Genomic DNA, 72,089 nt, shown 5'->3' with positions numbered 1-72,089 from the left:
ATTGCAGAAAATTAAAATCAACTTAGATCAAGGAACCAGAGGTTGATAACAGAAATTTAAATTGCAGAAAATTAAAATCAACTTAGATCAAGGAACCAGAGGTTGATAAATGTATATTTAAAGTGCGGTAAATTAAAATCAACTTAGATCAAGGAACCAGAGGTTGATAACAGAAATTTAAATTGCAGGAAATTAAAATCAACTTAGATCAAGGAACCAGAGGTTGATGGTGGAATTACAAGAAATTAAAATCAACTTAGATCAAGGAACCAGAGGTTGATAACAAAAATTTAAATTGCAGAAAATTAAAATCAACTTAGATCAAGGAACCAGAGGTTGATAACAGAAATTTAAATTGCAGGAAATTAAAATCAACTCAGATCAAGGAACCAGAGGTTGATAACAGAAATTTAAATTGCAGAAAATTAAAATCAACTTAGATCAAGGAACCAGAGGTTGATAACAGAAATTTAAATTGCAGGAAATTAAAATCAACTTACAAGGCGAGTCTAACCCTGACACATGAAGTTCGTTCCCTGACGAAGTGTACTTAACAAGATAACGAAGGCGGACGATTAATGGAGGAGGAGTTGCAAGACCTGACCCATGATCTCATTCTTTTGGATGCCCCTTTTTCATTCCCGACTTTCTTGTTATTCTACGGAAAGCGCCCTCACGGGTTTTCACTTCCTCTTCGTCCATTCGACCAGAAGCGCCCTTTCGGGTTTTCACCTCTAGCCCTTTTTTTTTTTTTTTTTTTTTTTTTTTTTAAGGCCATTCCCTGCAAATCTCATAGCAAAGTACGTGAGGTTATCAATTTTCAAATTCGAATCTTATGGTAAAAATTTTAACTAATCAATAGCGCGTTGAACAAAGAGAAAGGATGGTATGGGAAAACAACAACAGAAGGAATGAAGTATAACTTTATTAAAAAAAAATAGACTTTCAAAGGAGAAGAAAAGGTACAAAGATAGATCTCACATATTCCTTATGGTTAGTTTTGAAGTCTTTTAACTGCCATTATTTCGAGTTCTCCGAAGTCTCATGCCGTAACGGTCCCTTCTCTATCCGTGGTTTCATACCCTCTTCCTTATTTCTCCATTTTGGTTCTTGGGACGCCCTTTTGGGTTTTCACCCCAAGAAGTTTTTTTTTTTTTTTTTTTTTTTTTTTTTTTTTTTGGACGCCCTTTCGGGTTTTCATCTTTCACTTATTTATGCATAATATCTTTTGACAGTGTCGGCATTCACAGGTCTTTGAAACTCTTCGCCGTCCATTTGGGTCAAGATCAAGGCTCCTCCGGAAAATGCCTTTTTAACCATATAGGGTCCTTCGTATGTTGGTGACCACTTGCCCCGGGGATCGTTTTGGTTCAGCAGCACTTTCTTCAGTACTAGGTCCCCGGGTTGGAATTCGCGTGGGCGGACACCTTTATCAAATGCCCTAGCCATTCTCTTCTGGTATAATTGCCCATGACACGCTGCTGCTAATCTTTTCTCGTCAGTAGGCTTAACTGATCCAACCTTGACTAGATCCATTCTGACTCATCAATTCCTGACTCCTTCAGGATTCTTAGGGAAGGGATTTCAACTTCAATGGGCAATACTGCCTCCATACCGTAGACCAGCGAGTATGGAGTCGCCCCGGTCGAGGTTCTTACTAAGTCCTATGCGTGAAGAGCGTAGGAAGCATATCATGCCAATCCCTATACGTGGATCGCTATTTTCCGGATTATCCTCTTTAGATTTTTGTTCGCGCTTCCACCGCTCCATTCATCCGGGACGGTATGGGGAGGAATTGAGATGTCGGATTCTGTATTGATCACACGCCTTCCAATCTTCTGACCGCTCGTTCTTAGCGTTATCAGTGACAATTTCATTCGGGAGACCATGCCGGCATATGATATTGTTTCTGAAGAATTTGAGAAACGTGTTCTGCGTGATGTGAGCATAGGATGTCGCCTCGACCCACTTGGAGAAATAGTCGATGGCTACAAGGATGAATCTGTGCCCATTGGATGCCTTGGGATTGATGGGACCAATCACATCTATGCCCCACATTGCAAAAGGCCACGGTGAGACGAGATTGAACAGCTTGTGAGGTGGCACATTTATCGGATCTGCGTAAATCTGACACTTGTGGCACTTCCGGAAATACTCGATGCAATCCTTTTCCATTGTGGTCCAAAAATACCCACGTCGCATGATTTGCTTCGCCATCATGTGTCCATTGGCGTGAGTGGCACAATTTCCCTCATGAGTTTCAAAAAGGATTCTCTTTGCTTCTTTTGCATCTACGCATCTCAGTAATTCGCCGTTGGAGCTTCTTTTGTATAGGGTTTCTCCACTGGGAAAGTACCCTAATGCTAACCTCCGAATCATCTTCTTTTCATTTTTGCTTGCCCCTGAAGGGAATTCTCCGGTTCTACAGTAGACCAGGATGTCATGATACCAAGGCTTTCCATCGGGCTCTTCTTCAATCATGAAGCAATAGGCTGGCTCATCCCTTACCTTAATCTTCAACGTCTGAAACGTCTGCCCTTCTTCGATTTGAGCCATAACAGCTAGAGTAGCTAAGGCATCTGCAAATTGATTCCTGTCTCTACTCAGATGAGTGAAAGAGATTTCTTCGAATTTCTTGATCAGCTCCAGTAAGTACTTCTGATATGGGATCAACTTGGGATCCTTAGTTTGCCATTCTCCCTTGACTTGATAGATTATCAGAGCCGAGTCTCCGTACACCTCCAACTTTCTGATTTTCATCTCTATAGCGGCATGTAGACCCATTACACAAGCTTCATACTCTGCGACATTGTTGGTACAGTCAAACCCCAATTTAGCAGCTATCGGGAAATGTTTTCCGTCCGGGGATACTAGTACAGCTCCGATTCCATTTCCCGATAAATTGACTGCTCCATCAAAATACATTTCCCATACATCGGTTGGCTCGTCTTCTTTGCAGTCTACCTCATTAATATGTTCATCAGGGAACTCGAAATTCAGAGCTTCATAATCCTGGATAGGGTTTTCCGCTAGGAGGTCAGCGATCACGCTACCTTTCACCGCTTTTCGGGTCATGTAGACTATGTCATATTGGGAGAGTATAACCTGCCACTTGGCTATCCTCCCTGGCACGAAGGGGCTCTCGAATACATATCTGATAGGATCCATTCTGGAGATGAGCCATGTCTTGTGATTCAACATATAGTGCTTGAGGCGATTTGTCAGTCTGTGCTAACGCGCAGCAAGTCTTTTCTAAGAAAGAGTACCTTGACTCACAATCATTGAACTTCTTGCTCAGGTAGTAAATGGCCCTCTCTTTTCGGCCGGTATCATCATGCTGTCCCAAAACACATCCCATAGAATTCTGTTGGACTGCCAGGTACAGGATCAAAGGCCTACCTGCCACAGGCGGGACCAATACTGGTGGATTTGACAAATACTGCTTGATTGTCTCGAAAGCCTTTTGACAATCCGAATCCCATTGGGTAGGGTTGTTCTTCCGGAGTAATCTGAAAATAGGCTCAGCTTTGGCAGTGAGATTAGAAATAAACCTCGAAATGTAGTTCAGCTTTCCTAAAATCGCGCACCTCCCTTTCTGTTTTCGGGGATGGCATTTCTTGAATAGCTCGAACTTTGTCTGGATCCACTTCTATCCCTTTCTCGCTTACTATGAATCCCAACAGTTTTCCCGATCTAGCTCCGAATATGCACTTAGCAGGGTTCAACTTCAACTGGTATTTCCTGAGTCTTTCGAACACCCTCCTTATCACCTGAACGTGGCTCTCTTCTCCCCGGGATTTGATGATCATATCATCCACATATACCTCCACTTCTTTATGCATCATATCGTGGAATAATGTGACCATTGCGCTACCGGTAAGTAGCCCGCATTTTTCAACCCGAAAGGCATGACCCGAGCAGCGTAATCCCCATTGGGTGATGAAAGCAGTTTTATCCTTGTCTTCCTCGTCCATTGGGATCTGATTGTACCCTGATGCCCCATCAATACACGAACATCTGCCCAAGCCCGCAGCATTGTCAACTAGCACATCAATGTGGGGGAGAGGGAAGTCGTCTTTCAAGCTAGCTTTATTAAGATCCCGGTAGTCAACGCACACCCTGACTCTCCGCCTTTCTTCACACGGACGACGTTAGCCACCCATTGGGGATATTTGACCACTTCTAAGAATCCGCGCCATATCGCTTTCTTGACTTCATCCCGAACCTTAAGCAGTGTGTCGGGATTCATTCTCCTCAGTTTCTGCTTTACCGGAATCGTTCCTGGGATTAAGGGAATCTTGTGCGTTACTATCTGGGGGTCCAAACCGACCATGTCATCATAGCTCCAAGAGAACACGTCGAGAAATTCCTTGCTGCACCGATCATATCTCCCAATTCCTCACTCTCCACTACCTTAAGTTCCCTTTTTACTTCTTCCGTGCCTAAGTTTATTGTGCGCGTTTCATCTTCACAAGGCACGAGGGAGGGTTCATCTTTTTCATTGCTTTCTTCTGTAAGGTCTTCCTCAGAATCACTTGAAGAAATGGCAGTTATGGGGATTTCAAAATTAACCAGAGGAATTTCTGAGTCTATTGGATTATTAGGTGTTAATTGATGAATTGTCCTGAATGAATAAAGAATAGAACATGTTATAAGGATGGAATTAAAAAGGAAAGAAAGAGAGTATTGGATTAAAAATGCGCTATTAATTCATTAATATTAATGTCATAAGAAAAGGTCCTTTTACAGTATTACACTTGTCACTATGGACAAAGTGATCAAGTGTAGATAACCAGAGGTACTTTACTCGAGATTGAGTACAGGGATATCCTCCATTGTCCAGTTGTCAAGCTCCTGCTCCCCATCCATTGGCGAAACTAGGGCCTCGTACAAGGAATCAAGTTGGATGACATCGATGGATGGATCATCAAGTGATTCTTCTGTACTTGCTGGATGTTGAATGACTGGTTTAGTGAAGATCTCCTTAACTTCCGGGACTGTTTTCATCTTTCCCCTTTCCGGGTCAAACCTCTGATCCCGAAGCATTTTCCTCATCCGGAACCGCCCATCCATAAGGGCATCCTCCTCATACCCCAAACCACAACGGCCTATCCTCTGAATGGCCGGTATAGGCTCGACAATCCCTTGTAATGTGGCGCCTAGGCCTTTACCCTCTTCATACCCGCTTCTTGACATTACTTTGGCCACCATAGCCATGGCCCCCTCCTTCCCAGTATCTTGCAATTCAAGGGCTTGGAAAGAGCTTTCCAACGATTCCTCGGCCGCTTCCACATAGGGAAGTGATTGCGGCTTGGTGACCAGTATGGCTTCTTCGCCCCTCACCGTGATTATTTTGCCGTCCTTAATATATTTGATCTTCTGGTGCAAAGTCGAAGGAACAGCATTCGCAGAATGGATCCACGGCCTCCCAACAAAGATAGTGTAAGTTTGTTCTATGTTCATCACTTGAAACGTGACCTTGAAAGTACATGCACCGACTTGATTGGCAAGTCAATGTCCCCAAAGACTCTCTCCCGGTGCCGCCAAAGGCTCTTACTACCATGGCACTGGCCGTGTATGCGATTGGTCGATCAAGAGTCTGCTAAGGTCGCGCTTAGGCAAGACATTGAGGGCCGATCCGTTATCGATGAGAACCTTGGCCACTATACAACCCTTACACTTCACGCTACATGTAGAGCTTTATTGTGCCCTAAGCCCGCAGGTCTACCTCCTCTTCGTAAAAGGCTACGAGCCGATGCCTGGATTTGTCCTACTATTTTCTCAAACTGCCCCGGAGTAATGTCGGGGTTCACAAAGGCTTGATCCAGGATTTTCTGCAAGGCTTGTCGGTGCACTTCCGAGCTCAGGATCAATGATAACAGTGATATTCGGGCGGGGGTTTTCCTCAACTGCTCCACCACGTCATACTCGCTCTGTTTCATTATTTGGAGCAGCAGCTCCTCCTCTTCTTTATGCTCAACAGGCTCTGCTTCGCCTGCTTTCTCAACCTCCTCTTCCGTGTTTCTTGATGACTCTCCCATTTTTACTTTCCCTTTTCTCTTCTCTCTTTCTTCGTTCCCGTAACACCTTCCACTTCGAGTTATAAACTCGACTTCTGGCTCAGGTGGAGAGGATTTTGTTGCAATAACGGGCCGAGAACTGGTTTGGGGAGTGATGTTGCTGGTAGGTCCAGCATAAGTCATCCTGAAATGCTCGTGAGGAGCAAAACATGGTTTTGGTGGTGCTGGAGGTGAGGCAAGGCTAGGAGCGGATGTGCTGCTTGATGCTCCCTGAGTAAAAACTTGGAAATTATAGTTCCAAGGGACAGCGTGAGTGTTGGTGATGGGGAGCTGAGGTGGAGTTCGGATAACCGTTACCGGCGGTGAGGCTGCTGGGGGCGAGAAGGTGATTTTGGGTTTGGAGGTAGAAGTATTTTGGCTGTATCCAGTGGTGTTCACTCCCTTTTCCATCTTCAGCCTTGTCTGGCATCTCAGAACCTTGAGAGACAACAAGTTCTGGACTTCTTGTCTGAACCCCTCACAATTTTGCAGCTCATGATCAGCTGCCCCTCCATGGTAAGGACACCCCGTACTCTCTTCTAATCCCGTTATCTGGGGGCCAAGGTGACCTTCTCTTACTGATATGGCAAAAATTTCTTTGAAGTAAGGGACCAACTTGTCCACTTCCGGTGTCGATCCTTCCCCCTCAGACTCAATCATATTTACACCACTACCCGCATTATGGTTGGGCAGTGGATTCGAGGTGACATTGGGGAGGGAACCATTTCCCTCAATCTTCAACCACCCGTTCCGGATCAAAGCGTGTACTCTCCCTCTGAGTGCCCCGCAGTTGTCGGTTGAATGCCCTTGTGCCCCTCCATGGTACTCACAACGGGCAGTGGCATCATACCACCTGGTATATGGCGGCTGGATTGGGTCTAAAGGGACTGGTACGATTTGGTTTATACCGACAAGGTATCGGTATATTTCACTGAGAGGGAGGAGAAGGGGTGGATCAGGATTCCTTGGAGGTCTTGGATTATTTTGCGGTGGTCTTGGTTGAGCTGGAAGAGGGGGTGGTCTTGGTTGGAAATTTGTAGGCGGGGGATATTGCGGGCGTGGTTGCGGATAATTAGGAAAAGGGGGTGGAATGTTGGCGATGGTTTGACCATGAGAGGGAGAATATGGTCGGTAGTTATTTTGGGGGTAATTATTCTGTCGAGTGATGGAATGTACATCACTCTCCTTCTTCTTGCCAAAATTGGCGGTCTTCTTCACAGGGTTTTCAGCCAACTCCTGTAGTCTTCCTATTCTCAGATTAGCTTCAATTCTCTCACCAGCTTGGATGATATCTGAGAAGCTGTTGGAGGTATTTCCAATCATCAGGTTGAAGTAGGGAGCCTTCAATGTTTCGATGAATAGGGAGCAGAGTTCATTGTCGGTCACCGGAGGATATACTTCTGCAGCCTTCTCCCTCCATCGTTGGGCGTACTGCTTGAAACCTTCCCGGTCTTTCTGTACCAGGTTCTGGAGATCCCTCCTTGTGGGTGCTGCATCACAATTGAATTTATACTGTTTTAGAAAGGTATCGGCTAAATCCTTCCAGGAGTGCAGCTTGCTCCTGTCCAATTGTATGCACCATCTCAGAGCTGCTCCGGAGAGGCTCTCGTGAAAGAAGTGAATGAGAAGTCTATCGTCTTCTGTTAAGGCAGACATTTTGGCAATGTAGGTTGCCAGGTGGATGCGGGATCCGAGTTTCCGTGTACTTGTCAAATCCGAACCTTGAATTTGGGTGGTACCACCACATCCGCACCAATCTTAGTGATGACACATCGATCGAACCATACATGTTCAAATTTCTTCATCGCTTCTCAATCTTTCTTCTAGGGCAGATAGTTTCTCGTTTTCTTTCGCCCTATGTTCTCCTTCCACTGTATAATACGCTCCCCCCATTGGGAGCTGAGGGGTGGAGTAAACTGGAGGGATCGGGATTGAAGGGCGAGGCTCGGCATTTGAGACAGCTGGGTAATAGGAAAAAGGCAGGTCATTATTTGTGGTAGCCGGATTGACAGTGATTGTCTGGTCCGGAATGGGAGACTGAAAGGTAAAAGAGGTTGAAGCTTGATGAGGATCATTTGTTGTAGGAGGCGGAGGAGGTAAAGGTGGGCTAGGCTCTGAAGTAGGTTTATTCTGAGACATTTCCTTCATTAGTCTCATAATTTCAGAAAGTCGATCTTTCAACTCTGAGACCGCCTCGTAGGTTCTGTACTTGCTCCTGATTTTCCATTATCTTTCTTGTTCGAGATCTTGTTAAGTACACTCGCTTGGGTTGAACCGTGTGCTTGGTCAGACTTGCCTTGTTTGAATCAATATTGATTTCCTGTGAGGGTAAAAAAGAAAATTTTAAATAAACTGCGAATTTTGCAAAGAAACTAAAAGTCCTGGTCTGGACGAAGGATACAGTGGCATTTGAGAGCCAAGTTGAAATCTGTAAAAAGGATAATTGCCTCAGCTTTATCATGGCATCGTTCGATAGTCTGACCGTGAATGACGAGATTGAATGCGCATTTATGATACCTGTCCATATAGCGCATTTCAATTTTTCACATAACCCTAGCGAGGGAGTTCCTACGGGAGTCATATTATTCATTCACAAATTTTGCTAAACAATGGTCCAAAAATCACTTCATTAGCTGAGTAATTTGTACATCGTATCTTTTACATTGGCCTAGGCTCTGGAAGGTTCTTTATAATAAGATGACACTTTCTGAGATACTCATATAACCTTTCTTCTTGCCTGGCAGGATCGAATGCTTTCAGGGCATACTCGGATTCCGGTAATAGTTCTTGTTTTCCCTGTGCTATTGTTCTCTCCAGCTGATCAACATTCTTTTTCAACTCTTGGTAGAGAGCAACTTGCTTTTCTTTTTCTTTCCTTTCCTTAGCACACTCCTTCAAGATATCGTTGATGAGTAGTGCTTGTTCTTTTAATTCAAGCTTCTTCTTTTTGCTTTCTTGCTTATATTCTTCGACGAGTACCTCTTGGTATTTCATCTTTTCTTGAAACTTACTATTCTGTACTTTCGCTTCTTTTACCTCAGCTCGGAGAGAGTCTCTTTCCCCTTCCCACTGTACCTCTTGCTCCTCGAACCCCATCCTTTCGGCCCTTACCTCTTCCTTAAGTCTTCTTACTCTTCTTTTAAGTTTCTGCTGTTGGTCCTTCAGCTGTTTTATTTGTTCCTGCAATTGTGAGTTCTCAGTATTAGCCTCTCGTAGTGAGTCATCCAGATGGCCATTCGTTTCTTCTAATAGGACATCTCGGGGTGGGTTGCCGTCTTCGAATTTCACCGTTGAATGTTCTCGATCCCTGTCAGCCCTCCATTTAAGATAATCGCCCGAGGTGCTAGGGCCTTTAGGCGATTTCTCCATCAGAGTGACGTTTTCCCAAGATTTGCGAGCATTTTTCAACCCCTCTTCTCCTTTGAGCTAGTGGTAGAAGCGACCTTGGTGGTATTCTTCAATGTTGATCACAGATTGTTTTGAGCCGAACTGCCTCATTACCAATGCCGGAGTGTAACTTGTGTATCCTACATTCCGATCGTGACACCGATGAATACCGCTGATCGATCAAAACGGGTTGGCTTGACGTCCACAGCTTCCTCCAACAGTAATCATGGCTATTGAAACTCAAAATCCGTTCCCACCATTGTTTTTCATTCTTCGGGCTGATCACTAACCGGATCATCTTCTCAATGGGAGGCTGGTCAAGGTACCAAGTCAATCCTTTCGTCTCCACGGGACACATGTGACTGATAGTCCAGAGGTATAACAACTGAGAGCAGCACTTAATGGACCCTTTCCCCTGTTGTCTGCAGTAAGTTAGGGTTAACAAGGTTTCTGCAAGAATTGCTGGTATCGGATTGATCCCCTGCCTTTCTACTGTCCAAAATACTTCCACTGCACTGCAAGTGATGATCCCCAACGGCCCGGGAATGTGGATCGGACCATAGATTCCCAAGGCGAGTGCCACTAAGCTTGATCCCACGCTTTCTCTTGGAGGTAATGATCTAACCGCTTCTCAAGGTATGTCCAATACCATCCACGCGTGTTCCTTTGATCGCTTTCTCGGACTTTACTTCTTCCGGGAGAACCCAACATATGTGCCAACCGCTTCTGTGTCCGCCTATGCTCGAGGTGTAAGTAGATCCGGTTCTGCAATGAGTATGGGATCCCCAGCAATGCCTGATATTCTTCCATAGTGGGGACAGTATCAATGTCATTGAAAGAGAATACCCCGTACTTAGGATTCCAAACCGACAACATGGCTTTTAATACCGGGATTTGGACCTTGACTTGCATTAAGGTTGCAATCCTCCCGTACTTCTCTTCAAAACGTGTCTTGGCCTGATCGGGAAGCGACCTCCATTCGTTAGACAGACCCTCTAGGCTGTTCATTCTGACCTCTATTTTATTCAGATCTAGCGAAGGTAGCGAGCTAGCAGGCGCCTCGAAAGCATCATTTTGCGAGGGTACCGGACTATGAGCCGATTCAGACCAAAGTTTAGCATTCTGAACCTTTTCTGCCGACTGACTCGAGGATGCCATGATAAGAATGATGTCTATCCTTCTACAGACTCTTGGTTTGGTAACGCCTGCGGGAAAATTCGTTAGTAAGACAAATTAGGGTAATTTTGAATCATACTGTTGACAGGGTGACACGTACACATTTATCAAAGTAGGAAAATGTGTAGGTGTTTCAGTAGAATTCAAGATTACCCTCACAAAATGAACGAAAGGAAATCAAAGCAGAGCAAGGTAAGAGTAAACATGTCCCTTTTTGTCCTATAATAGGGAGACTCCTGATACCGGATAAGCGCTACCTATTTGGGATAGTTCTATCTTATAAGGTAGCTTACTACGGCTTTCAGCTATTGTGATGGTTTAGCTCAGGATCTAATTTTCTAATAGCCACAGGTTCCCAAATTGCCCCTACTGTAAACAGTAGAGCCCCATTCTACCCCCATGATATTGTCGGGAAAATTCCACGGATATCACGGCAAATAGAACGAGTTTCAATTTGAGCAGAAGCCTTCACGGATACTAACGGGGTAAAACCCACGGGCACCGCTACATGACCCCCTCCTATTTTCCTAAAAGGGTAAGAAAGCCCGGGTTAGGACCATGGTGTGTGAGGACATTGCGTGAGTGTTCAGTGTGTGAAGGGACACCTTTACCTCTTCCCAATTTAGGGGGATTTTATTTTTCCATTTTTTCCCTTTTTCCTTTTGAAATGAAGAGCACTGTGAGGGATAGAACAAGCAAAACAAAATAGTTAGCAATAATAATAATTAACATATAAGACGTCACCGAGCGAGCCCATCTAGCTATAATTTGATCGGACAAAAATTAAATCTAATTTTGGACCTCTAGACCGGGTTAAGTCGATATGTCCCCAGCGGAGTCGCCAAGCTGTAGCAATGGGATTTTGCGGTCGCCCGGACGATCACTCACCGAAGTGGGAAAAAGTGAGGAGTCGCCACCTTAGTTTTGAGGGAAACTAAAGAAAACCATTTGGGGAGTTAAATTAAAAATGAAACCACTTCAAAACAGAGATTCTAGGTTCGGGGTCCATAAACGGGTGGGGAAGGTGTTAGGCACCCCACCTCGTCCCTTAATAAGGGTAAATAGATTTAATTTTGCGTCCTTTGTAAATCAGTTAGGAGGGCTCGAATGGGAATGTTAATCCTTTTGGTAAAAGGAATGTTTGATTTTTCACTGATTAGGATTACCCAGATACATAAATAAATGAGACAGCCTTAGTGAGTCGGCGTCACGAGTCGTTTTGGTTTTGGGATTATCTTGCATACGGGTTGAAATTTGGTGTGAGAATCGGATAAGAACTCTCCTCCTATCTCTTTTAAATGTTTATTAAAATTCGAGTAGAGACCGGATAAGAACTCTCCTCCGATCTCTTCTAGGTTATTTATTAAAATTCTAATTGGAGATCGGGTAAGGATCCTCCTCCGATCTCTTTGAGGTATTTATTAAAATTTTGAAGACGGGAACCGGATAAGAATTCTCCTCCGATCCCTATTTAATAGTTAATAGAATTTTGAGTTGAGACCGGATAAGAACTCTCCTCCGATCTCTTTTAAATTAGAATTTTGAGTTGAGATCGGATAAGAACTCTCCTCCGATCTCTTTTAAATTAGAAAGGAGCCTGAAAGGATTTTTTTTGATCTCCCGAATTTTGGTATCCTAAGAACCTAAAGATAAGGATCCTGTAATTTAAAGATGTTGGGGATAAGACTTATCAATAACTTTTGGCTAGATGGGGATAATGAGACTTGATTTACCGACCTCTCATGTATTCATTTTTACCAATATCTATTAATGACCGATCTATTCTGTTTCGTTTACTTTGGTTTTATTCCACTTTATGGCATCTTTGCCGAACTGCCGTTTCCTGACGTGTTATTCATGTCCTCTCTTTAAAAAGAGACCTCTAAGTTGCAATTACCTACGTTTACCCAACCATTTACATACTACTGGGAGTTAGAAAACTTGCTTTCAGAAATGATGAAGATTAATAAAAATGAACTGATCACTAAAGAGATGATTTGGGAGTGTCATTCTTTGGGGATCGTTTGTGCAAAAGTAAACTTGAAGAAAATCGCAGATGTAGGAACAACAAGGAAAATGCGGAAAATAAACGTGGACACTTAATAAAACAGTAGCATGAACTCCTACAATAACATCTTTTGAGGTTCTCTTGTGCAAAATACTCTTGAAGAAAGTTGCAGATGTATGAAGAATAAAGGAAGTGCGGGAAATAAAAGTAAACAGCAGTATGAGCTCTTACCTGTGAGGAGCCGGATCTACTAAAATAGTTACGGGGTGGCAAACAGGGATAAGACAGGGAATTGGTTAGCCTGAGGGTGGTGTTCTTCGTGAACTGGAGGATACTCAGCTAAAGTGCGAGTGATATGAAGTTGAGCTTAGAGATGATGGAAGACAGAAAATGAGAGTGCGATCAGATTATGAATAAACTGGAAATGTAGAGTTCCAGTATTCAAAATCTCTTCAAGAAAACACTTCAGAAAACTAGTTTCCAAAGTCTTTTAATCAACACTTCTAAATAGCAGAGTAACAAACTAAATGAAATTTCAGAGTTCCTCTTGCTATAATAACAGCCTCTCGTCTATTTTTTTGTCCGTCCCTTGAACAGTTTTTCATGCAGGTATTTATAGGAATCGGGTGCTCCCCATGAAGGGTCAGGATTTATTTTGAGGGAAATGGAGGGTCAAGATTTCGAAGGACATGATCGGATGTTCAGGAATTAAAGAGAATCAAAATGAATGGCTGAGATCTCTCTTCAGAACATTTGTCCTTTTCTTCTTTCCATCTGACGGTCCCAAATCTCCTTGTCCGGAACGATCTGAGGGCTAGGAGCGAAAGACGCTGGTATTGTCGTCTTTCTCTTGATCCAATGGTTCTGGTTTAGTCCTTACAAGTGAGATCAACGGTAGGGATTGGAATGTACAGGACTGTCATGACATACTCTGGCATTTGTCAGCATTGCGGGCGATTCTCAGGCGTGCGGTGGGGATCTCGCCTGCCATGCTTTAACTACCTCGGCTCTGATTCTGATGACGGTTATTGGGGTTTGTCTTATTCCTTTTGTCTTCCGATCCCTCCTCTTTCTGATCTCTTTCACATGTTCTTTCCGACCTTTCATGCTGGTCTCCCACTTTCCGATCTACTATTCCGATCTTTTCCCTTCTTCAGGTCTGGTCTGGTCAAAGTATTAATTGTCCCTCGATTCCCGGCGTTGCCGCTTGCTTTCGCCAAAGAATAAATGCTCATTTTCCCCTATATATACTCCTGTCGACAAAGACATTTTTCATCTGATTTCCTCTCTTCCTTCCTAGTTCTAATTGCTCCGGCGGTGGTTCCGGCCATGTTTGTGGTTTTTGATTCCTCTCCGATGGATTTCCTTATTCCTCGACTGAAAATTTATGACCCCGGTGATTGCTTCTTCAAGTTCATTCGGCTTTTCATCGCATTGAGTGTTCCGACAGCGGTTTCCTCCCACATTGGGTGTTCCGACAGCGGATTAAGCTTCCGGTCGGCAATATCCTTGGGATCAGTTATAAACTGATCCTTAGATCGGCTGGTAGTATCCTTGGGATCAGTTATAAACTGATCCTTAGATCGGCCGGCAGTATCCTTGGGATCAGTTATAAACTGATCCTTAGATCGGCCTCTTCAGCTAGGATTTTTCACCGGTCTCTAGAGATCGTCCAAATGATGTAATTCTTCAATGTAATCAGATCTTTAGAGATCGCCCACATGATGTAGCTAGACCTTTATTGTAATCCAGTCCCTAGAGATCGCCCAAATGATGTAATCCGATCTTTTGAAAATAAAGACTTTACTTTGCCGGTTATCATTTTATTATTTTTGCCTTGATTATTTTCCGATCTCTAATGTGATTATCCAATCTGGTTCTTTACCCGAATGACACTTAACTGATCCTTTATTCAAAATATTTAACTCATTATGCCGATCTCTAGTTAACCGGTCTCAGAACATTCGGATATTTGAGAGAAGTGTCAGAACAGCTGTCTAGTCCCACCAATCGATGCGCTGCCTAGAACCTCGCGAGCATTAAATGCTCGGACTAGTATAAATAGGGGCGAGGGGCTAGCCAGTTGTTCTCTCATTCCTTTCTCAGCTTCTTGTTCGCAACTTCGAAGTTCTCTCATTTTCTTCAGTGTCTCCGACGCCGATCAGATTCTGGTAAGGACTTTGATCTTCTTTTTTGTTTGAGTTCTTTGTTTCTTTTGAAAATGAGCGGTGCCGAAGGTCAGAGAGCGGCGAGCCCTCCTTCCATTCAGTTCTCATGGTCATCGTCTGATGAAGAAGAGGCAGTCGGGCCAAGCACGCAACCTGAACCCCCTAGGGTCCCTGCTCCAGCTCGGGGGCGGATCATACCATCGAGAAGTGTTCGTTCCTCAGGGAGGGAGACTCTCCCCATAGACGAGCTACCGTCGGTTCTTCGAGAATCCGATCTTCAATCATTTAGCCAAGAGTATAATATTAGTCCTGATTCGTACGAGCTAATCAAGTGCCATGGTGATCTTCGTGTCGATCACTCCTTTGAAGGGAACGACATGGTTATGGTGTATGAGGAACAGTTAAAGGCCGGTCTTCGATTCCCCCTGGATGACTTCTACAAGGAGGTCCTAAAACTTCACCGGGCGTGCATCGTTCAAATTCACCCCAACTCATGGCGGATTTTAGTAGCTTTCCGAGGCCTATGCCGAGCTAAGGGAATCAGACCTACGGCTAAGGTGTTCGCCGAGTTGCACCGGCTAACTCGCCGAAAGGACGATGACCACTGGTTCTTTCAGTAAGCCTCGCTATGGCTCTTTTCCGATCTGCCCTCGTCTCTTAAGAATTGGAAGAATCGTTTCTTCATTGTGAGGAGCAAAGATCCGAGCTGCTTTGAGGACTTCCCCCGCAGCTGGTGGTACCAGGGACCCTTGCTTCCGAACCACATTACCCTGAGCCAAGATGAAAGCCTAATAGTGATGGATTTGAAGAGTGAGGCTGCCACTAAAAAGTATTCTTGTTTGGATGCGGTGACTGCCGAGCTGCACCATTGGATCGTTTCACCGCCATCGCCAAGACCGCGAACTTCCGCTCTCTAACCTCGGCATCGGTATTTTCTATATCTCAGTTCTCACGACCTTAGCGATCTCACTAACCTTTTCTTTGTGCAGGTATGGCGGGTGGTGATGGTTCTAGGAAGCGGAAGAAGGAGAGAGAGATTTCTCGGAAGATAAAGGAGATAAAGCGTTCGGAACGACTACAAACACCCGGTCACGAACCTGGGGAGATACAAAGAGACCCTCCTCAACCTTCGGGTCCACCGACCGCTGAGGCTGTCAGATCTCCTCCTAGATCGGAAGAGCAGCCTCCGCCTCTCTCAATTATTCCAAGCACTGAAGGGGGGCCTACTCAAGCTTCTGGGAGGACCTCTTCTCGTGGCGCTCAAATACTAAGCGACTGCTTGAAGAATAACCGGACTGTCAGGGAGAACCCCGATTTTGCCAAAGTCCTGGGGTCTACCATCTTCTTTCAGGAGGATCGGGACAGGCTATCCCGGAATGGTCTCGATGATATCTTGACTCGAACCATGAGCCTAAACGTGGAGTGTCTGGTGAACCAGACCATGGTTCGGGAAAAGATTCAGCGTCTGGGTAAGGAGGTCGGCAAGAAGAATCGAGTGGCTTCCTCCGATCCCAACTCTCATCCGCCCGGATTATATATCTCAAGTCGAGGGAAGGGCGTAGTACCATGAAGACGAGCTGGCCGAGCACTCGTGTCCTGGAGGAAAGGGATCGGGCCCTCGGAGAGGTCCAAGCGCTTCATGCCAACGAAGCTGCTCAGGTCGCCCAACTCATAGAGGAGCTCAAGGCGAAGGATGAGGAGCTTAAGGAGAAAGATAGGGAACTTAAGGAGAGGGATGAAGAGATGGTGACAGGAATAGCCGAGGCCTACGTGAATGCTCATAGGGATCTCTTGGCCGCGCTCCAAAAGCGTTACCCAGAAGAAGACTTCTCTTGGATGGCCGATGTGGCTCCTGAAGGCAACGAGGAGGACAGCGAGGAGGAAGCCGAGGGTGAGAGAGAGAGTGAGCAAAATGTAAATCAAGCTGGGGGTGATCCTCCAGCTGAATAGCTTGTACAAAAAGTGAAATGAAATGGAATATCTCTTTTGTTCAATGAATGGATGTGATTGGAAAATCTTTGAATTGCCTAAGTATTTGATTGTATGAGCATAGCGAAACATGAACTAAATGCAATTATTAATCTAAGTATAAAAGCCCGAAAAGCACAATAAGCATGAGATCGGTGGGAGAGAAATGCTAAACGGGACTTGATTGAAAATTTAACTCGAACACTTAAGATCGGAATCCTCATTAAATCAAACCAAAGCTTTAGCTCTTAAACTTTCGGAAAGGAGGTTGGCAATAAAACTGGTAGGAAAAGATCTAGTGCCAGTTCATTTTATTTATCAACAGAGATCAGGAATATTCTTGACAGGTCCGGAAATTCGACAACGGATTTGAGAGGTCGGTAAATGATTTTGAGAGATCGGCGAGGCTTTAATGAATGTGAGGACTTAGCATTGATTCAAGTCTTTGCGAGGAGAGGTCAGAATTGTGACTGCCTATCAAAGAGGGATCGGGAATGTAACTAGCTGTCCAGAGGGGACTTAGTACCAGGGATCGGGTTCAAAGTTTTATTAATTTTGGGGATCGGCCAAAATATGGTGTCGACAACATTTAGAGTTTTTAATGTGTTTTTATATTTAATTTTACTCCCATTACTCCCATCATAATGGGCTGGACCATCTGACTGAACTAGTCTCGGTTTTTCAGCTATAAATTGGGCTGTAGACCTCATATTTGGGTCCATGAGTACCCGTTGGAAAGCTAAGAAATAGGGCTACAACTTTCCTGAAGAGGGCGAGGCAGATTCGGAAAGAAAGTTGCTGAAAATCTACCTTGATTCCAAAAACGTGAATGCAGGCTGAAAATCTACATCTTGAATTTCAAAACCTTTCCTAGTTTGGTTTGGTTCCTATCTTTGGGGTTAGGTTTTTGACTATAAATACGTCTTTGGGCAGCAGCTAAGGGCATCCCAATTCAGACGTCTCCAACACCTTCATTCTCCATTCTCATCCATAGTTTTAGATTTCTGTTTTTCCTTTATTTTTCTGTAAGCCATGAACATGAGTGGCTAAGTTTTTAATTCAGTTCAAGGGATTCAAGTTCTTTTGCTTGATTTGTGAGACTAGGTTCTTAATTTAATTTATTTCTTTTTGAATATCTATTGTTTTCTAATTTAAATGTTTTTAATCTGTTGAATGATTTTCTAAAAAAGCCTATTAGTTAATTGTTTGATTTGATCAATTGCTAGTTCATCTTCATAATCCGTAATTATTATGTAAGATTGAACATGAGTAGCAATTAGGTTTTATTGATTATGATCCAAGTTTTCAATAATAACCTAAGGAAACAATAAGGTGGATTAAATGATTTATGCTTCATAAATTGTTGTTCAGCTTAACTACTTCCTTTTCTTAAAGCAGTTATTAATTTAAGGAGGATTGCTTAATACCAACTCAGTTAATAATTAGAGTCAATAAGAGTGCTGGGCTCGAATTGATGAGTATAGGGAAGTCAGGGGTTTACCTCGCTGTTTGGTAAATTTACGTTAAGTATTCAATAAGATATAATTGTATTTCTTTTGTCTATGATCAAATCAATGCATTGGAATGCGATTTATCTGGGACTGAAGTTTGTTTAAATTGATATTTTCATATTTAGTTCTTAAATTTCTGATTTCTTCTAATTTTGTGTTACAAACCCCCCCCCCCCCCCAATCTTTGTTTCTTTCGTTTTTCATTACACACAAGTGCAAGAAATTTAATAATTCAGTCTCTAGGATTCGACCTGGATTTACCACTTATTGTAGAAAATATTTCATAACTGGTGATTTCAGTTAATTAAATTTCTGGCGGATTCGACAACCACCAAAGTGATATTTATAATAAGGTGGAATCATCGTATCTCGATATATTATATGATAAATTAGTTATTTTATATAAAATAAATTTGATAATGAATGAATATATAAATATGAATGAATTTTAACAAGTAAATGTATATGTATTGAGTGAATTTTCATAATTTTATAATTATTTTATATTTTTTAAATTAATTTTATTTATATATTTATTTAAATATTATTCATTTATTTATATTTCAAGACTATGATATGTTATCGGCGGAGACTACTTTGAGTCCTGCCGGTCGCTATGAGTGCCATACATTGTAATTGTAGAGGGCTTGGAAAGCCACCTACAACTTGTTTTTTTAAAAAGATAATAAAGCGTGAAGATCCCTAAATGCTATTCTTAATGGAGATAAAATTGGAACCAACAAAAATGATGAAGGTTCATGAAAAATTAGATTTCAAGAACAATATTGAAGTTGGTTGTGATAGAATAGAGGTAGGAAAGGTGGCTTGTGTTTACTGTGGAAGTTAGAGGTGCAAGTCCAATTATTGTCTTTTTCTCTATATCATATTGATGTTATTGTAAACTCATCCTAGCGTTTCATTAGTATATATGGAGGGGCAAAGGAAGCTTTAAAAGTCTAAACTTGGGAGCTAATGATTTGTTAAAAAATCGTTGTTCATTGCCTTAGTTATGCGGAGGGGATTTTAATGAAATTTTATTTTTAGATGAGAAGAGTGGAGGAGTGTTGCATGATCAACAGAGGATGGATGATTGTCACAAAGCTTTGGATTTGTTTAAGTTTGATGATTTGGGTTTCAAGGATTGAAATATACATGGAGTAGTAGCGACGGGGAATGAAAATATTCAAGAGCGAATTAACCGTTTTGTTGCTAATGTAGATTGGGTGAGCTTATTTCCAGATTTTGAGGTTGTTCATTTGTTAAGACAAGGTTTGGATCATTGTGTAATTCAAATCAAATGGTACCATAAAAGAAGTGATAATAGGCTAAAGCCTTAGCCATTCTGATTTGGACATATGTGGATTCGGGATGGGTTATGTTATAAGGTCATTAAAGAATTCTAGAAAACTTAGGGTATTAGTTCGAGTGGGTGTGATGTGGAAGGTAGAATTAGAATGTGTAGTATTGCATTGAAGGAATGGGAGAAAGCCTAGTGTTGAAGTGTATCTAGGCATATGGTTGATTGCAAATAAGGGTTAAAATGGTTACAAGAGGGGTTCGAATCTGTTTAAAAGATAAAGGAGCAGAAGGAAATATATATATAAAAAAAAGGGCTAAGGGAATTAATGTGTAGGGAAGAAGAGATGTGGGCACAACGTTCTAGAATTTAGTGATTGAAAAAAGGTGACAAAAATACTTTTTTTTTTTGCCTTTTTTACTCTAAAGCCAACCAGAGAAGAAGGAGAAATAAAATTGAATTAATTAAAAATGATTCGGGTTGGTTGTAGAGAAAGAAAAGGATATTGAGTATGTTCTGACTCAATACTTTAGACAACCTTTTCTTAACCAGTCTCCCATCAGACTATTTAGATGTCTTGGACTCAATAGAGAATAAAGTATCTGTGGAGATGAACACTGAACTCACTAGACCCTTCACCAGAAAAGAAATCCATTGTGCAATTAAACAAATGCATCCTTCCAAGGCTCTAGGGCCTGATGGCATGGCTCCCGTTTTCTTTCTTTCCTTTTGGCATATTGTACGTACCGATGAGGAAAATAAAGTTCTGTCTATTTTGAATAGTAAAGCATCTCCTCAATCATTAAATCATACTTCCATTACCTTAATTCCGAACCTCGAAAATTGATAAACCCATTTTATATAGATATTTTAGGATAGTTTTGCATCCATTTTGCCTTTTTAGTTTAGTAATTTTATTCTTTTAATGCCTATTTTAGTTAATTTGTTAATTTTAGTTTCATTATATTTAATTTTTGGAATTTTAATGTTTTTGATAGGTTTTAATAAGGTTCAAAGGCAAAAAAAGTCCATATAGAAGAAATTTAAAGTGATTTGGAAACCTAAAGTGGTGTGAAAAATGAAGAAAATTTGCTTAAAGAAGAAGACCAGTCGAGACTTTCAAGGGCCTCAACATGCCCCGTGTTGAGGGCCGTGTGAAGATATAAGAGTTAGCCAGCAGGAATCCACATGAGGCATGTAAATTCACACTGGGTCGTGTAAACAGAGATTTTGGAACAAAACAGGCCAAAAGTTTCATGGGCTTTAACATGCCCCGTGTGGCGGGTCGTGTAAACAGAGATTTTGGAACAAAGCAGGCCGAAAGTTTCATGGGCTTTAACATGCCCCGTGTGGCGGGTCGTGTAAATAGAGATTTTGGAACAAAATGCATCAAAAGTTTCAAGGAATCCCACATGCCCTGTGTAGCTTGTCATGCAGAATCTAAAGGCTCCTCCTCTGAATCAACATGAGACATGTTGAAAATAACTTGAATCAACATGAGGCATATGGGATGGCGCTGGCAGATTTGCTGACATGAAAAAAATTCTCTTTTCACACTTTTTACACCTTTTTGTTTTTATCCCTTTAAAGACTATTTTTAGGGCAAACCTTGAGGGGATATATAAGCATCATATTCTTATTTTTACCAAAAAAGGAAAAAGGAGAAAGAGAGTGAAAAATCAAAAGAGAAAGGAAATAGGGAATCACGCCATTTCTAAGAGGAAGAACACCTGCAGAGTGACGTTTTCCAGCTTCCATTTTCAAAGATTTGGATCTTCTTCTTCTGGGTTCTCTTATTTTTAGTTTTATTTTCATGTTTTCTTGCTCTATTTCATATTTTCTACTTCTAAATACAAGCATGAGTAAGTAGATACTTAACATTTCAGAGTTGGGTGTAATGATTTAAGTTTTATTTGTGGATTTGGACTGGTTTTAACCAGATTTTAATGTATATAAGCTTTGATTCTTATCTTGTGTGCTTATTTACATACCCATTGTTGGTACCCTTTGGGTTTGATTCTTAATCTTAGATTGAAGGACCGAGAGGTGAAAATTTATGATAGATAATCAAGATAATGAACTTAATCACCTAGTGTTAGAAATAAACTAGTGGGTTAAAAGGAATTTCAAGTTGATTAAAATGCTTAAAGAGTTTTGGGTAATTAAACATCGCATGAGAATAGGGTTTAGTTTCCTTTAAAACACTATTTAGTTTGCTTGAAAGAGAAATTAAAGGAAATCAGAATCAACTTTCTTCAAACTTATATTTCCCTTAATCTTGGCTTTGCCTATCCAAATCCCAATGAAATTTACTTCATGAACCTCAACTCTGGAATCAATTTTTACCATTAATTAATTAAATCTTTTGTTACTTGCTGAAATTTTAGTAAATTAGTATAGTGCTTAGAATTTTAATTTCTTTATTCATTATAATTTCCTTATTTTTCTCAATTTAATTTGCTGCATCTCTTACTCTATTTTTGACACAAATTATTGATAGCCCAAATAATCATAACTTTTATAGTTTGGTACTAAAACAATAAATCTCTGTGGGATGATATCTTTTCTTTACTACTTGAATGACCCGTATACTTGCGGAGTACGCAATCAAGTTTTTGGCGCCATTACCGGGGATTTCTTTTGTTTGATATTAGACTATTGATTGTTTGGTTAATTTGGGTATTTTATTTTTTATTTTAATTTCTTTTCTTTATCATTATACTTTGAGATTTTCCTTTTTTTTGATTTTTCAGGTACGTATCTTTTATATGAGAAGAATCAAAAGTGCAGAAATTGATTTAATTTTTGATCCTGAGATTGAAAAGACAGCTAAAGCTTTAAGAGCAGAGTTTAGAAGAAGAAAAGCTGAACTCAGAATTCAAATATAGCAAGAGCAACAAGTGATAGAAGCTATGGCAAACAACAACAACAGATCAATTAAGGATCATGCTTTTACTAGTTTTAGAGATTTTAGACCGAGTATTACAAGGCCTAGAGTGGAAGTAAATAACTTTGAGTTGAAGCCCTCACTTTGTCAAATGGTTCAACAATCAAAGTTTGGGGGAGATCCTACTGAGAGTCCACATGTGCACCTTGCACATTTTCTTAAGATTAGTGACATGCTAAAGATAAATGGAGTGTCAGATGATCCCATCCGATTGAGATTATTTCCTTTTTCTTTGAAGGATCGTGCTAGGGAGTGGTTGCATTCGTTACCTCCGGGTTCAATAACTACTTGGGATGAGTTGTCATAAGCTTTCTTGGCTCAATACTTTCCTCTTAGCAAGACTACAAAATTGAGAAATGAATTAACTTCTTTCAGACCAAGGGATGATGAGAGTCTCTATGAAGCTTGGGAGAGATATAAGGATCTTCAAAGGAGATGTCCACATCATGGAATCCCTAAATGGATGCTAGTTCAACATTTTCTACAATGGTGTTTCTCCAACAATTAAAAGTATAATTGATGCATCTTCAGGAGGTGATCTTATGGAGAAGTCAGAAGATGAAGCTTATTCAGCATTGGATAAAATTGCTTACAACAATTATCAATGGAGCTGTGAAAGAAATGAAATGAAGAAGCCACCAGCAAGTGTATATGAATTAGATGCCATGAGTATGTTCAATGCCAAATTTGATGCTTTGACGAGAAAAATGGATAAGTTAAGCATGAAGGTTGACTCATCAATTGGAGGACTAGTCATACAGAACATGTTGGTGTGGGAAATATTCATTGTATCAATGATTTTCCTTCCTTTGGGTGAGAGTTTGGAAATGAGCAAGTTGATTTTGTTACAATCAAAAACCAGTTGGTAATCCTTTTTCTGCTACATATAATCCAGCATGGAGGAACCACCCTAACTTTTCTTGGGGAGGTCAACAAGGGTAGCAACAAAATTATCAACAACCTCCTAATTTCCAGCAACAGCAGCAGAATTTTCAGCAAAATAGAGTATCACCTGGATTTCCACCACAAAGGAATCAAAATGCACCTATTCCACAACCACCAGTTCAGTCTTCAGACCAAGATTCAATTTTAAAGTCTATGATGGAGAATTTCTTAACTGCTCAACAAAAATAAGGAGAAATGATTCAACAATTAAATTCAAGGATAGACCAGCTTGCCACTCGTAACAGGATGTTGGAAAACCAAATAGCTCAACAAGCAAGCTCTTTTAGCAAAGCACAAGGGAAACTTCCAAGTCAACCAGAGAATCCTAGAGAACATTGCAAGGCAGTGATCCTAAGGAGTGGGAAAAATGTGGGAGAAGAAGAGAAAGATGAGGTAGAAGAGGAAAAGAAGAAAGAAGATGAAGATAAAAATGAATATATTCCGAATCATGATGAAGTTAATGAGGAAGCAAACAAGAAGAAGGAAATTGAAAAAGAAGAAGAGGAAAAGTATGTGCCTCCACCATATAAGCCACCATTGCCATATCCTCAGAGGTTTCAGAAAGCAAAGCTAGATAAGCAATTTGGAAAATTTTTGGAAGTTTTGAAGAAATTATACATCAACATTCCATTTACAGACGTAATTTCTCAAATGCCCTCATATGCTAAATTCCTGAAAGATATTTTGTCAAACAAGAGGAGATTAGAAGATTATGAAACTGTGGCATAAACAGAAGAGTGTATTGCTCTCTTACAGAATAAACTTCCACCAAAACTGAAGGATCCAGGAAGTTTCTCTATTCCTTGTCACATTGGGGATACTAGTATTGGAAAGGCATTGTGTGATCTTGGAGCTAGTGTAAGTTTGATGCCACTCTCCATTTGTGAAAAGCTGAAGGCAGGAGATTTGAAGCCTACCACCATTTCTTTGCAACTAGCTAATAGATCCATCAAATATCCAGTGGGAATTTTAGAGAATGTGCCCTTAAAAGTTAGAAAATTTTTCATTCCTGTGGATTTTGTGGTTCTTGAAATGGAAGAGGATATTCACATACCTATCATCTTGGGAAGGCCATTTTTAGCCACAGCAGGGGCTATAATTGATGTAAAGAATGGTAGATTGACATTAAAAGTTAGAGAAGAGGAGGTGGAATTTAATTTGAATCAGACTTTGAAGAAACATCATGGAGTTGATCCTTGTTTAAGGGTGGATGTTATTTATGAGATTATGGAAGCAGAATTTAAGAAAAGATATCGTGAGGACCCTTTGGAGAATTATTTGGTACATAGTAGAACAACAAAGGATGAAAATACTGAAGTTGCAGCTTTTGCTCAAATTTTGGAAGCTACTCAAGAAGTTGTAGGAGATCAAGTTTTGCAAGTTGAAGAATTGAAATATGAAGTTGCACACCTATCTTTGCTAGATAAGAAGGACGCACCACAGGTAGACCTCAAACCACTTCCATCTACATTAAGGTATGCTTTTCTTGGACCTAATTCAACTTATTCTGTCATTATTAATGCAAATTTGAGTGATGTACAAGTTGAAAAATTGCTGAGAGAGTTAAGAGCACATAGAAAAGTCATTGGGTACACCATTGATGACATAAAGGGTATAAACCCTACCTTGTGCATGCATAGGATTCTTTTAGAGGATAATTTTAAAGCTACCATAGAACATCAAAGAAGGTTAAATCCTAATATGAAAGAGGTGGTGAAGAAAGAAGTCTTGAAACTGCTTGAAGCTGGGATCATTTATCCTATTTCTGATAGTAGTTGGGTTAGCCCAGTTCATGCAGTTCCTAAGAAAGGAGGTGTGACCATTGTGAAAAATGAAAATAATGAGTTGATACCTGCTAGAATTGTCATAGGGTGGAGGATGTGTATAGATTACAGGAAGCTTAATAGTGCCACTAGGAAAGACCATTTTCCCTTGCCTTTTATTGATCAAATGTTAGAGGGGTTAGCAAAACATTCATATTTTTGTTATTTGGATGGGTATTCTGGTTTTTTCCAAATCCCAATACATCCTAGTGATCAAGAGAAAACCACATTCACATGTCCATATGGCACATTTGCATATGAAGGATGCCTTTTGGCTTATGTAATGCATCAGCTACTTTTTAGCGGTGTATGATGGTCATTTTCTCTGATTTTATTGAGGAAATTGTGGAAGTTTTCATGGATGATTTTTCTATATATGGTTTTTCATTTGATAATTGTCTATCTAACCTCTCTAAAGTGCTTAAAAGATGTAAAGAAACAGATTTGGTGCTAAATTGGGAGAAATGTCATTTTATGGTGCAAGAAGGCATTGTTCTTGGACATTTGGTATCACATTGAGGAATTGAAGTGGACAAGGCCAAAGCATAAGTGATTGAGAAGATGCCTCCAACAACTTCAGTGAAAGGAATTAGAAGTTTTCTTGGGCATGCTGGGTTTTACCGGTGATTTATAAAGGATTTTTCAAAAATTGCTAAACCTCTTAGAAATTTGTTAAATCATGATGTTCCTTTTAATTTTGACCATGCTTGTTTTGATTCTTTTAATAGGTTGAAGGAAGCTCTAACAATAGCCCCTATTATGCAACCTCCGGATTGGTCATTTCCATTTGAGATTATGTGTGATGCTAGTGATTTTTCTGTGGGAGCTGTACTTGGTCAAAAAATAGAGAAGAGGTCTTATGCAATCTATTATGCTAGCAAAACTCTAGATGATGCTCAAGTAAATTATGCCACCACTGAGAAAGAATTTTTACCTGTGGTATTTGCTGTGGAAAAGTTCAGATCATACCTGGTTGGATCGAAAGTGATTGTCTATACAGACCATGCCGCCATAAGATATTTGATGAATAAAAAAGAAGCAAAGCCAAGACTGATAAGATGGATTCTATTGCTATAGCAGTTTGACTTACAAATTAAAGATAAAAAGGGAGCTGAAAATGTTGTGGCGGACTATCTATCAAGGATTAAGTATGAGAGTAAGGATGGAAATGAAGAGGAATTGCCAATTGTTGAGTTTTTCTTGAATGAGCAATTGCTAGTTGTTGTTGCTGCATTGCCATGGTTTGCAGATTTTGTCAATTACCTGTCATGTGGAGTTCTCCCACCAGATTTGAGCTATCAACAGAAAACGAAATTTTCGCATGATGTGAAATTTTATACATGGGAGGATCCATTGTTATTCAAGAGATGTAATGATGGCCTAGTTAGAAGATGCGTGCCTAAAGAGGAAATAGGAAACATTTTAGAGCACTGTCATTCTTTTGATTATGTAGGTCATTTTAGTGTGGATAAAACAGTGGGTAAAATACTTCAACCTGGATTCTATTGGCCAAACATGTTTAAAATTGTGAGAGAATTTATTTTGAGATGTGATAGATGTCAAAGAGTGGGGAATATTTCAAGGAAAAATGAAATGCCACAACAAGGAATTTTAGAGATTGAGTTATTTGATGTTTGGGGCACAGATTTCATGGGACCATTCCCATTATCTTTTGGGAATAAGTACATTTTGGTAGGTGTGGATTATGTGTCTAAATGGGTTGAGGCCATTGCTTCCCCTACAAATGATGCAAGAATAGTAGTGAAATTTTTGAAAAAGTTTATTTTCACTAGATTTGGAGCTCCAATAGCTATAATCAGTGATGGTGGATCTCATTTCTGCAATAAACAGTTTGAAAATCTTTTGAAGAAATATGGGATTACTCATAAAGTAGCTACACCTTATCATTCTCAGACTAGTGGGCAAGTTGAAGTATCTAATAGGGAATTGAAGAGAATTCTGGAAAAAATTGTTAATCACTCAAGGAAGGATTGGTCATTGAGGCTAGATGATGCATTATGGGCGTATAGGACAGCTTACAAGACACCCATTAGAACTGCACCTTTTAAGCTAGTCTATGGGAAATCATGTCATTTGCTAGTTGAGTTGGAGCACAAAGCATATTGAGCAATCCGAACTTTGAATTTTGACTTAAACAATGCTAGAGAGAAAAGGTTACTTCAATTAAATGAACTTGAAGAGATAAGGTTGGATGCATATGAGAATGCTAGGATTTTTAAGGAAAGGACTAGATTTTGGCATGATAAGTATATTAAAAGAAAGGAGTTTAAAGAGGCTGATATGGTTTTATTGTATAATTCTAGACTTAGACTCTTTTCTGGAAAGTTGAAATCAAGATGGTCTGATCCTTTCAAGGTCATCAAAGTTTATCCACATGGAGCTGTGGATATTTGGAGTGAAAATTCTAGTCTTTTTAAAGTTAATGGTCAAAGGCTCAAGATTTATATCACAAGCTAGCCCATTGAGAAGGGAACAAGTTGTTTCCTTGATGATCCACCAATTTACTGAATTAAAGAGGGTCAAGCTAATGACCAAAAATTAACACTCTTTAGGAGGCACCCCAAAATTTTTCCTTATACTTAATTTTTCTTTTATTTTGTTTCATCTTATATCCCATTGAACTCAAATTTGACATTAAAATTTCTTTCTATAGGTTGGTGGAGATTTTCAAGCAAATGTGTATGCTGAATTGAAAGAATTAATGCCTAGGAAGTTGTTGAACCTCATATTTGTCTTCCATGATGCATATTGTTTTTAACAAAGTCAAATCTGAGCTAATTTAAGCTTTATGTCTGATTACAGCAACATGGTGGAGTGAAAGGCCATTTTAGTTGCAGCATTTTGAGGAAATTAGTGAGAAATATAGGAACTTTCATGGTAATCAATAGCAACATGCTTTTAATTTTACTTTTTGGGTAATTAATTTTGATATAGTGCACTGAGATCGACATATTTGCCATTGTATATTTTGTGAAATTTCATAATACAATTCTGCAGAAATTTAATCACCTGAACAGTGTCTGCAGCAGAATTTTATTCCTTGTTCATGAATTTTTAATGATGAGTTTAGGGTTAAATTTGGGTGTTATTCCTTGTGGTGTGATTGTTAATATGAATATTACTTGAATAATGTTTTAGTTTGTATTTGGTGGATTGATAGATTTTAATTGTTCTTGGCGATTAATTGGGTTTCAATTGAATTTTGAGTGAAATTTCTGTGCAAATTGTGTTTTGGGTTTGGTTTTAGTGTGTTTAGGATCACATTTCTGGGTTTTTTATTAGGTCATTTAACACTAGGTTCAACATGATGTATGCTGGGGGCAGTGTCACCACCAAAACCTGTTCTTGGCACTTTAAATTGCTAAAAATGTAAAACCTGCCGAGAGTTTCAAGGGGTCTCACATGCCTCATGTAGCACTTCATGTACAATAACATGGTGCATGTCATTTTTCCCTTTTATTCCAACATGCCTCATGTTATTCATCTTACACCAAATCACACAAGGCATGTCACCCCTCACTATTCTTAACATGCCTCATGTTAGACACTAGGTATATCACCACTTAAACCTTTACCCTAGCCATTTTATCTTATTTCATCTCATCAGCTGCACGACCTAAGCTTTCACTGTTCCTTCCATGGTGCGCACCAAATAGCTTTCAACCCACATACCCAAGCTGAGAGCCATAAAAATGGCTGCTAATAGTAATTCTTCAACCCCAACACCAAACCCTACACCACCCAATGCTCAACCTGAAACACCCATTTCGTCCCCAAATCCCCAAATTCCCAATCCGAACCCTAGTTCTCCACCTTGCCATTCCTCTCATTCCACCCCTAATCCCAACAATGCTACCCAAGACACCACACCTCCCTCCCAAAAACACACCAAATTCGCCCCTTCAGCTGTATATGAGACACGAAAAAGAAAGAAACTAGTTCTCCACTCCTCTGCTTCACCGAAACAGCCTAGAGTTGTTTCCCCAGGACCCGTTAGTGCCAGAACCCGCTCTGCTGCCCAAAATTCTATCTCACCGCAGGTTTCTTCTGCTCCAATTAGGGTCCAATCGCCCCTGCATCATTCACCAACAGTGTCTCAAACTGCTCCGGCTATCCCTCAATCTGGAAATCAGGTAAACTCATCTTACCCATGGACTTTTAGGGAATTTGAAATGATGAAAAAGTATGAGGCCCTTGCTAAAAAGAAAATTTTAGCTACCAAGTACATTGATGAACACAGTCTCAGGGAGATAGGGCTTTATGAATCTGTTAGTGAATATTTGGAAAATATAGGTTGAAGTGATTTTGCTAGGATTCAAGAACCTACTTCTAGGGAATTGATAATTGAGTTTTTAAGCTCATTGCAATTGGACTTCCAACCTATGAAAAGTAACCATAGGGACACCATTTCCGTTAGGTGTTTGGGTTAGGACAGAGAATTTGACACTGTTTAAGTGAATGCCTTATTTAGTTTTTGTAATGATGGAGCAAAAGTGATAGAGTGGCAAAGGACTATTTATGACCCCCCTACATTTTGGAAGTCCATTGCACTATATGGGAAATACTACAACCCTAGTTCTGCTAAGGCCTCAGCTATTCAAGACCCTGCTCTGAGATACTTGTAAAGATTCATGTCTTACACTATACTAGGTAGAGGGCACAGTGATGGGGTTGTAGGAAAGAATGATTTATTCTTTTTATGGTGCATGAAAGAGAAGAAAAAAATAAACGGTGCTTATTTTCTTTGCTCACATATGGAACGTATAGTCTCTAAGTATTTAGCTGGTAGTATAGTTATTGGAGGGAAGGTGACTGTAATTGCCAAATCATTTGGTTTTAACCCTGACTAGTATGCTATGCTGTCTATGGTTGGCCAGTCTTTTCTAGATATAACTATTATGAATCAAATGAAAATTTGTGTAAAGAGGGGAGATGTTTATGTGTTGGTAAATTGGAGACATGAGAGTACAGAGTAGCAGCAATCACAGGGTATAGGACAGCATACTGATACTGGTCCTTCTAGCTCACACCCACCTACTACTGGACAATCGGACTTACTTGTTTTTCTTAAAGATTTGGAAGCAAAAATTGACAGAATGAGTGCAGCACAGCAGCCTATTTCTGATGCTAATTCTGATATTGTGGTTGCTTTAAAAGCTTTAGAAGCTAAGGTTGATACTCTTAGTCAGAATCAAGCCAAGCTTGAGAAAAAGATTAAAAAGAAGTTTTCTTCATTCAGGAAAAAACAGAAAATTCATGACAAAGAAATGATTGACATTTACAACAAGCTGACAGCCTCTTTTAACCAGCTGTACAAAAGAGGCCAAGACATTTTTAAAGAGATGAAGGCTATGGTAGAAAACCTGGATACTGCTTCTGAGAAATCCAATGAGCAAGCACCTGCAGCATCAAATGAGCCAGTGCCATCCACCAATGAAGAAGACCAACCAGTTGTTTAGTTTTAGAATTTTGTTTTTGTTAATTTCAGTTAGTTTCTGAAACTTTAGCTTTTAATTGTGCACATTGGTCAATTTACTTTATTTTTCAACTGTTAATTTCCTAGTTATTGGAACTTTCATATGTTTTATCTATTTGTAAATGATTTAATTTTTGTTTCTTTTAATTTTGTTTGTTTCATGAATCTTACGTTGGCTTGTTCATTGTTGCTAGCTGCCTTAGTTTCTTTTACTGTGATACTTGCACTATCTTTGTTATCCAGATTTCTATTGAATTGATCATTTTCTTTAATTTCAGTTTCTATCGGCTATTGTAATAGCATTACTGATATTGCCTTTTAATAGTCATATAACTGAATTATTGACAATACAGCAACTGCTCTTCTCTTAGCCTTGACAATTCAGCCTCTATGGTAACTTCTCGACATTCATCTGCCACATGTTGACACTGCTTCCTTTTGCCATGCCTCATGTTAAGGGTTATGCTCTCCTATGAGCTATTTGCATTCCCTAAAATTTTCAAAAGTTTTGAAACCCACCGAAATTTTCATGGAGCATGACATGCCCCATGTTGATACCCCATATCAGTTCCTTAGCAGTTGGCACAGGGCATGCTAATTTACCTTTACTTCAACACGCCTCATGCTTTTTGATTAACATGCCTCATGCTCCCAATACTTATAATTCACATGCCTCATGTACATATTCTAATCGTTCACCACTAGGCATGTACGTTCTACATGGTAACTCTGCTCCACTCTTTCTTAGTTTATATCTCTCCAAGTTATCATTTATTGATTTCATTGATATTTCTGCCACGTCGATTAAGCCAATGAGGACATTGCCTCATTTGAGTTTGGGGAAGGGCAAAATCTTTGCAAAAATTTTTAATCCTTTTTATTTACATTACTTAAATTGCATTTCATTTATACTTAGTTACTTAGTTCACATACACCATACACCTACACCATGTAAATATATAAACTTGCATATAGATATCATATAGATTATGTATAGTTTTTATTTCACTTTTTTATTTATATTTAATTTTTGCATTGATTTTAGAATCATGCATACATAAAAAAATATAAATAAATAAATTTTTACCTAATTCTTAGAAGATTGAGAATCATTTTGAAAAGCAATTGAGCTTGCCTCTAGATGGGTTTGATGGATAGAAAGTTCCGGATTGGTATAAGGCTATGAGATTCTTATCTAGGTTTATATCTTCTTAGCCAAGGGCCACCCAATTAATTACATTGAGTTTTGAGTGCTTAAAGAAAACTCTAGAGTAAGAAATAACTAATTGTGTCTCACCAATCCTAGAATAAGCCTTCTAGACCTTTCGAGGCGAAATTTTAGCATTCACTTGAAAAGAGAAATTATTAAGGCATTCTTCGAATTTTAAACCCACATTTTTTGCCTTAACCAATCTCATTTTAAATTTTCCCTTTGAAACCAATTTGAGCCTTCATTTATACCCCTTATTTCCTTGGCACCCATAATTTACCTAGCCATAAACCTAAACACTTACCTACCCTTCGTGAGAATAATTTGTTTAAGTGATAGATATGCAAAAAAAAAAAAAAAGGTATATAACAATCAAGTGGGAGAAGTACTAACGTAAAATTGGCTAGCAATCATATCATGTTGCGTAAAAAAAATTTTAAATTATTTACCACCCAAGTATACAAAGAAATGAGTTTGGGGGTGTATTAAAAAGGGACAATTGCAATGCAAAATTCAATGTTATTTATGTAATCCCTAAAAGAGTTGCAAAAAAAAAAAAAAAATTGTATGCTAGCATTGGTGATTTATTGTAAAGTTCTTCCTCCTATTTGATTCTTAAAATAAATAAATAATAATAATAATAATAAAAGAAAAGTGTATCTTGATCTTTTTAACAATTTAATTATTTTCATGTTTTGCTTCCCTTTTACCTTTTCTTGTTAGCCACATTATTACCCCTTAGCCCCATTACATCCATTAAAAGTCCTTTTGATCTCTTGATTGTGTTTTGCTACATTAGTGGAGATTGGATTATTTGGTTTGCCTATGGAATTGGCACATTATTCATCCATTTAAACTATTTCCATCATCATTTGAGACGCTTTAGTTTATGGATTGTTTTAGAGCCTATTTTAGCATGATTTCTCTATGTAATTGATTGGTTTGGGTTTGATGGAATGAATAATTGACCCAAGGCTAAGCGGTGATAACTTTGGTGAGAATTGAATTCCTTATATCTTGAAGGTGGGTATATGGTTTGTTGGTGGCTAGAGGTAAGTTTGAAAGCTTGAATGAGTGATTCTCATGAATTTAAAAAAAGGTACCCTAATTGCATATAATTGTTTTTAATTTGCTTGAGGAAAAGCAAAGAATTGAGTTTGGGGGAATTTGATAAACCCATTTTATATAGATATTTTAGGGTAGTTTTGCATCCATTTTGCCTTTTTAGTTTAGTAATTTTATGCTTTTAATGCTTATTTTAGTTAATTTGTTAATTTTAGTTTCATTATATTTGATTTTTGGAATTTTAATGTTTTTGATAGGTTTTAATAAGGTTTAAAGGCAAAAAGGTCCATATAGAAGAAATTCAAAGTGATTTGGAAGCCTAAAGTGGTGTGAAAAATGAAGAAAATTCGCTTAAAGAAGAAGACCAGCCGAGACTTTCAAGGGCCTAACATGCCCGTGTTGAGAGTCATGTGAAGATAAGAGTTAGCCAGTAAGAATCCACATGAGGCATGTAAATTCACACTGAGTCGTGTATACAGAGATTTTAGAACAAAACACGCCGAAAGTTTCATGGGCTTTAACATGCCCCGTGTGGCGGGTGGTGTAAACAGAGATTTTGGAATAAAACACGCTAAAAGTTTCAGGGACTCTCACTTGCCCTATGTAGCTGGTCGTGCAGAATCTAAAGGCTCCTCCTCTGAATCAACATGAGGCATGTTGAAAAATAACTTGAGGCATGTGGGATGGCGCTGGCAGATTTGCTGACATGGAAAAATTTTCTCTTTTCACACCTTTTACACCTTTTGTCTTTATCCCTTTAGAGACTATTTTTAGGGCAAACCTTGAGGGGATATATAAGCATCATATTCTCATTTTTACCAAAAAAAGGAAAAAGGAGAAAGAGAGAGAAAAATCAAAAGAGAAAGGAAAGAGGGAATCACGCCATTTCTAGGAGGAAGAACACCTGCAGAGTGACATTTTCCAGCTTCCATTTTCAGAGATTTGGATCTTCTTCTTCTGGGTTCTTTTATTTTTAGTTTTATTTTCATGTTTTCTTACTCTATTTCATATTTTTTACTTGTAAATACAAGCATGAGTGAGTAGATACTTAAGATTTCAGAGTTGGGTGTAATGATTTAAGTTTTATTTGTGGATTTGGATTGGTTTTAATCAGATTTTAGTGTATATAAGCTTTGATTCTTATCTTGTGTGCTTATTTACATACCCATTATTGGTACCCTTTGGGTTTGATTCTTAATCTCAGATTGAAGGACCGAAAGGTGAAAATCTATGATAGATAATCAAGATAATGAACTTAATCATCTAGTGTTAGAAATAAACTAGTGGGTTAAGAGGAATTTCAAGTTGATTAAAATGCTTAAAGGGTTTTGAGTAATTAAATCACATGAGAATGGGGTTTAGTTTCCTTTAAAACACTTTTTAGTTTGCTTGAAAGAGAAATTAAAGGAAATCAGAATCAACTTCCTTCAAACTTGTATTTCCCTTAATTTTGGCTTTGCCTATCCAAATCCCAATGAAATTTACTTCATGAACCTCAACTCTGGAATCAATTTTTACCATTAATTAATTAAATCTTTTGTTACTTGCTGAAATTTTAGTAAATTAGTATAGTGCTTAGAATTTTAATTGCTTAATTCATTATAATTTCCTTATTTTTTCCAATTTAATTTGCTGCATCTCTTACTCTATTTTTGGCACAAGTTATCGATAGCCCAAATAATCATAACTTTTATAGTTTGGTACTCAAACAACAAATTTCTGTGGGACGATATATTTTCTTTACTACTTGAACGACCCGTATACTTGCGGAGTGCGCAATCAAAAATTCATAAACTCCAAAAGATTTTAGGCTTATTAGTTTGTGTAATGTGATTTTTAAAATTGTAATAAAAGATACTGCTAATAGGTTTAAAACTATCCTTCCCCATATTACTTTTCATACTCAATTTGCATCCATCCATGGTCGCCTAATCATGGATAATGCTTTGGTTGCTTTTGAAATATTTCATCATATGAAGAACAAAGTGGGAGGAAAATAGTCACTTTGCTTTGAAATTAGATATGAGTGAAGCATGTTAGGGGGTTGAATGACACTTTTTTTAGAAAAAAGTTATGTTAAAAATGGGTTTTGATAAAGATTGGATGGAATCGGTTATGAAGTGTGTGACTATCGTGTCTTATTCTTTGCTAATTAATGGTGATCCTAAGTGGGTCTTCTTTCCCTAGAGAGGACTTAGCCATGGTGACCCATTATCTCCATATCTTTTTCTTTCGCGTGTTGAGATGTTTTCAGGTCTTATTAGAGGCGTAGAATGTAATAATATTCTCCATGGAGTTCTGATTTGTAGACAAGCCCCTTGTGTCTCCCATTTTTTCTTTACTAGTGATAGCATTGTATTTGGACAAGCTACTATGGTTAAAGCCAATGCTATAATCAACATTCTTTAGGAAAATGTAAGAGCTTCTAGGAAAAACAATGAATTTAGAGAAATTTGAGATCCCTTTTCAGCTGAAATGTTAGGGATGAGGATGGTACTACAATCCGAGATAATTTTGGTATAAGAGGTATCGACCAACATAAGAAATATCTTAGCTTACCTGCATGTATAGGGAGCAAAAAGAATGAGTTGTTTATCAACTTACATGATTGGGTTGCCTAAAAACTCCAAAGCTGGAAGGATAAAACTCTCTCAAAAGCAGTCAAAGAGGTTATTTTGAAGGCAGTTGTTCAATCCATCCTAATCTACATGATGACTTGCTTTTTATTGCGTAATGATACCATTCATAAAATTGAATCTCTAATGTCCAACTTCTGGTGGGGCCAAAGGGACAGTGAGCATCATATACATCGGTGCTCTTGTCATTGATTATGCTTATCAAAGGTACGGGGGTGTTGGCTCTGGAGATTTTAAATATTTTAATTTAGCAATGTTGGCTAAGCATTGCTGGAGGCTTATGGAGAATTCAACTTCATTACTATCCAAAATATTTAGGTCAAGATATCATCCAAGGAGTTTTTTCCTTGAAGCCAAACTAGGATATCAAACTAGTTGTGCTTGGAGGAGTATTTTACAAGCCTGTTGAGTGGTTGAAAAGGTTTTGAGATGTTTGGCGGATGATGGAACACAGATCAAGATTTGGAAATATAATTGACTTGTTAAATAGAATGGTTTCTGTATTTGGTCTCCTCTGTATTTACTTAGTGAAGATGCTAAAGTTAGTGACCTTATTTTGCATGAAGAGAATCACTGGAATTTGGGGTTTGTTAACCAAATCTTTATGCCTTTTGAGGTTGAGCAAATTCTTGTTATTCCCCTTCGTTGCTCCTTATTAAAATGCAAACTGGTTTAGCATCATAACAAGCATGGTATCTTCTCTATCCGCAGTGCTTATGTGGCGTTGATGCATAAATCTTCTAGCATTCTTTCTTCCTCTTTAGTTTTTGATTGGAAGTCTTTTTGGAAAAATTTGTGGCTATTGTCAGTTCCTCCAAAGATGAGGCATTTTATACATTGGGCTTACTCAAATTTATTGCCTGTGCTCTTGGCGCTGATCAAAAGAGGCATGAATATTGTAGTTGATAGTGTCTCAATAACGTGGAGTTAATAGAGCATGTATTGAGAGATTGTAGTGTAGCTCAACTTGTGTGGCATTTCTCCCTACTATGAATTGACTCTATTTCTAATGATAAGAGTCTTATCGATTGGTTTGCTGAACTGAGGTCTTCTCTTTCCAATAAGCGATTTGAGTTAGGTTGTATGATAGCATGGGTATTATGGCATGCAAGAAATGTACTAGTTTTCCAAAAAACAACTCTCCCGGTTCCAGTCATAGTTGATTAGGCTATTTCCTTCTTGAGTGAGTATTAGGGTTTTTATTCTTCTCCAAAGATAACCAAACCAGCTCACGCAAATGTCAGATGGCAACCCATGCCTTAAGGTATTGTTAAAATTTATTCAGATGTTGCATTAGAGTGTGGGCAAAGTGGTTTAGGTATGATTATAAGAGACCATGCAAGAAGGGTGCAAATGGGGTTGGGTGTTAGGAAAAGAGACCCAGATATGGATGTATTATAAGTCAATATTGAAGCAGCAATGTTTGCGATCCAAAGAGCGGTGGAGATGGGTTTTGATAAAGTGATATTGGAATTCGGTTCAGCTAAAATGGTCAATCTACATAATGGTGGCACTTTTCCTTTGAATTATGTTGGTACCAGATAGGGAAGGTAAGTTAATTATCCATTTTCTTGCTAAAGCCTCTCTTAAATGTTGTGGAGAGGAACTTGTTTGGATAGAAGAGGTCCCTTCTCATGTCATGAACCTTGTTCTTAGTGATCATTCACTTCACGGGAGCCACACAACACATTCCCAACACCACCGTTTCGCATTCCCACCAATTGGGCAATAACATTCTTAAAAAAAAAATCTCTAAAAATTAATCTTCTAACCAATGGCTAAAAAATAATGTAGTGAATATTAATTATGATTTATGAACTTTTCATTAAGTTTTTTTAATTATTTAAAATTAATAAAATATATATTTATCAATAAAAGAATTTATGAACCTTCCTTGCTAAGGAATATTAATTATTGTTTGATAAAGGTGTAATTTAAAATTTTTTACTAATAATAATTATATGAGTATTTAAGTTTTGACCTCCCTCTATGTTTAATTTTATGTTTTCCCTTGCCAGTTGTGTATAATGAACACAATGAATTTGAGCTGCTAATTCCACCAAAGGAATGAACAGCACTACTAGGCTTCAATAAAAAAAATAATAATAACATTTACAAAACAACTCCATAAACTGTGCACCTAAAAATATAAAAAAACAACACAAACCGCTCCATATAAATTGGAGACAAACAAAATCCCCAACATTGAGGAACAAAAGCAAGAAACCTAAGAACAAAACACAAAAAAGTAAAAAAGAAACAAAGAAAATAAGAACAGAAACAAAATTTGGAAATTATTTTTAAAAATACACAAAAAAAAAAAGAAAACGCAAAGAAAGCAAAGAAAAAAAAAATAAAAAAAAAAGAGAAGAAACAAATTTGAAAGGAAAAAGAAAGAGAAGGGGTGCTGTTAGAAAATTGGCCAGCAATGCCCTAAGAGCAAATCCAAGAAAAAGTTAGATAATTGCTAGATATAATATTTAATTAGTTTATATTTAATTAATTTTTGATGACCCATTAAATGAATCACTAATCCACTAGTTAAACTAGTGACTCATCAATCTCTTTCATGAATCGAGTGAACGTTTGGATTGGATTTAATAACAATGCATTAAAAAATATGGATGACAACAAATCATATATTTTTGAGCACATAATCTAACTAAACCCTATCGAGATGGATTCTTATAATATATAATTGAGGTTTGGAACACTACAAAAAAAATAATCGGATTAGCAACTGACCGAATCGGCTGCTAATTTATTAAAATCGAATGCTAGTCAATTTAACAATTGATTCAGTCTGTTGCAATGAAATCGATTACTAAATTAATTAAATTTGAAAAAAACTTTTTGTAAAAAACTATCAATTGCTACTAGCAACTGAAATATAATCTGTTGTAAAAAATTTGGTGTATTTAATTTTGTAAATTTGTAATTATTTTGTAAATTGATTGCTATCTACAACTAAGTTACTAACTGAAAAATTAGTTAGCTACTTAAAAAAATTATAAAAAAAAAATAAATTTTCAGATAACAAATAAGAAATTTAAATAAATAAAATTTTCAAAACATTACCGCAATAACAAATTATTAATGAAAATTTAACACTAAAAAATAATATAAAATATTATAAAAAAATTACTACTAATTAATATTAACAAAAATGCTAACAAAAAAAAACTAAATATAAAAAGATATTTATAAGATAAATTACTGTAAAAAATTATCATATTTGTAACAATTGTACTAAAAAATTATAACAAAACAATTACTAAAAATTAATACTACAAATAATTTGCTACCAAAAAATATATTTGTACCAAAAATTTTAATTTACGTCAAAGAAAAATAAATTAAATAAAAAAGATGAAAAAAAAGACGATGAAGAAGAAAACATATGAGAAAAAAAAAAGATTAAGAAGAAAATATATGAGAAAGAAAAAGGTAACGAAAAAAGATAGATGAAAAAAATGATGAATTCAAGAAAGTAGATGAGAGAGAAAAAGATGAAGAAAATATATTAGAAAGGAAAAGATAATAAATAAAATTGACGAGAATAGAAAAGATGACGAAGAAAATGAGAGAAAAGAGAAGAAAAATAGAAAAAAAATTATGAAAAAAGAAAATAAATAGTGATTTATATAAGCAAATTAGTAACTAATAATGGATTGCTAATTTTCTTTAAAAAATTAAGGTGACTTCTTTTAGGAGTTATTAGCCTCGAATTACAAATTTTATTATTTTTAATTCTTATTTTACTTTTCTCATATACATTAAAATTAAATAATTTTTATTTGATTATTTTGATTTAGTTCATAATTTGTGTCAATTTAATTCTTTTTTTTTTAAATAATTTATAATTTTATATTGTAATCAATTAATATAAAGTTACTCTATATTCTCTATATAAAGTTATCTATGTGCACAATTTATACTTTTTTACATAATTGATACAATTTTTTCTTAAAAAGTTGAAAGTTACTTCTCAAGTCTTCACTGTAAAGTAGGGGCTAGCAACCATTTTTCCTCATTTTCTTTTTATTTATTTATTTTTTACATTAGAATATTTTCCCATTTTAGCTAAATAACTATATTTTTATGCATAAAATAGAATTATATTAAAAAATTAATTATAGGCAAGAATAATTAAAAATATTACTTAAAGCCAAATAAAAAATAAAATATATATAATAATTTGATCAATGAATCAAATATTAAAATAGTCTTAGATTTATAATCTTATCAAATTAAGTAGTAAATTAGTGTCATTCAATTTATTTGACCAATAATATTAATAAATTTTAAATTATTTTTTAAATAAAATAATATCACTGTATTTTAAATAAAATAATCATACAAACTATCAATAATTTATGTATAAAATAATTAAAAATTATATTTTTTTATATAATTTTGCCATAAATTAATTTAACCAGCGCAGGCGGTGAATTTTTATACGAGATAAATATTATGAATTTGTGATTTATTTGCAAAGGTGACTTCTAATTGTGCTTCTTTTATGATTCCATGCTTCATCCTCATGATTCCTGTTTAGCTTCCAGGAATTTTCAATGAATTTTTTAAAATTCTACCCACGATTTGCCTTTAGATTTAATGATTCTTCCTTCTTGCAATGAATTTTCTTTCTCGCTTGGTTCCTTCTTGAAGTCTTGCTGGAGGAATGTTGGATTTATTCAATTTAAGGTTTTATTCTCTGCAGAAAGTTACTGTCACTGCATCTGCTGTGAGCAAACTCATCACAGATCAAGGAAGAAGAAGTACTGCCTAATGGAACCAAGGCAAAAGTCTTAATCACTTGTCGTCGTCGTCTCTCTGCATCTACGATTCAAATGAGATGATGGAGTCTTTTGATGGATCTCTCTTTGTTTCGCACTATTAGCTTATCAAAACAGAAATTTTAGTTATGGTTTCCATCGTTTCATTGTTAGTCAAAACTTTTATTCTATGCTCAGAAAGGTTATTTGATTTTTCTAAACAACTCATGCACGTGATAATACAAAAATCATAAAGAAAATAAAATTAGTTTGGTATGTAATTTTCCATTGATCTAAAGCTCAACCGTTAGCTAAATCTAAGGCTAAAACATATACGTTAACAATAACTTAACTGGTAGACTTCGAGTCCCTCCCCCAATTTGTCTACTCAAAGAAACAGAACGTGGAATTCCAAATGAACTTTTGCATACCAAACATGTTGTGTGAATTTGTCATAAATTTTTTTGAAATTCATTCATTTATACTAGACAAGTTCATAGTTTCAATCTTGTAACATTCGTCAATGATGATTCCTTTTTTCCTTCACCAGGAAAAGAGGGAGCCTTTATTGATTTCTACTCTGAAGTGATTTTGCTATGAACATCACTGTAACTGTTCATTATGGCAACTGCTTCCACTGCACATAAATGGAAGTATGATGTCTTTCTTAGCTTCAGAGGACAGGACACCCGTGATAATTTTACTAGCCATCTACATGAAGCTTTATGTCATAAAAAAATCAAAACCTTCATAGACAATAACCTTGAAAGAGGGGAAGAAATAACACCAGCACTTTTGAGAACAATTGAAGAATCAATGATTTCTATAATCATTTTCTCAAAAAACTATGCATCTTCTCCATGGTGTTTGGATGAAATGGTGAAAATACTTGAATGCAAGGAAAATTTTTGATAGATTGTTTTACCAATTTTCTACTATGTAGATCCATCCAATGTAGAAGAACAAAGTGGGTGTTTTACAGATGCATTTACTGAGCTTGAGAAGAACTTTAAGGAGAAAATAGAAAAGGTGCCCAGGTGGAGGGCTAACTTGGTGAAAGCAGCTGGTATATCTGGATGGGATTCCCAAGTGATCAGGTATGTATGTATTACTCTTGCTTTTTGTTTAAGGTTTCATAAGGGAACATTGAGAAAAGGTAAAAAAAAAAAAAACCCTGTCTTTTTGTGCAGATGTAAATGCAATTGACAATTGATTACAGTAGCAAATAATATATTATTTATATAAGCATTTAAAAATGTTTTTGCTAGCAAAATTTAGAATTAGAACTAATAATTGATCAGAGCGTCGTTTCCTTCAAAATAGGTATGGGCCGCCCTCCAAATTCAACCAAACTTTTTGATGAATAGCAATACCGTCAATTTTTTTTTCAAAAACCTAAAAATAGCAACAACTCACAAACAAAATTAATAACAGAATATCCTAACACCAAAAACATGAATTCCAATAAATTTTAGTCCCCGACAGTGGCGCCAAAATTAATGGTGGCTGTTGAATACACCATAAATTAAATTAACTGAAATTACCAATTATGAAATGTTTTCTGCAATAAGTGGTAAATTCAGGTCAATTCCTAGATACTGAATTATTAAATTTCATGCGCTTGTGTAATGGAAAAAGAAATAAAGGTTGGGGGGAGGGGGTAATTCGCAATCCAAAGAAGAATTCAAAAATAAAAAATTAAGATCTAAAATTAAATAAGAAATTCTCAAATTAAACAAACTTCAGTCCAAGGTAATTCGCATTTCAATGCATTGATTCGATCATAGACAAAAGAAATACAATTATCTCTTATTGAATACTTAACGTAGATTTACCAAACAGCGAAGTAAAATCCCTAACTTCCCTATACTCATCAATTCGAGCCCAGCACCCTTGTTGACTCTAATTATTAACTGAATTGGTATTAAGCAATCCTCATCAAATTAAAAACTGCTTTAAGAATAGGAAGTAGTTAAGCTGAACAATAATTTATGAAGCATAAATCATTTAATTCACTCTATTGTTTCCTTAGGTTATTATCGAAAACTGGGATCATAATCAATAAAACCTAATTGCTACTCATGTTTAATCTTACACAACAATTACGGATTATGAAGATGAAGTAGCACTTGACCACATCAAACAATTAACTAATAGGCCTTTTTAGCAAATCATTCAATAGATCAAAGACAATGAAATCAAAAAATAATAGATATTCAAAAAGACATAAATTAAATTAAGAACCTGGTCTCACAAATCAAGTAAAATAACTTGAATCCCTTGAACTGAATTAAAAACTTAGCCACTCATGTTCATGGCTTACAGAAAAATTAAAGAAGAAAATTGAAGAAATCTAAAATGTGAATAGAGAACGAAAGTCTAATTCTCTCTTTTCGAGAGGTTGCTCAATGATCCCTTGTGTCGGCTGCTGCCTCTTCTATTTATAATAAATGGTATGGGGTTAGGTTTTTAGATTCTCTGTCAAAAACTGCAATTGGAGCAAAATCACGAAACTGATTGTCAACGGATACACGGCCCGTGTATCACTACATGGCCTAGGGCAGTGTAACTTACTGGAGCTAAATAGGTATGTCTTGCATTGGCACAGAAGGTTACTCGGGTCTCCAGGATTTACACAGGTCAAGTTACACGGCCCGTGTACTTTGTTTCTTCCTCGGTTCTCTGGATTTCTTCTGGCAGAATGTTACACGGGTCTGTGATTGTGCTTACACGACCCGTGTACTTTGTATCAACAACGCTTCTCAATCCTTTGATCTTTTCAAGTTTCCTTCCACACTTCTATGTTCTGGGACTTCACAAAAACCCTGAAAAATAAAGCAAGAGTCAAATTAATGCAAATGCTGAAAATTTCTCCATTTAATATAATTATTTCAACAGCTCTCTAAACATATGCCTAATAGATAATTATACTTTAATCAACTGAATTAGGCATAAAGATACCCTAGAAACATTAAATGTGATGGAAGTAAAATTAATAAATTATGCACTTATCAAATTTTCCTTCATTTATGATTCCATGCTTCATCCTCATGATTGTTTAGCTTCCAGGAATTTTCTTGCTTGGTTCCTTCTTGAAGTCTTGCTGGAATTTATTCAATTTAAGATTTTATTCTCTATAGAAAGTTACTACCACGGCATCTGCTGTGAGGAAACCCATCACAGATCGAGGAAGAAGTACTACCTAAATAGGAAACAGAGGCCCTAAAACAAAGATCAAGGAAGAAGTAAAACCTGAAGGAACCAAGGCAAAAGTCTTTATCTCTTGTTGTCGTCGTCGTCTCTTTGCATCTACAATTCAACTGAGATGATGGAGTCTTTTGATGGACTCTCTCTATTTGGTTCTCACTATTAGCTGATTGAAACAGAAATTTTTGTCATGGTTTCCATCGTTTCATTGTAAGTCAAAACTTTTATTCTATGCTTAGAAAGGTAATTTGATTTTTCTAAACAACTCATGCATGTGATGATAAAAAAATCATAAAGAAAATAAAATTAGTTTGGTATGTAATTTTCCTTTGATCTAAAGCTCAACCATTGGGTAAATCTAAGGCTAAAACATTTACGTTAACAATAACTCACCAGGTAGACTTAGCTTTGAGTCCTCTCCCCAGTTTGCATACTCAAAGAAATAGAACGTGGAATTCCAAATGAACTTTTGCATACCAAACATGCTGTGTGAATTGGTCATAAATTTTTTTTGAAATTCATTCACTTACACTAAACAAGTTCATTGTTTCAATCTTGTAACATTCGTTGATGATGATTCCTTTTTTTCTTCACCAGGAAAAGAGGGAGCCTTTATTGATTTCTATTCTGAAGTGATTTTGCTACGAACACCATTGTAACTGTTCATTATGGCAACTTCTTCCACTGCACATAAATGAAGCTTTATGCGGTAAAAAAATCAAAACCTTCATAGACAATAACCTTGGAAGAAATAACACCGGCACTTTTGAGAACAATTGAAGAATCAATGATTTCTATAATCATTTTCTCAAAAAACTATGCATCTTCTCCATGGTGTTTGGATGAAATGGTGAAAATACTTGAATGCAAGGAAACTTATGGACTGATTGTTTTACCAATTTTCTACCATGTAGATCCATCCAATGTAGAAGAACAAAGTGGGTGTTTTGCAGATGCAATTACTGAGCTTGAGAAGAACTTTAAGGAGAAAGTAGAAAAGGTGCCCAGGTGGAAGGCTAACTTGTTGAAAGCAGCTGGTATATCTGGATGGGATTCCCGAGTGATCAGGTATGTATATATTACTTTTATTTTTTGTTTAAGGTCTCATAAGGGAACATTGAGAACAGGTGAAAAAAAAAAAATTCTTTGCAATTGATAATTAATTACAATAGCAGATAATATATTATTTATACTCATTTAAAAAAAGCTTTTGCTAGTAAAATTTAGAATTAGAACTAACAATTGATTGCAGAACTTAAACATGGAAATGGAAAGCTAGGGTTTGAACAAACAAAATTTCATTGCATATTAAGTTAAGCCATAGCACTAATTTTATGTTGCTCAGATATATATGGGTCCGTAGTTGGCTCTCTTGCCTAAATGTTTAAGCTGGAAACCCTTTTTTTTTTTTAATTAAATTGTCTCTTTTTTTATTTTTTATTTTTTGGACCTGTCTGTTGACATAATTAGCTATGCAGTAACCTAAACAATAACAAAGGGTTAGCAATCTTTTGTCTATAGAAGATTGAAAACGAACATAAATTGTTTTGCAAGATGTTGCAAGTATTAGGATTTTTTTTATTTATTTGGATCGTTTTGTTATAAAAATGCACGGCTTGAAGGAAAATGTTGGTGTAACATAACTCTTTGGTTGTCTCAATACTTTTTATTCATCATTAGGTCTGAGGCTAAACTTGTGAAAGAAATTGTGGAGCATGTTTTGAAGAAATTGAATCATGCACGCTCATGAGACTTAAAGGGCCTGATTGGAATTGACTCACGCATTACAGAGATTATAGATTTACTACAGAATGGATCATCAAAAGTTCGAATTGTTGAATGATGTAGATCAATTAGAATTCGTAATTGGAAGATGCAATTTTGGTTTGGGAAGTAGAGTTATTGTGACATCTAGAGACAGGCATGTTCTTATGAAAGGAGTTGATGAAGTATATAAAGTTGAGGGATTGAATGATGATGATGCTCTGCATTTGTTCAGTTTGAATGCTTTTAAGGAGAAGTATCCAAGGAAAGATAGAATGGAGCTATCAAATAAAGCTGTTAAATACGCTCATGGCAACCCCTTGGCAATTAAAGTTATTGGTTCTTTTCTGTTTGGCAGAACAGAACAATATTGGGAAAGTGCACTGGATAAACTTGGAAAAATTCCTCAGCCTAGAATTTTTCATGTGTTGAGAATAAGTTTTGAAGTGCTAGATGATGAAGAGAAAAGTATATTTCTTGATATTGCATGTTTTTTTAGGGGGCAGCAAATTGACTTCGTAGAGAGAATACTAGATGGTTGTGGTTTCTCAGCAGGAATTGGAATTACTGTTCTTGTTGATAAATGCCTTGTCACTGTCCTACATAACAAGTTGAAAATGCATGACTTGTTGCAGCAAATGGCTCATGAAATTGTTTGCCAAGAATCTATTAATGGGCTGGGAAAACGCAGTAGATTGTGGAGATCTTGTGATGTCTGTCAAGCGTTAACCAAAAATCTGGTGAGAGCCATATGCATTCTATATGTTTTTATACTTACATGTGTTTCTATTTATGTGTTTATCAAAGTAAGCTTAATATGTTGGGGTAACCTGTGCTTTATTTATACTTATCTGTGATCTTCAGGGAACTGAAAGGGTTGAAGGGATATGGTTAGACACATCTCAAATAGGAGAAGTGGACTTGATTTCAACAGCCTTTTTGAGGATGTATAACCTTAGATTGCTCAAAATCTACAATTTTACAATTAGAAACTCTGAGCTCTTTGCCATCCAATTTCCAGGCAGAGAACCTTGTTGAACTTAACCTGGCTTACAGCAATGCTAGACAGTTATGGACAGGAGTACAGGTATGCTGCATTATTTTCTTGATTCCCTTTCTTCCGTCATTGCCTTTTGAAAATGCATTTTAGTTTGGGCATGTGCCTATTGTTGTATCCTATTATATTGTTTTTGCTGAATCTTGCGAGTTTGAAAGAGATTAACCTTAGAAATTCTGAGCACTTATCTACAGTGCCTGACCTCTCTCTGGCTAAGATTCTCGAGAGTGAATTTTGAATACTGTACTAACTTGGTAGAAGTTCCCTCATCTATTCAGTCTTTAGAGAAGCTCGGTGATTTGAATATGAGATACTGCACAAGCCTTGAGACCTTTCCTAGTGTTATTAATCTGAGATCGCTTAAGACTCTTAACTTTTCTGACTGTTCAAATCTTATGAAGTGTCCAGAGATTGCAAAGAACATAGTGTATTTAAACTTAAAAGGGACTGCAATAGAAGAACTTCCCAAATCAACTGGCCATCTCAGTGATCTCATAACATTGGATTTGAAGGATTGCAAAAGAATCAGCAATCTTCTAGAAAGCATTTGTTTATTGAAATCCCTTGTGACTATTAATCTCTCTGGCTGCTCTGATATCACCAGGATTCCAAATATTTCAGGGAAAGTGAGATTCTTGTACTTGAGTGAAACTACAATAGAAGAAATTCCCTCTTCAATTGGTAGTCTCTCTAGACTCTCTTGCTTGGATCTTACAAACTGCAAAAGGCTCAAGAATCTTCCTTGTGATGTTTCTAAGTTGGCATCTTTTGAAAAGCTTATTCTTTCTGGCTGCACAAGAATCACTAGGTTTCCAGTGGTTTCGAGTAATATAAAGAAGTTGCTTTTAGATGGGACAAAGATCGAAGAAATTCCCTCATCAATAGAGTATTGCTTTGAACTTGAGGAACTAGGCCTGCAAAACTGCACAAGATTTCATATTCTTCCGAGTAGTTTTTGTAAGTTGAAATATTTGCGAAGGCTTAATCTCTCAGGCTGCTCCAGATTTGAGAGTTTCCAGAAATTTCGTGTGACAGGGATTCATTGAGATTTCTTCACTTAGATGGAACAGCGATAAGAAAGGTGCCCTCACCAATGAAAAATTTGAGTGGTCTTTCTATCTTGCAACTGAGAAACTGCAAAAAACTTAAATTGAGTGGTGTCTCTATCTGGGAAAAACTTGGTGTCTCTACTTGGGAAAGACTTTTTCCATTGTCAATGGCCATCGCAGAATTCCAGTGGATAGATTTGAGGTTCTGCGTAAGCTATATCTAAATGATTGCAGCATATTGAATGTGCCTAATGCTATTGGCTTCTTATTCTCACTAGAAGCATTAGATCTAAGTGGAAACTTATTTTCAGAGATACCTCAAAACATCCTTCAGCTCGAAAACCTGGAGTACCTCGGCTTAAGAGATTGCCTGCAGCTAAGATTAATACCTGCACTTCCACCGCGGCTGACAAAATTAGATGCAGAAAATTGCATTTCTCTGCGTTCTGTAACTAGTAAATCAACTGGAGTGGAAGGAAACATTTTTGAATTCCTTTTCACTAATTGTTACCAGTTGAATAATTTGGCAAAGAAGCGTATCATGGCATATGCACTAAAAAAAATTCATTGTTATTCCAAAAGGCTGTCCAATCAGGTCTATTTCTGTCTCCCTCATCTATTTTTTCTTTTTCTTTACTGATCATATTCCTTGTTAATTCCAAAAGGGAATCTTGTTTATGCTTCTCTGGATCTGAAATTTCAAAGTGGTTTAGCCATCAAAATGTAGGATTTTCCACAACAATCCAGGTGCCTTCACATTGGGCTAATAGAGAGTTCCTGGGTTTCATTCTCTGTTCTGTTATAGCATTCAACAAACTCCATATAGACGACTCTGGTTTCCAAGTGAAATGTAGATACCATTTCAAAAATGAATCTGGAGACAGCAATGATCTATATTGTTATTTCAGCTGTTGGTATGGTTCAAGAAATTTGAGGAAGCATCATATGTTCATTGGGTATGATCCGTGTTTGGATGTTAAAAGGTGATGGGTTTGGTAAATACAATTAAGGTTTTAATTGAATTCTACCTTGAAGATATGAATGGACTTCCTTTTCTCTGCTCTGATGTTTGGAATTGTTGGGTCTGTCTGCTATATGCCCAAGAAGAAAGCTTCTGTAGAAGTCTAGCCATAACTGTCACCCATAGTAGAGTTTCTAAGGGCCTGTTTTGGTCTAACTATTGAATACAGCTGATAACTGTTAGCTGTAGTTATTAGTGATAGCTGATAGCTGATGATAGCTCATTTATGTTAAATGTTTAGTAAAATTATATTTAGCTGTTACCGTTGATATGTAAAATGACTAATAAGGATATATATTATATAATTTATTTTATTATTGAAATAAATATAAAATTATAAATTTATTATGTTATATTATTTATTTTATTATTAAAGTAAATATACAATTATTAAATTAATATATTATATCATTTATTATATTATTAAAATAAATATAAAATTATTAATCTATTATATTATATCATTTATTTTATTATTGAAATAAGAAAATAATTAATTTTTTTTAAAAAATAATTAATAACTTTAAAAATATCGATAAAATAATAAAATAATTATTATTGATGATAAAGAAAAAATTTATACTTAATTTTAAGTTTTTAGATATAAATAAATATTTTATATTATTAATAAAAAGTTTTTTAACTAAATTAAAATGCGTTAATTAAAATGTTAAAATTATAAATGAAAAATATAAAAGTATTAATAATATTAATTTTTAAGTTAAATAAAAGAGGATAATATGGTCAAAATAAAAAATAAAATCAAATCAGCTATCAGCTGATGAGAAATAACTCTAAAAATAGAGCTGATACAAACTGCAGCTGATGGGTGGCATATCAGCTACCCATCTATCAGATTTATTTTCGGCCGCGGCCATCACTCTTGTTAGCAATCATGTCTTGAATCATATCCACCTCTAATTTATTTTTTCTTTTGGTTTTAGAGGGCCGTCCAGTCGAACATATTTTTTTTATTATTATTTTTATCCCTTTTATGCATCATTAAATTAATATATATATATATAAATGTGATGATATTTTAATAAGTTTTTTAAAATTTAAAAAGTGAAAAATTATTTCTCTTTTTGAAAAATAAAAACTATTTTATTTAAAATAATTTAATTAGTAACTACGATCTTACAAATAAAATTCACCTAAAAAATTAATTTTAGGTGATTAAACTACTTGTTGTTATTATTATTATTATTATTATTATAACGTTATTCAACAAGTATTTACCAGATAATTATCCTGTGGGGCTAGAATCGTGACGTGGATGTAGAACCGATAAACTGGTCCTTATCTCTTGAAAATCTAAATTTGTTCTAATTTCTATGGCCCGCCGGCAGATTGCTTTTGAAAACTAGCGGGCAGCTACAAGTAAAGGATGAACATGGCACAATCAAAGTGATGGTGGCGGTAGCAAATTAATAATTATTTTTTATAGGCATCTTTTATAATAATTTTATCTATCATAAATTTATGACTTATTTTATGATATTTTTGTAATATGATTTTTTAATATGGGTTAATTATGAAAAACTTATTAATTTATCTAAATTCTCACATAAAAAATAAATATAATATTTTTAACAACATGAAAAATATTAATTATAAGTAACACTAAATAACATATAATAACTTAACAAAATAAAATAAATTAGTTCAAGCAAAAATAAAACACATATGAAAAACATTATTCAAACCTAATTAATTAATTAAATACTATGGATGTGAAGAGAGGGAACGTGGTCAATTTATTTTGAAACAAACTTTGATAATGGGGCACTAAAACTTTTTCCATTCCCACTATTCTCTCACTTCCCCTTACTCACACGAGTTTCCTAATTTGAATAAAAAAAATTAAGTTTAATTCGTCTTTTTCCTTTGCTTTTAATAATAACAATAATAATAAATATGAATCCCAATGATTGATCAACTATCAATTTCTCTTTCTGAAAAATTCAGAATTAAATGTTTAATGACTAAGTTTTCTCATGGAAAAGTATTAAATATGACATTTACAAGCGATGGTTAAAAGTCCTCTACGCGTTTCCAAGCCGTGGAAACTTTGCTTGTTTTTTACTCACAGCTCAGAAAATTCCTCATTAGAAATTGTTATATTCCCACAATCAATAGGCAAAACCTGTGACCTTCCCATGCATTTTCATGAATTTGACTGCAACCCCTTAAGTGCCTATATATATACGAATCGATAACCAAAGGGACATATGCTTCTGAGGCAAATTTATAAGAGAAACAAAAGAGTGTAAGGAGATCACAACTTTAACATTTAGCGATGGGTTGGTTTGGCAAGCGAAGATCTGAAAAGAAACAAAACACTTATCAAACACCTGCCGGAGCAGCAAATCCTACCCATAAAACTTATGGTAGCGAAGATAAAAAAAGCAAAATTGGCAGCAAAGGTAACCACGGCAGTGCAGCAGTTATAGCATCTGCAGCCGCTGCCAGTGCTGCTGCTTCTAGCAGTGCTAGCGCTTGCAGCGGAGGTGGAGGATGTTGTTGAGTGATGTCATGCAACAATTCAATTTCTTCGTTATATATATATAAATGTATGTTAATTCCATTTCAGCTCTTTGAGAGATTGAGGATACCATATGTCATCTGTTTACTCGAATTTCAGAAAATAAGTGATTAAAAATAAAGAGGATTGTTTGTAAGAAATATTTAATGTTGTATGTTCTGTTTTTATGAGATTTGCTTAGTGTATATACTGGTTTCTTATTATCATTATTATAATGTAAATTATTATTATTATTTAAGAGCAAAGAAAAATAACACATGGATTTGTATTTTCTTTGCGTTGAATTTGTGTTTTGGATTGATTGGGTCTGAGATTTCAGATTGATGAATGATTGACCTCTTCAATCTCATTAAAGTATCTAATTATAACGAATTTTTGCAATTACAAATTTAAAAATTAAGATATTTTTCCTTTACTCGTAAATAATAATAACAATAACAACAACAATTCCTTTACTAGTATGTAGATATAAGAATCGATAACTAGGGTGGCATATGCTTCTAACAAAAACTTGTAAGAGAAACAAATTAAAGAGTGTGCGGAGATCACAACTTTAATATCTAGTCATGGGTTGTTTTGGCAAGCGAAGCTCTGAAAAGAAACCAGTTCCATATCAAACACCTGCTGGATGAGCTAATCACAAGTTGATATATTCTTGCAATCACCAATAGGCAAAAGCTGTGACCTTCATAAATTTGACTGTGACCCTTAAGTGCCTATTTATATATTTATATATATATATATATATATATATATATATATATATTATGCTTCTAACAAAAACTTGTAAGAGAAACAATTTAAAGAGTGTGCGGAGATCTCAACTTTAATATCTAGTGATGGGTTGTTTTGGCAAGCGAAGCTCTGAAATGAAACCAAATCCATATCAAACACCTGCTGGATGAGCTAATCCTAATCATAAAGTTCATTGAGAGGTTGAGGTACATTTATCATCTTGTTTACTCGAATTTTAGAAAAAAAAAAAATAAATAAGTGATAGGAAATAAAAACGATTGATTGACTAAATATGTAACTGTTTTTAGGATATTTTTTATTGATTACTTTATATACACTTGTTTTATAATAATAATAATAATAATAATAATAATAATAATAATAATAATAATAATAATTTGTACTTTTAGTCTTAAAGATAATCATTAGTTCTAATTGCTTGGTATTAAAGATTAGGGAAAATTACTAAAAAGAAAAAACTTTGTGGTTTATTCATTTTTATTTTAAAATTGGTTATTCATTTTGTGACAAAATGATATCCTGAAATTCACACCGTTAGTAAAAGATGACTTTCTGTATTCTCTCCGTTAAGAGATATTGACGTGGAATAGAAAGGTGCTGACGTATAGCAGAAATATGCTAACGTGTTTGTTCGGAAGTTCGCCACATAGCTCCTCAGGTCCGTTGTTCCATTGCATTTATCTAGCATAGGCAATTTGAATTTTGGTGGAAATTATTCAGCCAAGATTGACCCGAAAAAGGAGACTCATCTCCCAACCCAAAGTTTTTCTCCTCCATCTATTTCTGATACCTTTATACTGCTTTTACCAATCCCCAATTCACCTTTGGTCCTAGTGATTCATCATATTGTTCTTCTTGTTTGCTCACCGTGATCTGCTTATTTTGTCTTCCTAAATTGTTTGTCCACTAAGTGATCTTCTGTTTGGTTTCTTTAGTTCTAGCTGGATCTACCCCCATGGAAGGTGTTCTTATGACTTTTCCTGTTCTTGGGATAGGTGTCCCTAATGGAGCACTGGTCCCCGAGATCAATTCTTTGAGGAAAGCGATTTGAATCTCCATCTTCTGGATGCGTTGGTACATGTGCTTTGGTGTCGTGCCTTGAAACAGGTTTTGCTGATCTAGGATGATAGTGTTATGTGGTGAAATCGGGGCATCAGATGGAATCGTGGGTGTAGTCAGATTTTGAGTCATTATTGTCACAGGTGGGTCTCTTCCTAATGTGGGAGCGATGGAGATGATGCTTTTGCTAGGAGTCCTTAAATCTGTAGCCATTAAGATGACAAAAACCACAAACAATGAAAAATAATTAGGACTAATCAAAATGCACTAGTAGCATAGAAAACGTTAAAAGGAAGAGAAATGATTTCAAATGTAGGTTCTCAGTTAGTGATCTGAGTTTCCCATAGACAGCGCTACTGTTGCCACCTTGAGTTCCTGAATACTAGTCTTAATGCCACATAGACCTGCAATAAAAAAGAAAAAAGTGAGATGGTTGTCTTCTATCAAGCCACTCAGAGAACTGGATGTAAAACGAGAACAAGAATTGTAATGAGATTTTGAAAATGAGAATATACGTACCTTCTTTCTCGTTACTTAGTTGGCATTTATAAGCTTATTAGGAAAATAACTGTTGCTTCGTTCATGGATATTATCTTGACTGATATACCGAGATTGTCTCCGTAAAATCCGTTCTTGCTTCATTACTAGTGTGATTATTGCTTGGTGTATCTTCCACTCACCTTGTAGGGCAAGCAAAAGTACTTCTGTTTGATCTTGTTTCAGCTCGATTGTGCTTTATTCCACTCGCTTGGTCTTTTGACTAGCATTTGATCTTTTCTGGCTGCCACATTACATATTTGTATAGAATTTTGACTATTTGACTCGAATTTGTTGGCACGTGGTATCGTTTAGTAAAACATAAAATAGAATAAAACTTTAAAATTAAAATTAAAATATTAAAAACTACAAAATAAATATTAATGAAAATATAAAAAAGATAAAGAGATATACAATGAATATAATTAATATAGTTATATTTTTGGTGTCATAATTAATAATTATATAAAATTATTAATTTTTAAATTTAAAAAATACATTAATTGTCCAATCAATATAGATGACAATAGAGAAAAAAAAACTCAAAATTTTCTAAAAAAATTAATAATAATAACAATAATAAATTTTAAATGAAAATTAAAATATGAAACAACATAAAATAAAATATTTATAAAATGTAGAAAAATGGAGAGATATACGATGAATATAATTAATATAGTTATATTTTCAATGTCATAATTAATAATTATATAAAATATTAATTTTTATATTTAAAAATATATTTATTAATTCAATCAAAATATATAAAATAAAGAAAAATTCAACTTTCTAAGAAAAAATAAATAGAAATACTAAACAAATAAAGAATCACTTTCTCTTTACTTTATTTTAATATGTAGATATAAAAAGATATAGATATAGATAAATTACAATATTTTTAATTTAAATATAATATATAATCGAATTTATTATAATAATGATACTAGTATAAAATATATTTATTAGTAAAAATTACTTAATAAATAAAAAATAAATTTTACCATAAAAATTTTTAAATAAAATCAACTATTATAAATTATTACAATCAATTGTATCTTTTGTGTTATATGGAACGAAATCAAATTAAGATTTATTATAATTAAAAAAAAGTAATGTTTATATGTATTTTTTAATTTACTATGTTAATGAAAAGGTAACTTTATAATAAATATTTTTCTTAAAGTGATATTTATAATAAGGTGGAATTGTCGTATCCCGATATATTATATGATAAATTAGTTATTTTATATAAAATAAATTTGATAATGAATGAATATATAAATATGAATGAATTTTAACAGGTAAATGTATATGTATTGATTGAATTTTCATAATTTTATAATGATTTTATAGTTTTTAAATTAATTTTATTTATATATTTATCTAAATATTATTCATTTATTTATATTTCAAGACTATGATATGTTATCGGCGAAGACTACTTTGAATCCTGCCGGTCGCCATGAGTGCCATACATTGGAATTGTAGAGGGCTTGGAAACCCACCTACAACTAGTTTTCTTAAAAAGATAATAAAGCATTGTAGACACCATATTTTGGCCGACCTCCGAAGGCAAGGGTCTTTTAGAATCGAAACTCCATCACAAATGGCTTTTCCAGACTCAACCGATCTCACGCTTAAGTTAGATGGCTTTCCGATCTCTTGGTCTCTGTCAAATGAGTTCGAGACAATATTGGATCTCCAAACTATCCAATCTTGCCTACCTATGTTTTCCAATCTCTCTGTGTGCAAACATCATAGAACTTCGTTTGACCAAATGTTATGATCGAGCTTCTCGCTTGAATGCCTCAGATATTCCTTAAAATGAAGTTAAGATTTCTATTTGGTCTAATAATGATTTCGATCTTAAAAGTTCAAGTCAATGTCAAATCTTTGCAATTCTAATGTTCTAAAGTTTCACCCGGTATTTGGTCATGACTTAGTCTGATCTCATGTTCGCGTGTAATGTTTTTCCGATCCCTTATACTCTGATTAATAATCGCTTTCAAGTTTAATGTTCAACTACGTTCAATCAATTAAGTGCTCAGACAATTTGAACGCTTTCCAATCTCATCAAGAAATTGAACAAAAAGGGATTCCAATTTATTTCAAAATAAAATATATACAAGTCATTTAGCAGGATGATCTCCCCCAGCCTGCTCCCCAGGTACATTATCAGCTCTCTGATCCTCTTCCTCTCTCTCAGGCTCCTCGTCGCTCTCCTCTTCGGCCTCTGGAATGAGTTGATTCATCTAGGAGAAGTCCTCCTTAGGATAATGCTTCCTTAGCTCAGCCAGGAGGTCATTATGGGCATTCACATATGCCCCAGCCTCTTTTGTCATGTTTTCCTCTTCCTTTGCCTGAAGCTCCTCCTCCTTAGCCTGGAGCTCCTCCTCCTTTCCCGAAGCTCCTCAGCAAAACGAGCGAGATTGGCAGATTAACCAGCTCAGGTGACTTTAAGTTCCTGCTCCACTTCGGCTATCTTCTCTTCGCAATGCTTCATCCGATCTTCCAGTCTAGCGATGTAATCATTGGCAGAGAAGAGTTGAGCCTGTGCAGCTGAGGCATCCTGGACCGCCTTAAGAATCTCCCTCCTTAAGGCGTGGGCTTTCTCTCTGATTACATGTTGATTTGTGATGGCCTCCAAGCCCAAACTCATTGTCTGAGTTAAAATATCGTCGATGCTCTCCTCTGCCAACTTGTTCCAATCTTCTTGGAAGCAAATGGAGGCACCCATGACATTAGCTAGGCTAGGATTCCCTCGAGTGGAGTGGTTCCTTTCTAGTGATTGGATGAGGAGTTGAGCTCCCCGAGAAAGTGTCCTAACAGTAGGACCAAAAGACTCCCCTTCCACATTGGAAGAGATCAGAGGAGGTGGAGGAGGCGGACATTCAATCTGCTGAGATGGAGAAATGGCGAGCTCTACTTCAGGGACTGGCTACTCTTGAGGGCGAGGAGGGGAGCTCGGTATTTCTACCAATTCTCGCTGAGGAGTCTGAGCATCAGTAACAGTGGCCTCCTTCATCGCCCGCACCTTTCGAGAGACCTCCCTTTTTCGCTTACGGCTCTCTTTAGAAGTGTCGCCACCCGCCATAACTGCACAGAGAAGAAGTCAGTGAGTTCGCTAAGATTTAGAGGCCAGAGATATGGATTGTACCAGGACCGAGGTAAGAGAGCTGAAGCTCGTAGTCTTCATCGGTGATCAAGCACATCATCCACCACTTTAGTTTGGCCATAACCGCATTTAAACACGAGAATTTATGGGTGGACGACTGAGTCTTTAACTCTTTCACCACGGTGTCTTTGTCCTCATTTAAAGTGATCTTCTTTGGAATTGAAGCGACCAAGTACTGCCAACTCCGTGGGAAACCCTCAAAGCCATTCGGAATCTTGCTCCTCAATACAAAAAATCAATTTTTCCAATTCTTCAGTGAAGAGGGGAGATCAGTAAAAAGCCCACAGTACGGCTTGGCTTGGAAGAACTAGTACTTGTCGTCCTTTCGACGAGTGAGCAAATGTACCTCAACAAAAACCTTTGCTGTAGGCTCGAGCTTTTTGGCTCGGCATAAGCCTCTAAAAGCCACTAGGATCTGCCATGAGTTTGGGTGTACTTGGGCTATGCTACATGATGGAGCTTCAGAATGGCCTTAAAGAAGTCGTCCAAAGGAAACCGAAGTCCGGCCTTCAGCTACTCTTCGTATACTATGATGAAATCACCTTCATCAAAGAAGTGATCAGCTCGGAGATCGCAATGGCATCTGATAAGCTCGAAAAAATCGGTCTGAAGGTTGTACTCTTGACTAATGGACTACAGGTCGGTTTCCTGAAGGACCGATGGCTCCACGAGAAGATTTTCTTTCCCTGAAGTAGAAGCCTGTTTAGATTGGGTCACCCGACCGTGGGCTGGGACAGAGGTTGTAGAAGGTTCAGGTCGTCCAATCGGTCCGACCACCTCAACTTCATCTGACGTCCTCTAGATATGAATGGAGGGAGGACTAGTAGCTCTCTGACCATTGGTGCCGCTCATTTTTTAGAAAAACAAAAGGAAAATTAACTGAGGAAAAATCAAAATCCTTAGCGGAGTGTAATCGGTGCCTGAAAACTCTAGAAAATGAGAAGAAGTGCTGAAATTGCTAGGGGAAGCTCTGAAATGACATAAGGAAGCAAATGTCTCACCCTTCCCCTATTTATACCCGTCTGAGCATTAAATGCTCACGAAGTCCCAAGCGAAGTATTGGTTAGTGGAACCGACCGCTTCCTTGACACGTCACAAGAAGGTTCCAGAAATATAATAAAAAATTGAATAAATGAGATCGATTAGCTAAGGTTATCGGATTGAACAAACTTCCAAAACCACGGATCGGCTAATAGCAATTCGTTTAGAGATCAGATCGAAAGCACATATCAGAGATTCGAAAATAACTAATGCAATAATAAAACAAAAACATTTAAACAAAAATTTCACTTCATTTCCAAAAGATCGGATTACATCATTTGGGCAATCTCAAAAGACCGGATTACATCATTGGTGCGATTTCTAAAGATTGGACTACATCATTTGGGCGATCTCTCAAAATCAGCACTACATCCTACCTAGTTTAAGACTACTCCAGATGCTGGCCTATGTCAAAGCTTAGTCTTATGGCTGAATCAAAAGATGTGTTTGATCAGAAAGCCAGCCACAAGTATTAGATAGATGTGTAGCTCAGATAGGGTGACTATGACTCTCATGATATTGAGCGGAGTTATCGCCGATGTCATCGACCAGAACCGAGCTGCAGTAGAGATGCCCGATATGGTTGGAGGCCAAATGAACTTCAAGAGGCGGTCACCAACATTAAGATTGAAATTAGCAGTCCTCTTGTCAGAGATCGGTCTACGGATTATACCGATGGATCGACTCAAGATCGGCATGGCCGTCAGTTTCGATCTTGATTAGTAAATTAGTCTGGTTCCCTCACTGTCATTAGATGATGTCCTCATGGCTCTCCGATTGCCGGGGTCATAAATTTTCAGGCGAAGGGCAAAGAAAACAGTCGAAAAAAGATCAAAACGGCCACCATAATCAGAATTATCACCGGAGAAGCTAGAATTGGAGAAATAGAGCATTGAAAACAAACTGAAAAAGGAAAAGTGAAGTGCGAAAGGGATTTCCCGTTGGTGCATATATATAGGGCCTTGGCATTTATTGCATACAGAAACCAAAGCGGATGCATCGGTAACTGAAGAATTAATTGCTCTGACCAAGGCAAGTTAGATAAAAAGGAAAGATCTAGAATGGGAGAGATCGGGAAACGAGAGGGGACCCGATACAAGATAGAGATCGGAAAAGGAGAGGGTCATAATAGGGAGATCAAAAGAAAATAGAGATCAAAAAGCATAGAGAGATTAAATAACTTTCGATCAACTCTATTCATCGTCAGATCTGAGTTAGTTAAAGCATTGCAGGCATGATCAGATCCTCACCACATGCCTCATCTGCAGAAACACCCACCTAGCCGCCAGACGCCAAAACAATTAGGGCAGTCTTGTACATCTCGATCTCCACCGTTGATCATAATCGTAAGGATGGATCCGAAGCCCTCGGATCAAAAAGCAGACGACAGGTTCGACGCTTTTTATTCCCAGCCTTTGGATCCATTTTGTAAGGCAAGATCCTGAGCTGTTGGATTAAGAAGAAAAAGGATGAATATTCTGAACGAGGTCCTGACCCTCCATTTTTTATTCTCTTTAATCCTCAAACATCAGATTATGTCCTTTTTAATCTAAGCCCTCCATTTCCCCCTGGCAAGATCCTAACCCTTAATTATGGGCACCCGTTCCCTATAAATACCTGCATGCAATACTGTAGAAGGGACGGACAAAAAAGGTGGTGGTGATTATAGTGGAAAAGACTCTGAAATTTGATTCAGTCTTGCTACTTGCCATTCTGAGCTTTCGTAGTATTGAGAAACTTTAGAAACTAGTTTTCTTAAGTATTTTCATCAAAAGGAGTTCTGAACCCTGAGATTTTCATTTTCAGCGCCTGTTCATTACTTTGCGAAGCCATTTTCGTTCAGTTTCATTCTCACCCCCTAGTATCAGTACATTACTCTCCAAACTCAACTTCGTTTTGACCTATTCCCATTACGTCGGGCAAGTTCGAGTCCTTCTGCCATCAACTTTCATCTCTGCAGGACTTGTGGATATGGGAGATAACTCATTTGTCTCCTAAACTTCCTACAGGTAAGCGTCTAAACCGTTATTTTGTCGAATATCTTTGTTTTATTTTTTCCAGTTTTCTTTTAAAATTTCTTTATTATCCAATCGCACTACACCTCAAGATAGATTACCTAGCTCAATAGTTATTTCCAGTGTCTTCTTTTATTTCATTCGTAAATTTCATTTATAGTCATTTAGTTTTCATTCCCTTCAAGAGTAGATGTTCGAGTCCCCAGCGGCTCATAAATATTCTAAAAAGTATAGGTAAGAATATCTTAACAAGAGTTTTTGGGATTGAATAAAAAGGGTATAGCAACAGGGTTGAATAGGATGGGGAACAAAATTATGTTGAACAAATAAGTCATGAGGTCGGCCCACGGAACGAGCCTAGGGGATGATACAATAGATTGAGAATCAAAATAAGCTCGGATCCCGAGCGAGCAACTAAAAGAGATCGGACCAAAGAGTTCAGATAAAGCGATCACGCAGAAGATCGGAAAGGAGTTCGGTCTTTCGTCCTCCTCCTAGTTATAAGGTCATGTAGGCTAGGAAAAGCTTTGCACGGGTTTCCTACATATTCGATACTCCATTCCCAAAAGAGGGATCAAGAGAGAACTTTTATCTGAATCCTTAGTTTCGAAGTTCCTACAAATGCCATTCTAATAAACACCTTAAGAGTTCAGGGAGAGTTCTTATCTAAACTCAGTCCACTTTTTAAAATGCAACACACTAAAAGTTTGGGGAAGAATCTTGAAGGAGCGGAAGCATAAAAGACACAAGTTTAGATCATTGAAATTCAAAATTTTTCATCTAGGGTCACATGCATCATGCAAGATTTATTTTTATCTATTTGATTTCAATGATAAACAGCATATTAAAACTCTTTTAATATATTTTTGGATCTACATTTGCCATTTAAGATTTTAGAATTAACAAATTAATTCATTAGAACCATAGATTAGATCAAGAATAAGTGCACTAACATTTTGATGCACTGCAGTGTGTTTGGTACCTTTGGGATGCGTCTTAGGACACCAGATGTTGTCCCTCTAGCTTGTCCACACCAAGATCACCTATGGCAGCCCTTGAACAGCTTCTAAAGCTTTTTTTATAAATTAGAAAATCAAGTTTGCCTTTTGAGAAATTAGAGATGTAAATAGGACACTAGAAATAATTTCTAGTATTTTTAATTCAAGAGATTATTTGCTAATCTCTTTGAATTGATGAGAGATGAAGAAGAAGAGGGGAGAGGGTAGCTAAGGGTGGCAGCACAAAGAGAGAATGGTAGCTTATAATTTTTTCTTTTCATAACAACACATTATATAGCTAGGTCACCACTTAAAACCTTTGCCACATGTCACTTTCTGATTGGCTCTAGGTTTAATTGACCCAATCATATTGTGCCAAGTGTCAAATCTATATTTAATCTTGACTTTGATCATCTTACATGATCACCTTCTGATCAAAATACCCTGTGTCTTAATTTTGAGTTCTCAACCCAAAATAATTATTTCTCTTCTTCTAATCAATTTATATCAAATATAAATTAATTAATTAATCTCTATTAATTAATTTCTCATTAATTAAATTTATATTTAAATACTTTAAATATAAATTTAACTTATACTATACATCCAATAACCTAGATTTGGTTTCAAGCCATGCTAGGGACTTTGCAATCTAATTACAAACTAAACCTATTTAATTAATCAATTAAGCTCGTTAATTAATTAATTAAATCATATTTAATTTGGTGATTACTTATGTATGTGTGTGACTTACTAGGCTCATCACTAATTGGCAATGAGACATGATATCAACTCTTAATATCATCAGAACTCTTTCTTACCATAAACGATTTCTCTAAATTATTTTATGCAGCTCATAGACTATGGTTAACACCTAGCATAGCATGCCATAGCCACCCAATTAGTAATAAGATTTACCTTAAATGAACCTATAATCATATGTTACCATGTACTACAATCTCTCTGTTATAAAATCTTAATTCGAGCTGGGGTCATGGTTTATGTCAAACCCCATTTGCTATGAATATTATGTTCTCTTTTAATTCCAATTCTTGATTAAAAAGATTTTCTGTAACAGCCCGATCCTTCTCCAGTTAGTATTGTCCGTTTTGGCCCATGGGCCTCACGAATTTGTCCCTTGGGAGGTTTCATTCCCAAAAGCGCGCTGACCAAGTGAGGAAGGCTTCCACATATATGGCCCAAATCTTTTCTTCCCGTTTCCGATGTGGGACACGAAGTTTCCACCCCAGTGCGTAGCTGGTTGAACAAGCACGTCCCAACCCCATCCCTGGGTCGTGACAAGCCCACCAGCTTCCGCCTGGTGCGTCCTCGCACCACACACCGTACTAGAGGGAGTCCAGCTCTGATACCACAAATGTAATGGCCCGGCCCAGTAGTGATATTGTCCGCTCTGGGCTGAAGCCCTCACGGATTTAAAACGCGTCAATAGGGGTTACGAACCACCAACTTATAAACCCAGCATCTCTCCCGTGTTTTGTCGATGTGAGATTTGCCTAGGGTGTTACATATTCTCTATAGAAAGTTACTACCACGGCATCTGCTGTGATGAAACCCATCACAGATCGAGGAAGAATACTACCTAAGCAGGAAACAGAGGCCCTAAAACAAAGATCAAGGAAGAAGTAATACCTAAAGGAACCAAGGCAAAAGTCTTTATCACTTGTTGTTGTCGTCATCTCTCTGCATCTACGATTCAACTGAGATGATGGAGTCTTTTGATGGACTCTCTCTATTTGGTTCTCACTATTAGCTGATCGAAACAGAAATTTTTGTCATGGTTTCCATCGTTTCATTGTAAGTCAAAACTTTTATTCTATGCTTAGAAAGGTAATTTGATTTTTCTAAACAACTCATGCATGTGATGATAAAAAAATCATAAAGAAAATAAAATTAGTTTGGTATGTAATTTTCCTTTGATCTAAAGCTCAACCATTGGGTAAATCTAAGGCTAAAACATTTGCGTTAACAATAACTCACCAGGTAGACTTAGCTTTGAGTCCTCTCCCCAGTTTGCATACTCAAAGAAATAGAACGTGGAATTCCAAATGAACTTTTGCATACCAAACATGCTGTGTGAATTGGTCATAATTTTTTTTTGAAATTCATTCACTTACACTAAACAAGTTCATTGTTTCAATCTTGTAACATTCGTTGATGATGATTCCTTTTTTTCTTCACCAGGAAAAGAGGAAGCCTTTATTGATTTCTATTCTGAAGTGATCTTGCTACGAACACCATTGTAACTGTTCATTATGGCAACTTCTTCTACTGCACATAAATGGAAGTATGATGTCTTTCTCAGCTTCAGAGGAGAGGACACCCGTGATAATTTTACTAGCCATCTATATGAAGCTTTATGTGGTAGAAAAATCAAAACCTTCATAGACAATAACCTTGCAGAGGGGAAGAAATAACACCGGCACTTTTGAGAACAATTGAAGAATCAATGATTTCTATAATCATTTTCTCAAAAAACTATGCATCTTCTCCATGGTGTTTGGATGAAATGGTGAAAATACTTAAATGCAAGGAAACTTATGGACTGATTGTTTTACCAATTTTCTACCATGTAGATCCATCCAATGTAGAAGAACAAATTGGGTCTTTTGCAGATGCACTTACTGAGCTTGAGAAGAACTTTAAGGAGAAAGTAGAAAAGGTGCCCAGGTGGAAGGCTAACTTGTTGAAAGCAGCTGGTATATCTGGATGGGATTCCCGAGTGATCAGGTATGTATATATTACTTTTATTTTTTGTTTAAGGTCTCATAAGGGAACATTGAGAACAGGTGAAAAAAAAAATCTTTGCAATTGATAATTAATTATAATAGCAGATAATATATTATTTATACTCATTTAAAAAAAGCTTTTGCTAGTAAAATTTAGAATTAGAACTAACATTTGATTGCAAAACTTAAACATGGAAATGGAAAGCTAGGGTTTGACCAAACAAAATTTCATTGCATATTAAGTTAAGCCATAGCACTAATTTTATGTTGCTAAGATATATATGGGTCTCTAGTTGGCTCTCCTGCCTAAATGTTTAAGCTAGAAACCCTTTTTTTTTTAATTAAATTGTCTCTTTTTTTTAATTTTTTATTTTTTGGTCCTGTCTATTGACATAATTAGCTATGCAGTAACCTAAATAATAACAAAGGGTTAACAATCTTTTATCTATAGAAGATTGAAGACGAACATAAATTGTTTTGCAAGATGTTAAGTATTAGGATTATTTATTTATTTATTTGGATCGTTTTGTTATAAAAATGCACGGCTTGAAGGAAAATGTTAGTGTAACATAACTCTTTGGTTGTCTCAATACTTTTTATTCATCATTAGGTCTGAGGCTAAACTTGTGAAAGAAATTGTGGAATGTGTTTTGAAGAAATTGAATCATGCACCCTCAAGAGACTTAAAGGGCCTGATTGGAATTGACTCACGCATTACAGAGATTATAGATTTACTACAGAATGGATCATCAAAAGTTCGAATTGTGGGAATTTAGGGAATGGGTGGCATAGGTAAAACGACTATTGCTGGAGCTATTTTCAATACACTCTCAAGTCAATTTGAAGCTTGCTGCTTTCTTGAAAATGTTAAGGAAGAATCAAAGAAATTTAGTGGGCTTGTTTGTTTAAGAGAAAAACTCCTTTCTGAAATACTGGATGAAGAACATCTACATATTACCACTCCCAACATAGGATCCATTTCCATTAAGGGTAGGCTCCAACGCAAAAAGGTTTTGCTTGTTCTTGATGACGTGAATGATGTAGATCAATTAGAATTCGTAATTGGAAGATGCAATTTTGGTTTGTGAAGTAGAGTTATTATGACATCTAGAGACAAGCATGTTCTTAAGAAAGGAGTTGATGAAGTATATAAAGTTGAGGGATTGAATGATGATGATGCTCTGCATTTGTTCAGCTTGAATGCTTTTAAGGAGAAGTATCCAAGGAAAGATAGAATGGAGCTATCAAATAGAGCTGTTAAATACGCTCATGGCAACCCCTTGGCAATTAAAGTTATTGGTTCTTTTCTGTTTGGTAGAACAGAACAATATTGGGAAAGTGCACTATATAAACTTGGAAAAATTCCTCAGCCTAGAATTTTTCAGGTGTTGAGAATAAGTTTTGAAGTGCTAGATGATGAAGAGAAAAGTATATTTCTTGATGTTGCATGTTTTTTTAGGGGGCAGCAAATTGACTTCGTAGAGGGAATACTAGATGGTTGTGGTTTCTCACAGAATTGGAATTCTCGTTCTTGTTGATAAATGCCTTGTCACTGTCCTTCATAACAAGTTGAAAATGCATGAATTGTTGCAGCAAATGGCTCATGAAATTGTTCGCCAAGAATCTATTAAGGGGCTAGGAAAACGCTGTAGATTGTGGAGATCTTGTGATGTCTGTCAAGTGTTAACCAAAAATCTAGTGAGAGCCATATGCATTCCATATGTTTTTATACATACAAGTGTTTCTATTTATGTGTTTATCAAAGTAAGCTTAATATATTGGGGTAACCTATGCTTTATTTATACTTATCTATGATCTTCAGGGAACTGAAAGGGTTGAAGGGATATGGTTAGACACATCTCAAATAGGAGAAGTGGACTTGATTTCAACAGCCTTTTTGAGGATGTATAACCTTAGATTGCTCAAAATCTACAATTTTACAATTAGAAATAATCAGAACTGCACCTTCCTCGTGCCCTTGAGTTCCTTTACGATAAGTTGAGGTATCTCCATTGGAATGGATGCCCTCTGAGCTCTTTGCCATCCAATTTCAGCAGAGAACCTTGTTGAACTTAACACAGCTTACGGTGCTAGACAGATTATGGACAGGAGTCTGGTATCTGCATGATTTTCTTGATTCCCTTTCTTCCATCATTTCCTTTTGAAAATGCATTTTAGTTTGGGCATGTGCCTATGGTTGTATCCTATTATATTGTTTTTGCTGAATCTTGCGAGTTTAAAAGAGATTAACCTTTGCAATTCTGAGCACTTATCTCTGATGCTGACCTCTCTCGGCTAAGATTCTCGAGAGAGTGAATTTTGAATCTTGTACTAACTTGGTAGAAGTTCCCTCATCTATTCAGTCTTTAGAGAAGCTCGGTGATTTGAATATGAGATCTGCACAAGCCTTGAGATCTTTCCTAGTGTTATTAATCTGAGATCGCTTAAGACTCCTAACTTTTATTGTTCAAATCTTATGAAGTGTCCAGAGATTGCAAAGAACATAGTGTATTTAAACTTAAAAGGGACGCAATAGAAGAACTTCCCAAATCAAGGGCATCTCGGTGATCTCATAACATTGGAATTGAAGGATTGAAAAAGAATCAAAAATCTTCTACAAAGCATTTCAATATTGAAATCCCTTGTGACTATTAATCTCTCTGGCTGCTCTGATATCACCAGGATTCCAAATATTTCAGGGAAAGTGAGATTCTTGTACTTGAGTGAAACTGCAATAGAAGAAATTCCCTCTTCAATTGGTAGTCTCTCTAGACTCTCTTGCTTGGATCTTACAAACTGCAAAAGGCTCAAGAATCTTCCTTGTGATGTTTCTAAGTTGGCATCTTTTGAAAAGCTTATTCTTTCTGGCTGCACAAGAATCACCAGGTTTCCAGAGGTTTTGAGTAATATAAAGAAGTTGCTTTTAGATGGGACAAAGATCGAACAAATTCCCTCATCAATAGAGTATTGCTTTGAACTTGAGGAACTAGGCCTGCAAAACTGCACAAGATTTCATATTCTTCCGAGTAGTTTTTGTAAGTTGAAATATTTGCAAAGGCTTAATCTCTCAGGCTGCTCTAGATTTGAGAGTTTCCAGAAATTTCGTGTGACAGGGATTCATTGAGATTTCTTCACTTAGATGGAACAGCGATAAGAAACGTGCCCTCACCAATGAAAAATTTGTGTGGTCTTTCTTTCTTGCAACTGAGAAACTGCAAAAATCTTAAATTGAGTGGTGTCTCTATCTGGGAAAAACTTGGTGTCTCTACTTGGGAAAGACTTTTTCCATTGTCAATGGCCATCGCAGAATTCCAGTGGAGAGATTTGAGTTTCTTGCGTAAGCTATATCTAAATGATTGCAGCATATTGAATGTGCCTAATGCTATTGGCTTTTTATTCTCACTAGAAGCATTAGATCTAAGTGGAAACTTATTTTCAGAGATACCTCAAAACATACTACACCAAAAGCCGGAGTACCTGGCTTAAGAGATTGCTGCACTAAGATTAATACTGCACTTCCACCGCGATCGACAAAATTAGATGCGTAAAATTGCATTTCTCTGCTCAGAATTAGTAAATCAACTGGAGTGGAAGGAAACATTTTTGAATTCCTTTTCACTAATTGTTACCAGTTGAATAATTTGGCAAAGAAGCGTATCATGGCATATGCACTAACAAAAATTCATTGTTATTCCAAAAGGCTGTGCAATCAGGTCTATTTCTGTCTCCCTCATCTATTTTTTCTTTTTCTTTACTGATCAGATTCCTTGTTAATTAGAAGTCATGGTGCAGATACCTTCTGTGGTGGCAAGGGAATCTTGTTTATGCTTCTCTGGATCTGAATGATGCATACATTTTGCATAATCATTTAGGTTTAATTTCATATCCATTTTTAGTCACTTTTAGCTAATTTCATTAGTTATTTAGTTAGTTTTTCATAATTGTCAATTTTGTATTAATTTGTAATTTTTACTTTGTTTTTTTGGAAAAATGGTGTTTTTGAAGGACTAAAAAAGAGATTTTGCCATTGAGGAATGATCTCTACAGCTAAAGATGTGAGAAACAAGTTTCAAAGTTGAAATATGCATTGGCCAAATTGCGCATAACTTGCCACATAAGTCATGCAGATCTGCAAAAGGAGAAGAATCACTGTTTCAATACCTGCCGAATTGTGCATAAGGAGAGTGCATGGCCTATGCAGATTCATGCCTCCTTATGCAATCTCACGGAATTGTGCATAACCTATGCGCCTGGTCATGCAGTTTCGCATAAGTGAGCCAGAAACCAGCCGAAAACTGCATAAGGGACTGCATGACTTATGCAGTCCACTTATGCAGTCCCACAAAGATTTCATTAATGAGCTGGCAGAAGATTCCCTCAGAAAATCTCTCCTCAAACACACCATTTTAGGGCTCCATGTCAGAAAATGATATAAATAGCCCCATTTCCCATTTTAGGAGACAAGAAGGAAATGAAGAAGAGAAAAAGGAGCAAGGAGCAGCTGAAGAGTCACAATCATTTTCCACACCATTTCCAACCAGATTTGGAGATTTCTTTCTTTTCTTATATTTTTCCTACCTTTCTAGTGTTGGACTTCTTGTTCTTTAGCTTAGATTAAAGCTTTAATTCCATATTAAATCAGAATATCTTGTAAATATTATGGATAGTGAGTACTTTTATTTTGATTCATTTGAGATATTTTGTGGATTTTGATTGGGTAATCAATATTTTGTGGTCTTAATGAGTTTTATTTATTTCTTGTCTGCTTAATGACATGCTTAGTGTAGGATCCCATTAAGTGATGTTCTTAATCCATGGTTGAGGCACCGAAAGGAGAAGGCCTTGTGATAGATAATCAAGAAATTGTACTTAATTAACTTAGATCTAGAAATAGACTAAGGATTAAGAGGATTCACAGATTAATTAAAGAACCTAACGGGTCTTAATTAACTCTAACTCCACGAAAGTAGAATTAGATTGATTAAGGAACTCTTTGTCTTACTCGAAAGGGTATTCAAAGGATTTAAGAATTAATCTCCTTAAAACCCGTAAGTTCCACAAGATTGGATAACCAATTTGAAATCCCAAAATAGCTCGAATATGAAATCCCGAACTCCGGAATCGCCTTTTTATCATTGTTAATTTCTAATCAAATTTAATTGCTTGCCATTTTAAATTTTGCCATATTTCAACTTGCTTATTTCAAATTGATGCAATTTTAGTTTAATTAATACATTATTGGATGGATTATTAATTTTGCACATATAGATTTCATACTCCAATACCCATCAATTTATTGCTTTGATTTCAAAAATAGTTCAATTTAGTCAACTTTTTATATCAAAAATTCAATCATTAACACAACTCCTCGTGGGAACGATATCTTTTCTATATTACTTGTACGACCCGTGCACTTGCGGTTGGGCCACATCAAGTTTTTGGCGCCGTTGCCGGGGAGTTGTTTGTTTAAGATTGAATTCTTGATTATTTTAGTTGTTTATAGTTTTATCTCTGTTATCTTTTCATTTTGTATTTGTTTGTTCTTTTTCAGGTACTTTTAATCTTTTATGAGAAGAGCTAGAAGCACAAGTGACACATCCTTATTGTTCAATCCTGAAATTGAGAAATTTTGTAAAGCCAACAAGAAAGAAACCAGAAAAAGAAAAGAAGCTTTGATAAAAGAATTAGAATTGGTGGTGGTAATGTTGGTAATGATCGAAACAATAAAATGCAGCCCAAGGTGAAGAGGTTGTAAATGCTAATTTGCCTAGGGGAAGTATGATGGATCATGCTTTTCCTCGTTTTGATGACTTGAGAGAGAGCATAGCAAGACCAAGAATTGATGCAAATAGTTACAAGATGGATTTTGGAGTTCTTCAAATGATTCAAAATTCTCAATTTGGGGGACATCCTTCTGAAAATCCACACACACATCTGAAGAAGTTTGCTATGATCTGTGACATGCAAAAACAACCTGGAGTGTCTGATGATGCAGCAAGATTGAAGCTATTCCCATTCTCTTTGAAAGATAGAGCATTGGATTGGCTTGATTCTTTACCTCACAACTCCATCACAAATTGAGAGCAACTCACTGATGCATTTCTTGCACAATATTTTCCACCTAGAAAAACTCAAGAATTGAGGAATCAAATGACAGCTTTCAGATCAAGAGAAGATGAAACTCTTTATGAGTCATGGATGAGATGGAAGGAATTAGAGAGACAATGCCCACATCATGCCATTCCAAAATGGATGATAAACCAGAATTTTTACACAAATGTCACTCTTGGAATTAGAGGGATTATTGATGCTCAAAGAGGAGGAGAATTTATTATGAAGCATGAAGATGAAGCTTATGAGTTATTGGAGAAAATTGCAAAGAATACTCATCTTTGGAGTAGTCTAAGAGGACCAGCTCCAACTCAAAAAAGGCAAGCTGCTGGAATGTATGACCTTGATCCATTCAACATGATTAATGCAAAGTTTGATGCACTTACAAATGTCTTGGCTAAGAAGATGGAAGATTTAAGTATGTTGGTTAGTTCATCATCATCATCTGGAAGTTCACAACAAGTTGCTTATGCAGAAGGAACTACCAGCTGTGGAGTAGACTATGGAGAGCAAGCTGCATATGTTGGTAATTATGGAAACAAACAAATGGGGCATCCTCAAACTTATAATCCAACTTGGAGGAATCATCCTAACTTTTCATGGGGAAATCAGCAAAGTCAAGTTCCAAATCAGAATTTTCAATCACAACAGCAACAAGGAATCCCATATCAGCAAAATAGGCAACCATTGCCTAATTTTTAGCAGAAAAATATGAATCCTCCACCAAAACAGCAAGAACAAAGTTCCACCACAGAAGCTTTATTACAACAGATTCTTGCTAACCAAACTAATCATGATGAAGAGATGAGAGAGATGAAAGCAAGGCTAGAACAGATGCAAACACATAACAGAATGCTGGAAAATCAGATTGCACAACAAGCATCTTCCTCAGGAACCGAGTCTTTTGGAAAACTTCCAAGTCAACCAGAAAACCCAAGAGAGCAGTGTCAAGCTATTACTTTAAGAAGTGGGAAAGTTGTAAATAATGAGAAGAGTGAAAAATAGTGAGAAGAGAGAAAATGAGAAAGAAACTGATGAGGGTGAAAAATAAAAAAGTGAGAAAGAAAATGCAGAAAAATGTAAAGAGAAAATTGAAGAGAAGGAAGGGAAGTATATACCTCCAGAACCTTACAAGCCACAACTTCCCTTTCCACAAAGATTTCAAAAAGCCAAGCTTGATAAGCAATTTGGAAAGTTCTTAGAGGTTTTGAAGAAGCTGTACATAAATGTGCACTTTATTGATGCTCTTTCACAAATGCCCTCTTATGCAAAATTCTTAAAAGAAATTCTCTCAAACAAGAGGAGACTTGAAGACCATGAAACAAAGAGCTTTGTGTAAGAATGCAGTGCTATCCTCCAAAGGAAACTTCCTCCAAAGCTCAAGGATCCAGGGAGTTTTTCAATTCCATGCCACATTGGGGAATCATGTTCTACAAAAGCTTTATGTGATTTAGGGGCTAATGTTAGCCTTATGCCCCTCTCCATTTATGAGAAGCTCAATATGGGAGATCTTAAACCAACCCACATTTCTCTTGATTGGTAGCAGATCAATTAAGTATCCTGAAGGGATTTTGGAGAATGTGCCTCTAAAGGTTGGGAAGTTCTATATACCTGTTGACTTTGTCATCTTAGACATGGAAGAGGATTCTAATATCCCAATCATTTTGGGGAGGCCTTTCCTAGCTACAGCTGGTGCTTTGATTGACGTGAAAGGTGAAAAGCTTACTCTAAGAGTCGGAGAGGATCATTTAGTCTTCAACATTGGCAATGATAAGAAGAAGCATCATGAAGATGTAGACTCTTGTTTAAGAATTGATATAGTTGATGAGTTAGTAAAAAAGCACTTTAGAAAGAGCTATCCGAAGGCTTCTCTTGAAAGTTGTCTTATCCATGAAGGGAGTATCAATGATGAAAATCCAAAAAAGGCTGCATTTGCACAACATTTGAATGGTAATCCACCTTGTCCTATGGCACCAATCTTTCAAGTTGAGCAAGTGGAGAAAAGTGAGGTCAAGCAATCATCTCTCAAAGAAAAAGATGCACCAAAGGTTGTCAAGAAAGAAATGGTTGGATTTTTAGACAAAGCAACAAGGATCTTCTCATGTGATGGAAAGAAAATGAAGTATAGATTCATTGAAGTACCTATTGGGAACAGAGACAATAAATTCCAATTTCAGCCACTATGAAAAATGAAAAGAGTCCAGCTAAGGACTATAAATTAGCGCTCTTGGGAGGCACCCCAAGTTCTTTTATTTTGCTTTTGTTGATTTACTTTTATTTACATAGCTTTTGTTTTTATCTTAAATCTTCCCAAATTCAATTTTTGACATTGTTGAATCTTGTCCCTTGTAGATGTATTTCAATGGAGGAAGGTTTGCTACCTGGTTTATGCAGAGAGGAAAAATGAAATTTGCAGCAAAGAAGGGTCTGCAGCACATGGCTTATGTTTCTTGGTGAGGTTGGGTGTGTAACTTTTAAGTATTCGTGCTTATAAAGTTAATATGATGATAAGTGGGTCATTTTTGTAGTTTT

The 72,089-nt window shown here is 36.6% G+C and overlaps 2 protein-coding genes, 2 non-coding genes and 1 pseudogene across 4 annotated transcripts; 3 read left to right on the top strand and 2 right to left on the bottom strand.

Annotated features, from left to right (window-relative positions):
• Positions 1 to 22,867: 22,867 nt before the first annotated feature.
• Positions 22,868 to 22,974, bottom strand: LOC131171693 (small nucleolar RNA R71). Its single transcript, XR_009142351.1, has one exon. It is a non-coding gene; the product is annotated as a small nucleolar RNA R71 (small nucleolar RNA).
• Positions 22,975 to 29,002: 6,028 nt separating this feature from the next.
• On the top strand, positions 29,003 to 30,769 carry LOC131171187 (uncharacterized). The gene is made up of 2 exons (XM_058130655.1): positions 29,003 to 29,578; positions 30,287 to 30,769. Exons 1-2 carry the CDS (start codon positions 29,003 to 29,005, stop codon positions 30,767 to 30,769), a joined length of 1,059 nt encoding a protein of 352 aa, XP_057986638.1.
• A 14,724-nt stretch (positions 30,770 to 45,493) lies between these two features.
• On the top strand, positions 45,494 to 47,549 carry LOC131171186 (disease resistance protein RUN1-like). Its single transcript, XM_058130654.1, has 4 exons — positions 45,494 to 46,186; positions 46,311 to 46,361; positions 46,468 to 46,533; positions 46,905 to 47,549. The coding sequence occupies exons 1-4, from the start codon at positions 45,494 to 45,496 to the stop codon at positions 47,547 to 47,549; spliced, it is 1,455 nt and encodes a 484-aa protein (XP_057986637.1).
• Positions 47,550 to 62,972: 15,423 nt separating this feature from the next.
• Positions 62,973 to 64,222, top strand: LOC131171185 (disease resistance protein RPV1-like; annotated as a pseudogene).
• Positions 64,223 to 69,581: 5,359 nt separating this feature from the next.
• On the bottom strand, positions 69,582 to 69,688 carry LOC131171575 (small nucleolar RNA R71). Its single transcript, XR_009142235.1, has one exon. It is a non-coding gene; the product is annotated as a small nucleolar RNA R71 (small nucleolar RNA).
• Positions 69,689 to 72,089: the final 2,401 nt, after the last annotated feature.

This window comes from Hevea brasiliensis, chromosome 12 (genome assembly GCF_030052815.1).
Source record: "Hevea brasiliensis isolate MT/VB/25A 57/8 chromosome 12, ASM3005281v1, whole genome shotgun sequence".
Lineage (NCBI taxonomy): Eukaryota > Viridiplantae > Streptophyta > Magnoliopsida > Malpighiales > Euphorbiaceae > Hevea > Hevea brasiliensis.
The sequence above is the reverse complement of the archived record's forward strand: the minus strand, read 5'-3'. Positions and strand labels throughout refer to the sequence as shown.

Bases quoted from the DNA above. Each gene is read 5' to 3' on its own strand.
- LOC131171187 (XM_058130655.1), top strand. From the start codon at position 29,003: ATGGCTGCTAATAGTAATTCTTCAACCCCAACACCAAACCCTACACCA. The intron at 29,579-30,286 runs GTTAGTGAATAT...AGTACAGAGTAG, and splicing joins AGATAGGGCTTTATGAATCT to CAGCAATCACAGGGTATAGG.
- LOC131171186 (XM_058130654.1), top strand. From the start codon at position 45,494: ATGGATCATCAAAAGTTCGAATTGTTGAATGATGTAGATCAATTAGAA. The intron at 46,187-46,310 runs GTGAGAGCCATA...TGTGATCTTCAG, and splicing joins AAGCGTTAACCAAAAATCTG to GGAACTGAAAGGGTTGAAGG. The intron at 46,534-46,904 runs GTATGCTGCATT...AATCTTATGAAG, and splicing joins AGTTATGGACAGGAGTACAG to TGTCCAGAGATTGCAAAGAA.